The sequence below is a fragment of the Tenebrio molitor genome, chromosome 1 (genome assembly GCF_963966145.1).
Source record: "Tenebrio molitor chromosome 1, icTenMoli1.1, whole genome shotgun sequence".
NCBI lineage: Eukaryota > Metazoa > Arthropoda > Insecta > Coleoptera > Tenebrionidae > Tenebrio > Tenebrio molitor.
In genome coordinates, this window is record NC_091046.1 from 20,272,358 (window position 1) to 20,328,398 (window position 56,041).

The window sequence follows — 56,041 nt, forward strand, 5'->3', positions numbered from 1 at the left end:
AGTGTTGTAAATCAAAGTCTACAACGTCAAACGATATTGTCATTGTCAAAGTCAATGCGAAAAATGGGTTTCACTGAAATTCAAAAACAGACTATAGCGCAACGTTTAAGAGACGGGATTTCGATACGAGCAATTGATGCTGAGGTTGGTGTTGATAAACGGGGCGCACTCGAATTCCCGTCTGACTTATTTCTTGTCATAAAGTAATGCAAGAATTCCCGTCAGGTAATTATCAACTGATATAATCCATAACTCGAGTTCCCGTCAAGGGTAAGAGCGCTTCAATCCCTTACATACCTACCCCTCTAGCCGTTGCCAGGTACCATTGTTGTTTACCATTACCTGGACCAAAAAAAAAAAATGTTTAAAATTTTAAAAAGTTACAAATACCGTGTGATCAACAATTATATACTTAGATAAGGGGCGGCTGTGACTTTGACAGTGTCAGATTTTTCGTATCTTTGCTAAGTCAGCTAATAAACGTCAAACAACTGTCACTATTAACCGAATTTTAACGCAAAAATGGTTTTTATTTCAGAACATAGAAGATTCATCATTGAATCTTACTTTCGTAACAGTGCTTTCAATAACCAAGGTTTTTTTCTGACCGGAATTCGAGTCTAGAATTTCGGGTGCATTTTTACCTTGACGGGAATTCGTGTGCAGGATTAAAGGGCCTATGTCGAAGCCCAGGTATAAAATATTATGCTGACGGGAACTCGTGTGCACCGGATAAACCCACCGTTTTATTGGCCAAACAAAAAATCAAACCTATGCATACATAACCTTTATTAAAAAAGCAATGTTTACACAACTCAAAATTTTAATTTTTGGATCTGTTGTTTTGTCATCTGTGTACGAGTTTTTTTTTGGCCAGCGATAGTACCTACGTACTTTTAGTGTAGATTATTGACCGCAAAATTCAAATTTCTAGGATGGTTAGAAATAGGTATGGTTTATGGTTTATTGAGAATATGCTATACGATGGTCCACCTTGTACCGGGTGGGGCATCGTATACGCCCACGCGAGAAATCGCGACTTCTAATTAAATAAAATTGTCGAAATTTTTCAGACTTACCTAGCTATTGGTAAGGTACATTTCATAATTTTTTGATAATTTTTCACTTACAAACAAAGCCAAAAAAAATTAAAATGTAAATTTCAACCAAAAAGTCAAATTCTGATTTTTATACTAACCTACCCAGATTCACTTCCTATAATTATTTACGAAATCTACGGAAAAAAATACCAATTAGATTTTGAATTAAACGCAGTTTTACATTTCAACTTTCAAAATTATTTTTATTTATGACCTGCTACTTGTGCTGTGGTAAATTTAGGTGACAATGGAAACTGTCAATTTTATGGCAAAAAGGTTTAAAACGGTCGGCTATTACCTTTGTTGAGAAATTATACCATTGTGCCGTAAATCACCCGTCTGGTTTACGTTTAAATAAAAATAGTTATTTATTATACAAGACGATAAAATTTTATTTTATCTTCGAGAGCGGTTTAAGCCTCGAGGCGTAAGCCGAGAGGCTAATACGCTCGAGAAGATAATGGTGAATTTTATCGTCGTGTACAATACAAAATTTTATTCCATCCTCCATTACTTCGATTGAATTACTGAATTATTTTGATTATGACAATTATAAACGTCAAAAAAATTCAACAATCAAAAAAACGTCAAAAACAGAAAAACAACAATGGATGTTAAACATTAATTATTTTATTTTTCTAGACGATAAAACTTCATTTTACCATGAAGAAAACAGTAGATAAAATACCATTTTATCGTTTAGGATGGAATAAAGAGAATTATTTAGCTAACCAAGTCAAAATTTGTAATTGTGCCACCAGGGTTTGATGGGCTAGCAGATACAGATTCATTTAGTGTAAAAACTTTATAGGTAAATTAACAGTTAATTTCAGAAAACTAATAAAACTGTTACGGCCTTATTTATTAACAAAAATTTTTTTAAAAATTCTCAAATATACCTTATTAATAATTAGTCAGGTATATAAAATTTCGCCAATTTTATTTAATTAGAAGTTGGGATTTCTCGCGTGCGCGTATACGATGCCCCACCCGGTATATTATATTCGTTTACAGTTTGCAATTTTTCAAGTACTTACCCATTATTAGTGTTTAACAGTCTATAAATCAACAGGAGCTCATCGAATTTGTAAACAGACTACCTAAGTTGGGTCTCAGTCAGGGAGCGCAGATGTTTTATTATTTTTATGGGAGAATTTGAACCGTGAGATCATTTAAATTTATAATTAAAGTAGGCTATGATTTTAAAAACTGGTAAAGTTCTCCCAGAGCTGCAGCGGTTTTATGGCAGGGCAATAGTAATTATTACGCCTGTTGAAATGCCGATAAGCGACATAAACAGACCCCTGTCAATCATCATTTTCGTTCTATACCTGTCAGTTTACAGGGTAGTACTTGGACGAATTTACGATTAGGGGTTGTACTAGCGGTTTAAACCTATTGTCGGTGTTGTTAACGTTTATACAATGGTACCCTGCCATAAAACCGCTGCAGCTCTGGGAGAACTATAACACTGTTGACACCTTGATTTGAATTGTCAAAGTGACGCTTCAAAATTCAATAGTAATTTATTTCATACTGTCCGGTAGATGTTCGATTACATCATCAATTTGAGTCCGGTAGGTAAGTTATACGGGGTATTATGAAAAATCTTTGGTGCTATAACTTCCTTATTTTTTATCCTATTTTAATAAATGATATGTCAAACAAAATCGTTTTAGAAACACTCTAGCCTGATATGCTATGATTTTTTTTGACATTATATTTTTTGTAGACCGCAGCTAATTTAGTTTTTTTAAGTTGCACTGTATATTTTTTTATTTTTATTCTGATAGATGTTTATCTTCTGAATACACAAACATTAAAATAAAAAATCAAAAATTTGTTTTTAATAAAAAAAAATTAAATTTCCAAAAATCAAGTAACCATAACTTTACTATAGCAAATGTTCCAAATTACCTCCATTCTCTCTAAGGCATATTCGACACTTTCCACTGATGCCCATTGCGGCGTTTATTAAAAATTCTGGTGTTATTTGTTCACATACTGCTACTCGTAAGATTCTTCTTACTAAATCATCTCTGTCATCGGCCGGAGTCAAATAGACATTGCTCTTGAATGTCCATAGCTCTCTTGGTCACTTTGCAAAATTAGAATGCACTTTTATTACTATTTAGTGTGACTGCTTGATTTAAAAAACAATACATTATTTTTTATTTTCTTCTTTTTGTTTCTATGCACGAGCATGGTTGTTCACATTTTCATATCTATATCTATCTTCTATCTATACAGGGTGTTTCCGAAGTTGAGGTGTTCCTTTTAACCTGAGATAGTATGCGTTGTTCTAAAGAGTTTTAGCCAAAGTCACCTTAGTAAAATGTGTACGGCAATGAAGATACAATAAGTTAATTTTTTTGAAATTTCTGAAACCGGTCCTGCTCAAATTTGCGCTGATTTGTTAGAATTTGTTAGAATTGACAAAAAAAATCAAATGAGCATGGACGTTAATCAAAAATACTGTCAGAGTTGTCATCTGATTAGTCGGAATGGCTTTATCATTACGAAAATAATGAGCTCACAGATATGTTGCTAATGCATGGGCAATGTTATCACGTTATCAGAATGCAGCTGCGGCGTCCAGAGAGTACGCAGAGCGATTTCCAGAAAGACACCATCCTGGGCCATGTCAGTTATTAATCTAGGACAGCGGAGAAATAGACAGGACCGGACTCAAAATTTTAGAAAACAATAAAAATATACAATCAATTATCTCCCTTAATACAAACATTTTACTAAGAAGATTTAGGCTAAAATTCTTAAGAATAATGTATAGTATCTCGTGTTACAAGGAACCCCTCAACTTCGAAAACACCCTGTATATACAGGGTGTCCCAGAACTGGCTCCCCAGAGAAAACAGGCATGTGCCGACAACAAAAGAGATTCTAAATTGACTAAAATAAATTTTCTGCTAGCTCAAATTACCGAGTTATAAAGTTTTTAATTTCACCAATCCCGGAAGCTCGTCCTCAGGTATTACTAAAAAATCCGATCGGTTGCTAAACAACAACAAAAAATCTCTGATATCGCACAAATCAATAAAATGTTTGGGCAACTGGAATTTTGACGTTTTCCGATATAAAAATTCGTTGACGTTTATCTGTCATCAACATCAAGACTTGACAATTGCAAAATTCGAAATAAAACAATAAAAATGGCGATTCTAAAAATTTATTTAAATAGGTAATAATGTTAAAGCAGATGTTCGAAATGACCACCATTCATTTGTATGCACAATTGTGCTCTACCTAACAAATTTCTTGTAGTAGCGTTAGTTATCATTTCTTCAGTAACTGAAACAAAGCCTCCTGAATTCAAACTCTCAGATCAGCCTCTGAATTTATGGGCCGCCGATAAATGATTCAGATCTGGAGACCTGGCAGGCCAATGATGCGGTCCTCCTCGACCGATCCAGCGCTGTGGATATTGGTTATCCAAAATTTCCCGAACGTTTCTGCTAAAATGTTGGAATAACCTGTATAACCATTGTAAATAATACCGTGTGAGCAACAAGTACTGATTGAGTTGGCAATAAATTCTGGTGATTTTTGGTGACTTTTATGTCATGTTCCAACGAGAAAACCATTTTATTAATAAAAGATTACAAAAACCAAGACGTTTAAATTTGAAATGTATACCAACTGTCAATAATGTCAATAAAACAAACCGAAATAGGTACAATTCACAGCCTTGAAAATTTTATGTAAATTTTTTTTTGCCAACTGAAACAGTTATTGTTGCTCACCCTGTATCTACATACACAGTTATCTTTAACGGAAAGTACGTAGGAATTGTTTAAATTTATAATTAAAGTAAGCTATGAATTTTGAATTAGATTGGCAAGACTCTTGACCATTTAATTTGAATTGTCAAAGTGACGCTTCAAAATTCAATACAAAATATGAAACGGCGAGTTAACAAGTTGTATCGAACACCCTGCTTGGATACAAGTGTTGACTCGCAGTTTCATATTTTTATTCACAATCGGTTAGTAACGTACAGCTTTTCTAACCTCTTAAAGGTTAGAAAGTGAGCGATTACTCGTGTACACATCAACTGGTCAGTAATGATTTAAAGAGGAGTCAGTAATGAGTCGTAAGCGGTCAGTAATGAAGCGACGGTAATGAAACCCATAACTGACCTGTGGTAGCGCTACTGTAGCACCAATCGCGAAAATCTCTGTAGGTTTTTCTGATATCGTAATTTGCTTTTCTCAGGTAAGAGATTGAGTGTTAATTTATGTGCGGATTCCCGCAATTCTGGGGAGGGTACTATGCCGGCCAAAAAATGTTGGCCGTCATTATCCGTCAATTCAAAAAAAAAAAATCCGTACTTTATTGTCATCATGATTACCGTCTTGATTATGAACGTTATTTTTTGGGTGGTAAATTTCAAAACTCAAAATTATTTTGTCATTTCTACTAAATAGAATGTTTACCTCAGGTTATCTATGTACGATTGCTCTAATTTTGTTCATTCATGTCGGATTTTTGGAATATCTGAGCTTCAAACAGTTTAAATTGATTGTCAAAATGACAAGAATCGAAAGTGGGGTTACGATTCCTAAAGGTTTATTTACACTTTACTTGAATGTACACTCTATTTCACTATCGCACCCTCTAACTTTATTGCCCCTTTGTTGTACAGTGCCGACTCAAGGAAGAGCAAACATCAGGTAAAGTAACAGCCCCTATTTATTTATGGTAGTTATAAGACGATTTTCTCTCCTATTGTAAAATGATTTACAATTTAAGTCAAAATTGACTATTTCTAGACGAGGACTTTACACTATTACGGATATTACTATCAAGTAATAGTGCACTGCTTATCAACATAATTACCGGCGTCTCGCCTCCGCATTTTGACTTTGTTGTATATTATGTTCTGTGTCAATGTTAAGGAACTTCCTCACGATGTGACATGAGTATAATAATATACCTTTTTGAATTTCAACTACCAATGTGTTATCTAAATCCAGAATTTTTAAATTTTTAAAAAGAGATTGCGGTACTATTCCCGTTGCTGAAATTACAAGTGGTAAAATCGAAATTTTTTCTAAACACCAAAGATTTCTCATAGCAACGGAGAGCTCTAAATATTTATTAATTTTTGTGTTATATGTCTGTGTTATATTGTGTGAATTTGAAACAGCTATATCTAAAAGATATGCTTGCTTTTGTTGTTTATTTAAAATTATAATGTCTGGTCTGTTATGCTTAATATGAATGTCAGTTAAAATTGTTCTATCAGAATAAGTATAACTTGTAACTGTCATTTTCCAAACAACTTTCTGGTGTATAACTATAATGTGGTTGTGTATTCTTTAATAAATTGAATTTAACAGGAATGGAACACTTTCCTCCTCGGTATGTAATATACTATTATTTTTTTCCTGCGGTAACGGCCGTTGCTATTGTTTTTTACATTGAATATTTTTTGACTTTTTCACTTTTCAATGTCAGATTTGATTTATAAAAATAAAACAGTCCGGTAGGTGTTGCTTAGCGACACTTTCCGGAGAACCTTACTTTCCGGCTCTGGTACTAGTTGTTATACCGGGTGTATTATGAAAAATCTTTGGTGCGGTAACTTCCTTATTTTTCATACGATTTTAATAAATGATGTGTCAAACAAAATCGTTTTAAATGGGCTACAATTTGAATTGATTCAATATTTGTTCTTGAGTTTTGTTTTTGACAGATGATAGTCAACTTTTTTTTTTTCAAATTGCACTATTAACTTTTTTTGCTCAGTTTTTTAGAGATTTTTATTTTGAACTAGCTGACCCGACAGACGTTGTCTTGTCCAAATTTCAATACCTAGATTTGTTTGTGATCGTTTTGTGAATTTGTGAAAAGCTATTGGAAATGTGTAAACAAAGTAAAAATGAGGAATTTTACATGGGAGATGAATTCTATCGGCAGTATTCTACACTGCTAAAATGCTGGAAATGTGTGATGTGACTGGAATGTGATGCGGTTTTGTTCCAGAATTTAAGTCACCATTTAATTAAGTCAGAATTTCATGTCCAAACAAATGATTTATTGTCTTCGATTAAATTTGAAATAACAATGAATCTCAAGCAGTTTTATTGGGTGATTCAAAATGATTGTGAATAAGTATTGCAACTATGTATGAAAATTTATGTGGCAACTGTGTGAATGGGATACAGTTGACATTTGTATGACATTTTATAAGCGTGCATTTGATTTTTTAAATTCGATTACACATTGACTTGACAACTTTCAAAATTGCGCAACTATGAACTGTCAAAGAAATGTCAACTCTATCCTACCCACACAGTTGCCACATACATTTTCGTACATAGTTACCAGATTTATCCACAATTATTTTGAATCACCCAATATTTACATTTCGATTTCGATTGCAATATCGATGTTCAAGTAAACAATCCGATTGGTTCGATTCCTAATTTCACAATCAGCTGTCAAGTGACATTTGTGCATGTAGGCAAATAAATTGGAATAGAAATAAAACAACAACTACTACATTTGTTGGAAACAACACAAAAGTAAAAGCAAATGTTATTTTATTTTAATTTACTGGATTGCGTTTTTCCAGATTTTTCTTGCAATTTTCAATTGAAAACAAAAAAAAAGCATCAAGCAAATTTGTAGCTCCTATTGTCAGTTATGACCGAGAGTGCATACAAAAATTATAATTTTTGAAATTTGTACGAATTTTCCGACTTTCCTTTGTAATTGTCCCGACTTTTTTTTTCCGAAAACTTATCCAGAACCCTAACAAACAAAACCAAAAAAGAATTACGCATAGCCATCGTTCGAATTCTGAGTTATGGTCTTGAGTTCATACAAAAAAGCACTTTGAGGTTTCCCCGAATTATTTTAATTTAGTTTTTGCAGATTTTTTTTCTATTGAAAACATTTAATTGAGTTATTTCCATCCCGGAGCATATCGAACAAAAAAAAAGAATTAATTAAATATGTCGTTCCTATCGTCAGTTATGATCGAGAATGCATACAAAAATTATAATTTTTGCAGTTTGCCCCAATTTTTCGATTTTCCTTTGTAATTGTCCCGATTTTTTTTTTCTGAAAACTTTTTCACGACTATAACGAACAAAACAAAATAGTTATTTTTATATCAAGTGCGCGAAGAGAGTGTTTTTTGTGCATGAAAAGGTCTTTTACGCCGAGACGAAGGTCGAGGCAGTATAAGCCTTTAAGCCCTTAAAGTTCGTTGCATTATCCGAAAAGAGATCGGTAACATGACCACGTCTCGAAATAAAGCGTTTTAATGCTGCTAAAAATGATTCCGATGTTAAATTTCCAACCAATTCTAAATGAATTGCTTTGGTCACAAGGCAAATAAACAGTGCTATGTAAGCTTTCGTTTTTCTCAATTTTCCACGACCACTTCCTTCCTTTATTAAAATAGGACCTATGTAGTCGATGCCGGTTTTGACAAAAGGTCGTGCTGGTTCGAGCCTTTGTTTTGGTAAATCGCCCATAGTTTGGTTGAAAGATTTTGGCTGAGCGCGAAAACATTTTATACATTTATGTAAAATATTCCGAACTATGTTACGACCCGAAATAATCCAAAATTTTTGTCTTAGGGACGTCAATGTGGCTTGAGCGCCGGCGTGGAGTTGTCTTTCATGTTCCTGAATTATTAATAACCTTGTTACGTGGTGTTTGGCTGGTAAAATTAAAGGATATTTTTTATCATAGGTGACTGCTGAATGTTTGATACGTCTAAGATCGGGTTTAACAAATATAGACAGCTTTGTCTTTTGACGTACTTATTTTCGCTCAAAGCTTTTAACTCTGGTTTGAATGAATCACGTTGAATTTATTTGATAATTGCTATTTGAGCATCATTTAGTTCCGACGCCGTTAGAGGACCAGTGAGTTTAGAGATTTTGTTTCGACAGTTATGTGCAACTTTTTTTATAAATGCCACTACTCTCTGTAATTTTATAAATTTTGAAAAATTTGTTAAAAATTCATCCTCTTTGACGTTCGCAAACAAAATTTTGTTTGTTGATTTTCGTTTTTCCGGTATATTTTCCGAATCGAAATTAACCGAAGATTTAGGCCATTTATTTTCCGGCAACCTTAACCACTCGGGACCGTGCCACCAAAGATCGTTTGTCTTTAATTGATTTGATGACGTACCTCTAGAGACAATGTCTGCTGGGTTATATTTTGTGCTAATGTGCCTCCACGCATTTAATTCTGACAAGGACTGTATTTCGCTTATGCGATTAGCTACAAAAATGTTCCATGTGTTTGGAGGTGCCGCAATCCAGGATAAAACTATGGAAGAGTCCGTCCAAAAATATCGTTGATCAATATTTAAATTTAAAATTGGTAAAACCTTTTGCATTAAACGTACTAAAAGTAAACTGCCACATAATTCTAGACGTGGTATTGTTAATGTCTTTAATGGGGCTACTCTTGATTTACTGCACAAAAGATTTGTTGAACCGTTACCATACGAATCGACGCTTCTTATAAAAATAGTCGCTCCGTAAGCTGATTGTGAGCTGGCGCAAAAACCTTGTATTTCAAACTTTACTGCAGGAAACAGGGTTAAAATTTTTCTGTTAACTTTAATATTGTTTACATTCATTAAATCTGAAATAAATTGGGTCCACCACATTTGATGCAACTCGTCTGGTACCCTCTCATCCCAAGAAAGTCTCAAACTCCACATTTTTTGCAATATGAGTTTAGCTTTAATTATAATTGGTGAAATCAAACCCAATGGGTCCCATAATTGCGCAATGACTGATAACATTAATCTTTTTGTTGCGGTTTCGTTTTTGTACTTTAGATTGACTTGATATGTAAGCAAATCCTTATTGTAATCCCAAACAACACCTAGGGTTTTTGTTTGTTGGTCATCACTTAGATCAATTGGTTTTTCATTGTTTTGTGCTGAAGACATTAATTCTACACTGGTTGACGCCCATTTGGACATTTCAAATCCAGCTTTGTTTAAAATGTGATTGATTTCTTGTTTTAATTTGGTGGCTTCTTACACAGAAGATGCTCCAGTAAGCAAATCATCCATGTAAAAGTCACGCAATATGATTTCACTCGCCGTTGGAAAATGATTCTTTTCTTCGAGCGCGGCTTGCTGCAGACAGCGTACCGCCAAAAATGGTGCACAGGTCGTACCGTACGTTACTGTTAATAAGCGATAAGTTAAAATAGGATCTTCCGGCTTTTTTTGCCATAGAATTTTTTGATACTCGCAGTGCTCGGGATCAACTTTAATTTGTCGATACATTTTAGCTATATCACCGGTAAACGCTACTTCAAATGTACGGAATCGAGTTAATATTGAGAACAAGTCTTGTTGGATTGTGGGTCCCGTACAAAGAATATTATTTAAGCTTTTGCCGTTGGAGGTTTTTGCATTCGCGTCAAAAACTACTCTGAGTTTACCTGACGATTGTTTAAATACTTCGTGATGCGGCAAATAGCAACCGAAGTTATTGTTTGCGTAATCGTTTGGAACTAATTCCATATGGTTTAACCAGAGGTATTCGTTCATGAACTTGGAGTACTCGAGTTTCAATAATGGTTGGTTTTTAAATTTGTGCTCGAGGGAATGTAACCGTTTTATCGCTAATTCTTTTGAAGAACCGAGTTCGCAATTTTCTTTAACGAACGGCAATTTGACAATAAACCTTCCCTGATAATCACGTTTGTGGTTACTTAAGAAGTGTGTTTCGCACAAATCTTCTTGTGGTGACCAGTTACTTTTTGATTTGTATTCTTCAATTTCCCAAAATTTTTGAAGTTGGTTTTCGACTGTGTTGTTCGTAATCAAGGTTATGTTACTGACGTTTGTTAGCGAGTTTTTCGAGATTTCGCCGCCAACCAACCAGCCGAGAGATGTTTCTATCAGGTGGGGTTGTCCCGGTGCTGATATTTTTCCTGAACCTAATAATTTCCAGAAGAGTCCGGCCCCAAGTAATAAGTCTATAGGAAATGGTTTATAGAAATTGGGGTCCGCTAACTGAATATCTTTCGGAATGTTAATGTTTAAATTCTTTACAGGATACTCAGGAATATTTCCAGTGATTTTTGGTAAAACTAAACACGAAATTTCTGACAAAAACGTATTTACTCGCGATTTGATTGTTACCGTAGTTGATTGCTTTGAAGTGACAAATTTTTGATTTATTCCTTGTATGGAAATATTATTGTTACTCAAGTTCAAATTTAACTTTTTCGCTAAAGATTCCGTTATTATGTTGCTTTGCGAACCTACGTCCAGCAAGGCACGACATTTATGAAAATTGTTTTTATCGTTTTTGACATAAATTAATGCCGTCGAAAGCAAAACGACCTTATGTGGTCCGTTACCCTTTTTCAGTTCGTTCACTCGAGGAGTTGCTAAATTACACGTTCCTTGTTCAATTGAATTTAGGACAACGTCTTGTTGGTGAAGAAGACTGTTATGGTTTTGATGGCAATATTTGCATTTGAATTTAGACCTACAATCCGCTGTTGAATGATTCGGTCTTAAACAATTTTTACACAAATTTCTGTTATTAACATTTTGAATTTTGTCATGGTGCGAGAGATCCAAAAATTCTGCACATTTGTAAATTGTATGGGTAGGATTTTTGCAGTAATAACATGAAAACTGTTTGTTATCTACCTGAATCTGAGTCGCTGAGCATGCTTTGGTGTCTTTACTCGCGTTGGGATTGCATTTTGATGAAGTGGGCTGTTTACTCACATTGAATTTGTTTAAATTTTCTAGAGCTTCTAGAGTTAGACATCTTTGTTCTAAAAATTCGATTAAGCTAGTTAATGCTGGAACTTCAGTTTTTAATCTGGACTGCCATTCCCGATTTGTTCCGTAATCTAATTTTTCGATTAATATCGGCACTAATAAGGCGTCCCATTTGTCCGTTGGTTGTTTCAAAATTTTTAACGCTTCTATATTAGTGCTGACATTATTGATTAATTGTCTCAATGCCGTATTTGAGGCTTTCGAAATTTTGTGAATTGATAAAATTGAATTGACATATTCTTGAACGATTAATCGAAGATTGTTGTATCGTTTTTCGAGAAGCTCCCACGCTACTTGGTAGTTACCTGACGAAATTGATAATGCTTCTACTGTACTGAAAGCATCTCCCTTTAAACATGATTTCAAATAATGGAATTTTTGACAATTATTTAAATCCGTTCTCGTATGTATTAAAGTTAGAAACGTGTCGTGGAAACTAGTCCAATTTGAATAGTTTCCGGAAAAGCTTGGTAGATTTAGATCCGGTAGTTTTACCGATACTTCTGATGGCGTTACTACTGGTTGCGATCCGTTTTCCGACGCGATGGATTGTTTATCTACAAATTTAGCTATTTTTGCTAATAAATTGTAATAAAGAGTTTCAAAATTGATCCATTCGGTTGTAACTGCTTTCGCGAGAGGTACTGAGAGGTTCGATTTCCGATTGAATTTTATCGAACTCTTTGTACGCCGATATTAAGTCGGGTCTACGTAATCTTAGTTGATCCAAATCATCACCTTCCTTGAAATTGTTTATTATTTCTTTCATTCGATTCAATTTTGCTTTTATTCTATCACGCTCGACGGTTAACTCCGCTAAGTCCGGCATTGTCGCAATTTTTTATACGAAGAAAATACTAATTGATTGATTGACTTCAAATTATACGGTACAACGCAAGAATCCAGGGGGTAATTTGGAGGGTTGAAGGGGGAAGAACCACTGACCTTGTGCCGTCTCCTACGTCTTGGTGATGAACTGCTTTTTCCCTTTTGATTGAATGACTTCTTCGATTTCTGTTTTTGCGGGTTCTTGGTATCCCGATTCGGGTGGGTCTTTTCGTAATCCGGCTCGGAGATAGACCAATGTTACGTATGATGTCGATATTGAAGTTCTCGAAGGACCGTTTTAGTTTGTTTAAGGTATAAACGTTTGTCCAAGGGCCGTGAATTGAAACGACGTGTTGTTTCGTGAGATGTTTAATGTTATCTGTTCCTTATCTGTTTGTTCTTACAAAAACTTACTAGCAAAAAAGGAGCTGACCTGCTGGCAGGTAGGAACGATACCGGCTAATAAAGTCGATATGAAAAATTTAACATGAGCTCAACCAATCTCTTTATATAAAAACAAAATTATAAAGGTTTGGATTGGAACCTGTCGTATCATTAGAGAGGAGTTCGTTTGTACCGAGCGATCCAAAAGTTTTTCTATCAAGTGGGCCATGACAGTGGAAACGAATGTTGTTGGGCTGCAGGTTATTTGGCGCATATTTAAATGAAAATTAAAAATATGTTTTTTTCACGATCGGGAGTAGAATAGTATATTATATATTGAGGGAGAGAAATGCATTATTTTTCCTAAGGTGCAGTTTGTAGCCAGAGGGCGAAGCCCGAGGGCTACAAAGCACCGAGGGAAAAATGAGCATTCTCTCCAGAAGTATATATACTATTTTTTTCACGGTAGGGAGTAGAAACAGCACAAAAATCTCAAATTTTAAGAATAAAAAAATGATGACAAATGAGTTGTCATCTTTCGATGAATTTAATGGAATTAGTAGTTGCCTTGACAACACAATTAGATTTTTGTCACAACAGTCAAAAAAAAATGAAAACTCCCATTAGATTTTTGTCACAACTGTCAAAAAAATGAAAACTCCCTAGGGAGCAAGTATTTGCAAATATTTGCTCCCTAGGGAGAAAATGCTCTACTTCTGTCACGATGTTGACATCCGAAAAGTTGATTTCTACTCCCGATCGTGAAAAAATCAACTTTTCGGATGTCAACATCGTGACAGAAGTAGAGCATTTTCTCCCTAGGGAGCAAATATTTGCAAATACTTGCTCCCTAGGGAGTTTTCATTTTTTTGACAGTTGTGACAAAAATCTAATGGGAGTTTTCATTTTTTTTTACTGTTGTGACAAAAATCTAATTGTGTCAAGGCAACTACTAATTCCATTAAATTCATCGAAAGATGACAACTCATTTGTCATCATTTTTTTTATTCTTAAAATTTGAGATTTTTGTGCTGTTTCTACTCCCTATCGTGAAAAAAATAGTACTGTAGTTTCAATTTGGTTGTAGGTCGTAAAACTTTATTGGATATTATGAGCGATTAACGGGCACAATGGTTGGGTTTGAAAAGGTTGGGATGCGGCGCGTGCCGTTTGCCGTACAATGCAAATATACCAAATATACAATACAACCCTGCTTAAAATATTACCTGCTAGTGGTAAACTAGGATTTATAAACCCCGCAAGATCTTTAACTTAAAGTACCATAAAATTTTACGACCTACAGCAAAATTGAAATTACAATATATATACTTCTGGAGAGAATGCTCATTTTTCCCTCGGTGCTTTGTAGCCCTCGGGCTTCGCCCTCTGGCTACAAACTGCACCTTAGGAAAAATCATGCATTTCTCTCCCTCAATATATAATATACTATTAGCCTGTCCGTATCCATATTTTTAATTTCACATTTTTTTATTTTATGGTGTAACTAGCTGACCCGGCGAACTTCGTACCGCCTCAGAATCAATAAATGTTGTGTTAACTTATTAGCTGAATTTAATGAAGTTTTTTTTATTAAGATAAAATGAATAATCAAAATGAATTGAAATTTAATGATTTAATGCATACACAAATTTAATGCTTACACATATTTAAATTTAATGCTAAGCACTACGCCCTCTGACGGAGATTATTGGTATTCACGTCACGTGATGTGCAAATGTGATTAACTCCCATGAATTTACGACAATTCATTGATGAGTACTGAAAAATTAAGTTTTTTCGGTAAATTCATTTGCAAGAAGTGAGAGTATAATGAGTAGTAGAGCAAATTGCTGTGTCCCGAGTTGTAACTATAGTTAGTTAGTTATAAAAAATTCACTGCATAGTTGCAGTGAATTTTTTATCAATGAACCATAGGGATTGACATGGTGTAAACTTTATTTCATGTCCGAAAAATAATTTTGAAATTAGCAATAGAAACACCATTGACGCGAAATAAAGTTTATACTTTATACCATGTAAATCTCTATGGTTCATTGATAAAAAAATTCACTGTATAAAAATAATCCGGAATTAACAATCACCATAAACGGATTGAATATTTTAATGAGTTTGGTTGGGATGCAGTCAACATCTGACGGGAAGAAAATATGGAAAATTAAATTAAAAATTGGAAAGAGAATTACTAAGCATATGCGTGTTTGTTGGTTTGATGGTTTGGACGCACTGTTCACTTGTTTTTTTTTATAGTTTCGAGGTTAGGTATGCCGCACAGCAATGAATGTTCAACCCTAAAACAGCTTCCCCCGCGACGTAGCATTACTTGGGGTAGCATTTAAATAATTACAGACAGTTGACGTACTTAAATGCATAATTAGTTAGATACAGGTGCGATACACTGAATAAGTGGATAAGCCCATTTCTAGCGTTAGCCATGACATAGCAGCGGGTATGTTCGCAACTTCTGCACGGATGTTGGCCTTGTAGGGTCTTTTGATGGTTGATATAAACGCGAGATTTAAAAAAAAAACACAAACGAAATTGCAAGGGGACAAATCCGGAGAGCGGGCTCTCTACTACAAATTGCCCCTTATTGAGGTGAGACTCCAGTTCTTTGTCTTGTCGCACTCCCGGTTTGTCTGAAATCATGGTCTGAACGTAGTGACCCATGTAACAATTGATTTCTGGTTCTGGACACGACCCAACATCGAAGCAATTTCGGAGGGGTTGCGATCACAGAAAATCAGTTTGAAAAGTAGACCTCGACGGCAAACGCAGGCTTTCCACTCTTCCAACACATGATGGCAGCTGACAGGGATAGGGAACAAATCTTGAAAACCATGGCGTCCGAATGAGACCACTCCCGTCCCATTACGACCCCTACAGTCTGAATAGCACGCATTTCAAAAAAGGAAGTTATGTTGTCGCACCCTGTACAATGCAAAAGTAGGTGTTGTTGATCACCATTGATCACACTTGGTGTTAAAACTCAGCTGACGTTAAATCTCAATTAAGTTCAAATTGTCGATGCGCGCACAATGACAGATTGTGACAGATGACATAACCTTTCAAAATGAATTTTCTTCATATTTTTTTTTCGTTAGTTATTCGATGTTTTAATACCGTGTGAGCAACAAGTACTGATTGAGTTGGCAATAAATTCTGGTGATTTTTGGTGACTTTTATGTCATGTTCCAACGAGAAAACAATTTTATTAATAAAAGATTACAAAAACCAAGACATTTAAATTTGAAATGTATACCAGCTGTCAATAATGTCAATAAAACAAACCGAAATAGGTACAATTCACAGTCTTGAAAATTTTATGTAAATTTTTTTTTTGCCAACTGTAACAGTTATTGTTGCTCACCCTGTAGTTATTCTGCTAATCGAGGCGGAGACAAATCCAACAATATAAAGATCATAAAAATCTGTCCAGCCGTTCTTGAGTTATAAATAGCGTAACTAACCCGACTTAGTTTTATATATATAGATTATAATAATGTCATGGCTCACTTGATAAAAAGACTTTTGGATCGCTCGATACTTCGTTTGTAAACACTTTTCAAGAAAAAAAATTGACAGCATTTTTGGGGTGCTATCGCAACCAAAATACATTGGTCGTCACTTTTTGACACTTCAAATGTAAATCAAGTATTAATGTCAATGTACATGACAATTTCAAATTATTCTTGGCAAAAATATGGCACCTTCAGTTTTTGATAAATATAAAATCGTCTTACTTGCTTCTGAAGGGTTGTCTATGGGACAAATTGAAGTTGATCTTTTGCTTTTGATGAACCCTGCCTCAGCAGGTGGGATTTACCCTACCCGTATGACACTAACAGATTAAAATGATTTTGACAACAGTAAAAAATAAGGTTAACCATCCTAAAGCTTGCTTTACAATTGAATATCATTAATGTCACATTGACGACTAAAGTATTTTGACCATGATAGTACGAAGTTGATGAAGTTTTGTCACGGCAATTAGGGATGTACCTACGAGCGGGGTGAAATCCACATGTCACGACATGACTGAAGGACTTTCTCGTCGCTGAAAACATGTTCTGAAAAATGATTGCTTCGTAAAATATTTTATCGACTACCGTAGTGAAAATACGATTTTGACGTACTGATTCAAGAAGAGAAAGTGTCACTTGGTCTGTCTAGGCTGGTAATAGTTATTTATATCACAAGGCTAGAAAATGCCATTTTGCAAGTGCAAGCACGGTTTGTGGGGCAGAGACGCCAGCCGGGGCCCACAAGTGCGAGCACTTGCAAAACATTTTCTTGCCGTGTAATACACAAAATTTTTTCGGCCGACAATTTATTTAAAGCAAAATATAATCATTTTTGTTAAAAAATTACCAGATAGAGAATTTATTTTTCTTCCATTGGCAACATAAAGGGTTCAAGAAGCGACTGTCACGACAAAAATCAACCAATTCCTCAAATATTCAAAACCGTCGTCGTCGTTTCTGTTATTCCTAAACCATCGCTTGATACCCCCCTCGGCCCCTACTCCTATACACAATGTACAGCTTGCGATAAAGGATACAAATTTGCCCAACATCACTATTTTACACTTAAAAAATTGTACAAAAATGCCAAATACAACCAAATTGAGAATACAATACAAGTGTCTAAATTCTACAAATATTTCGGTTTTATACAAGTGCAGGTAGCCGAAAGGGTCCGGCACCACTAAGTCGGGGTAGAGGGAGGTAAAGATTGAACAAATAGTGACATGCAGCCCATGCAGGTAAACACCGTTCACGTTAGATTGAGCATTGCTATATCCCATTATGTTGATTAGCTGCATGTCACTATTTAAAATTTCAAAATACCAGAATGTAAATAAAAAAAGAACTGTAACAGCCACCAGCCCAAAAATGAAAACTGTTTTAGGAGCCTAAAAAAAGATCCTTTTATCAAGAGTGACTTTTTCTGAAAAATAAAAATAAATAGTATATTATACACCAAGATGAAAAAGTTCATGATTATTGCCAGAGCGCCAAGATTAGAGCCCGAGGCATGCCGAGGGTTCTAAGGCGCGAAGGCTATAAGGGACTTCTTCACCGTGGTTTATATAAGTACTAATTTTTTCACTACTAGATAAGTTAAAACCCTTTCTGATAAGTGATAGAGGTATTTTCATATTTGGTGGCGGAAACAAAAGACTGAGAAATGTCACAAAAATGTATTGTCAGTGTCAAATTTTTCATAAACGCCGTAAAAAGGAATGTCTAGGTAAATTTAAATTTTCGCCAAATAGATTGAAAAAACAAATTCTAAGGAAACCAATTTTTGTCAGTCCTTCAAAAGGAAAAGTTATTCTCATATAATCAAACGTACTACAAATTATTTCTCTAGTTCGACGATGAATAACTTTCTTATTGCCAATTTGCTGCATTTCTGTCGAAATCACGAACGTCTTTGAGAAATTTGACACTGACAATACAAATTTGTGACATTTCTGAGTCTTTTGTTTCCGCCATCAAATTTGAAAATATCTCTAATAATTATTAATCAAATTATTTTGTCTGATGCGACGATCCGAGTTCTCATTTCATAATGACAATGAAAATTATTATTAACCTAGGCAGAGAAATTCTACTTCTGGGGTCGGTTCGAGAGTCAATAATGACGCCTTCTGAGACTAGTAGTGAAAAAAAAAATTTTTTCCTCATTGTAACTCAATCCGTGGACATACTGGCCCGTATCACGACACCCTTATTAAATTTAATCATGACTCTAATTACCTTGGTGACGAATTCATCTTTTTCTGTCAGGTTATAACTTATAATTGCATAAATCTATGTCGTTTTTGTTTACTTTAATCACGATTTTAGTTATCGGCAACTTTAATGAGGGTGTCGTGAAACGGCCCATTGTATTTAAGCATCTAATTTTTGTAAGGTTTTATAGACTGGATTGAATTGAAGAAAACATCAAAAAAATTGGCGTAAATTCCCAGTGGGTACAGTAAGGTAACCTTTCTTGTCAATGTATAATTTTCTGCGTTGTATTACATATCTGCAAATGATTATTTTTTTTTTTTTGTTTTTTTTTTTTGTTTTAAGTAAAAATGGTGGCGGCCTTTGGCCGCTCCTGTGCGGGGTACACTTCGCATATCCTCTTGGTGGGGCGCTGATAACGACTGACTATCTATGAGAAATAAATGTCATGGGTTTATTTTAAGGGTGAACTAATCGTCTAGTAACAGTAAGAGCATACTGGGCGTAGAGGGATATGGAGGGAGCACTGCCTATGCTGCCAATGTATTGTATTCTCAATTTGGTTGTAGGTCGTAAAATTTTATTGCATATTATGAGCGATTAACGGGCACAATGGTTGGATTTGAAAAGGTTGGGAAGCGGCGCGTGCCGTTTGCCGTACAATGCAAATATACAAAATGTACAATTCAACCCTGCTTAAAGTGTAGTTTACACTATCTGAGTTATCGTAAGACTTTTCTTACGAGATCTCTTATGAGTTCTCATAGGATATAACAATTTGGTCATATCTGGTTATATTTAAATGTGTGCTTTCACACTGTCTGATCTCTCATCTGATAGGTAGGCAACAAGGCAACAGGCCAGAGATCAGAGTGAATCAGAGTGCTAGTGAATGATTGGCGAACGTCTTCTCCCACCCTCAACCGACCCATTTTTCATATGATTTCTCGGATGAAATTAGGAACCGTCCTAATCTGTTTGTTTCGCTATGAGTTCTCGAACCAAACCAACTCGCATAAGAAATCGCACTGTGTAAACATTGAAATATCTGCTTATGATAAATCTTATGAGAAATCGTACGAGAAAGCAGATAGTGTGAACTTCACTTAAAATATTACCTGCTAGAGGTAAACTAGGATTTATAAGCCCCGCAAGATCTTTAACTTAAAGTACCATAAAATTTTACGACCTACAACCAAATTGAAAACACAAAGAAAGCGGCACGTCGCGAGACCTGTGCGGAGACCTTTTATGACGGCTTTTAAAATGACCGCCAGTACTTCGTGAAATTTCGTGACGAGGGTCGTTGGGCATCAGATGCTTCATAGGCGTCGTTGTTCCGTCATTTTACTGGGATTTGGTTTTTTACACGTGAACCGGTTGGTGAATTGTCTTTGTATTTTTTCAGTTGTAGGTATAACTCTGATCTGTTTTTATTTTGAACTAAATATTTGCGGTCGTCTTCCTACAATTCCAGAATTCCTACAAAAATTGTCCCCAGAAAAAAAGTTAAAGGGACGCCACTGGAAAGATGAAATATTCGCTCGGTTCATCTGCTTGATCTGGAGACCTTTTATTAGGTCTACAGAAAAGCGCGGTCGTAACCACTTTTTTAAACAGTGCTCCCTCCACATCCCTCTACGATACCGGGGCATTTTTTAATTTTGTACATGGTCCATACTTAGTCCATTTGTTCAATTTAAAAAAGCACAGATCAATGCTTTGCGAGTACCTATTTGTCATGTAATCAATTATATCACAAATCGGTCTAAAATGGTCGAAATACGGACTAAAAATATCATTCAAGATGATACAGACAGATGAAATGTATTAATCAGGTAAATGGAACAGATAAAAAATAGTAAAATTACTTTAATAAATACCTACTCGAAATGGCTCCTTTCACGTTCTAGACAATATGCCAGCCTATTATGAAAACCTTGAACATCATCAAAAAGTTTGCGGTAGCGCATTTTTCGTTATAAAAATTGTCGTTATGTTTTATAACGTCAAACTCATACAGAATTTATACCGTATGCCGAATTTCCTTACACTATTTCTGAAAATAAGGGAGCGAATCCGAAAATATTCCATTATGAAAAAGTGACACTATACCCAATTTCATATTAATGTCAAATATTTTCATAGTTTTGTTAATAAAAAATATTGTGTAAGATGCAGAATTGTTCGAAAATAATAACAGGAGTCTTAGAAAACATACCAAGTATTACTGAACAAAGAAGACGCTGTACGATCTGTGTCAGATAAGCGAATTTTGGTGTAAAATAGGTAGATGTTCTAAGTTTGATACTTTGTAGGTAGATCCAGCATTTGCACAGTCATTGTTATTTCATGCACAATGTACTGGAAATACCGAGCGATCATTTAAAAAATAAATCGAGTTTGCTTTGGAGCCTATGCTATAGCATGGGTTGCCATAGGTAACACGCCGCACAGTGGGGCGAACGGCCGATTTAGCAGGTCAAAACTATAAGGAATCCGTGTATCCCTTTAAAATCGAGTACTGTAAGATTTTAGGGGCCGCTGATTATGAATTTGGTGTCAGTTTGATGAAATTAAAAATGGCGGACACAAAATGGTGGACCTTTTTTGAAAAAAATTAAGACATGAGTATGAAAGTCTGGAATATTATGTTTTCGGGGTCGTCGATTACGAAATCTAATACTAATTTGATCAAATTCAAAATGGCGGATCTTTTTTAAATAAAATCAAGGTATGGATACAAAATTTTGGAATATTAGTTTGTTAGGGTTGCTGATAATTAATTTAATTAATACTGAATTAATAGAATTCACACTTTTTCATAAAAGTTATTTGTTTTAATAAATACAAACCAAAGTTTAATCTAACATTTTTATTATCAAGAAGTTCGGCTTCCTTTTTAAATGGAGAATTCCATTCATCTTGATTGAATAAAAAATTTTGGCGATGTGTGCATATGATTTTGTTCGTAGGTATATCTGAAAAAATTATAAATCATCGTAATTAATGTACAAAAAATTTATTATGACTATTCCATTCACCTGTCATTTGTTAAAAATGGACCAAAAAAACATTTTTTTACACATTTGTTACCATGGTTTCAAAAAATTGGACCGAATATTCCCACTCGTGGAAATTGAATCGGTAATACCACTAGTGATCCCAGCGATAATTTTTAACAAATGAATGCAGCTTTGAGAATTGCTTCCAAATGGACTCGCCTGTCTTTTTTGTGTTGTTGGAAACATTTTCTTCGATTTCTGCGTTAATTTCTTCGTCTGATTTGCTGCCAAATTGCCAAAGTTGGTTCATGGAATAGTCCTCCGAATACAACTCGTAGTCCAAATAATGTAGACTATTTTTCAAACTGGTTTTACTCATTCAATTGTTCTTGAGAACCTCACTCGTGCTGACGCACTCCTGGATTCATTCCCAAGCACAATTGATAATTCGTGACCAGTTTGAAAAATAATCGACAAAATTTTAATTTGTAATTATTTTTCTTAACCTACCCCCGTGGGGATAATGTTCGATTGTTACAATTAGATCACTCAATTATCGGCCGTATCAGGGACCGGAAAAAAATTCCTTCAAACGTAGAGCAAGTGCTCAAATATAACATTAAAAATATAAAAAGGGCGTGAGTTGCAGTGCCATTGTCTGCCGCGCAAGACTGTAAGGGCCAAAACTCTGTTTAGCGCAAAAACGCGCAACGCGAACTTTAATATTCGAAAACTAGACACCTCAAGGAAGATTTCCACGTAAAAATTAGGGCGGGCGGTCTCAGGCAAAAAAAGAAAACTCTATTTGAAAATTTGAAAGAAGTAAAAAAATGTTAACTGCAGACCCATATTTAGGGTTAATTTTAACAAAAGTGGAAAAAACGTTTGGCTAATGTAAGCATACTAAATGATTCTACGTACCTTAATTAACAACTTCCATTTTGCAAAGTGTAAATCGGACACGTGGTTCGAAAAATATTTTTATTTTATTGCACTTCTCTTAACCCGTCAACGGAACGTCGCACAACCATTTCCACGAGAGTCAAATTTGAACCAACGTAGTGAAGCAGGTATACATTTTTTTACCTATTCCTTCGTTATCAAGATGCACCAAAGCCCCCTCTATGAGGTAGCATTCAAAAATCATCAAAATTTTGACCTTAGAATTTCAGGTTTTGGCCTGCTAAATCGGCCGTTCGCCCCACTGTGCGCCGACTCGATTTATTTTTTAATTGATCGCAGCGTAGTATGTTATTGAAGTCACCGTAGAATCTGATGTGCCAGTGTCTCACATTGAGCAACAAAATTTTGAACGCAAAGACACATCTGTAGTCAGTGAATAGAGTCTTTTTCTTTCCTCAAGAGCCCTTTGTACCACAATATATAAATAAAATAATTTCCGTCATCTTGTTCGATTTGACATTCTAATTCTGTTCTGTCATTCTAAGAATCTGCCATCAACTGTTATCTTATACGTTATTAATTTTTTTTTGTTAATCGCACATCTGTTTCCTGCAATTTACGTTATATTTTGTCATACGGTAAAATTCTCGTATAACGTAACAGAAAATGCGCTACCGCAAACTCCCTATTTTTGATGAAATTGGGATCAAGCTATAACAATAACAAACTTGACATTTTTTTTTTAATTGTCAAGTAGCTATTTTGACGTAGGTAACATTGGACCTGTGTTTTTTTAAACGGAACATAGGGACTTAAGTATGAACTAAGTTCAAAGTTAAAAAAATGTCCGGGTATAATGTAAATTTGACAAAATCGAGTAATGTAAGTTGTGTTTTGGGAACAAATCTGCCAAAGTGTCAAATATCAAAAACATCAAATGAGATTGTGAGCATGAAATCAGATTTTTTAAATAAAATGCAGCAATACCTACCTAATTAAAATATGTACATGAACAAATGTGGTACCTAACTCTCAAACATACAAAAACCGGTTAAATGATGAGTGTCGATCAGAAAAAAAATCCAAGCTGCCAACCATATAAAGTAGAAAGTAACTACTAGAGGAAGGTAGCTTTACCAACTTTACTTTTGTTTAGTGGATTGGACTTTATACGTATGACGACTGAATAATTAAAAATAGTTGTGGGTCATGTATGTATATAATAAAATCATTAACGATCTGTTTAGCTCTTGAAATTTCTTCGTAAAATTTAATTAAATAATAAAATATTTTAAATCCTCTTAAACTTAAAGATTTTGCTGTTTTTTGAATTTTAATGAGAGTGTACAGCATATATGTATGTGTTACAACGAACAGGAAGGATTTGTCTTTCGGGAATCTGGAGCGGTATCGATCTACATGTATGACGCTTGGACAAATGTGGACATACATATTTACCCGTTACATTGGTTTAGTTGAATACATTCACCATTCACATTGAAATTTAATAGTAATTGTACAATGTCACTTATTTTAACTGTTTGTAATGCCTTTAGGTAAATACCTACCTAATGTTTAAAAAAGATGAAATTATAGTTATTTCACAGCGTTCATTTTAGTTAACTTGACTTGGACGATATATTTTGGTATGAACTAAATTTATTAAATGAACAGCAGGGACGGTGCAGTGGTGCACACATGTCAGTAGCTATTGTTTACTATATACTTACTGTGTTTATGCCAATTGTTTTGAACAATTTTTAGTAGGTCACTTTAAAGGTGACCCGATAACAGAGAATGTTCATCAAGTCATTATCTAATGATAAATTGTGTCAGTAATCTTTTTAAATAAATAAATGTATATTATGTAATAATACGTTGGAACGAGTGCACATAATGTCGGAATTAAATATAGCAGTGTTGGGAGCAGGTATTGTTGGACTTACTACAGCATTTGAGTTAAAAACGAAGTTTAGAAATGCTAACATCAATGTGATTTCCGATAAATTTAATGAGGATACTACTAGCTATGTAGCTGCAGGACTTTTTCGTCCAGGTTCAAGTTTTTCAGGACCAACGGAAGAACTTACAAGGTAAGTAATGTAGATACAATAGGTATATACATATACAAATATTAACATTATGCCATGTTAGAAAATGGATCAAAGACTCTTACAATTATTGGGATGATCTTCGAAATACGTCCGAAGGAAATAAGGCTGGAGTTACTCAAATATCCGGATATATTTTCTCAAGCCAATATCCAAACATTGTTAGAGTAAGTACTTAAACAGTTTTAAGAGAACGAATATATACCACCACTTATGTAACAGAATAATTACCTTGAAAAACTTGTTCCTCTGTATCGCAAAGTAACAGAAGAAGAACTGACATTGTGCCCAGGAGAATGGAAATATGGCTGTTTTTTTACAACTCTTTTAACACAGAGTACAGAATATTTACCTTGGATCACTTTGAAATTGCAAACAGCTGGAGTTAACTTTTTTACTAGTACCATAGATTCCTTTACAGATATAAATAAAAAGTATGATGTTATTGTAAACTGTACAGGACTTGGTGCAAAATTTCTTTGTAATGACAATAAACTTGTTCCCATGAGGGGTCAAGTGCTAAAAGTAGACGCACCTTGGATTAAAACATTTTTCTATGGGGATTATGACACCTATATCATACCAGGATTTAATTGTGTCACTTTAGGAGGTTGTCGTCAATATGATTCTTATGATCTTCGTATAAACAAATACGATGGATTGTCCATTAAGGAAAGATGTGAATCTTTGGTGCCAAGTCTCAAAGGGGCGAAATTAATTAGTGAAAAAGTCGGGTTGCGGCCTCATCGAGATCCAGTTCGAGTAGAAAAGGATATTAAAACTATTAATGACAGAAAAATTAAAATTGTACATAATTATGGACATGGTGGCTACGGCGTCACTACTGCTCCAGGAACATCACTATACGCAGTCGATCTAGTTACTGAAATATTGTCAGGAGGGAGTAAATTGTAAGTGAAATGTAAACACGAATTTATAAAAATATAAAACACCTACATTATTATCTCTCAGTTTTTAGCAAGTATTTACATGTATAAAATAATTTCTACCTACGCCTACATTAATGTTAAGAACTATACTATTACATACCTATGTAGTTTTCCAAAAGATATACTTACTGTGATTGTGGCTTTGCGTTTTATAGTAATTTACAACGGCTTAAAGCCTACCGTTGTGGAATCTATCCTCGGTCTACGGTCTGTGTGATATCAATGCAACGGTGTGGTATTTTACTACAGCTGCCTGTAGTGTTAATCACGGTCTGTCATATACAAGCAATAAACCAATAAATGCGGACCTGAATTTGTGTACGATCAGCTGATGAGAAGGGACGAGGCTGTTTTATGATTTTCTGCTGTCATGGCTAATAAATATTAAAGGTAAACACCACAGCCACATCGCATCATATTCTTAAGGAAACTATACCTAGGTACATATTTGTACATAATTAGTCAATTACTTACTGTTAATTCTACATTGAATTGAAAGGACAGTTTATTTAGTGTTGATTGTTTAAGGTGTGTTATACTGTTTTATAATTGTCTAGTGAATTTAGCGAGCGTCTTCTTGGCCACTTAGTACAGCAAAATATTACTAACGAAAGATAAGAACTAGGTACTTAATGAGATAAATAAAAACAAAAAATGTAAAAATGGAGGATCAAAAGTTAACCGTAAACATAAATTTTTACAAAATGCTGTAAGTACAGTCGAATGCAGAAAAAGTAGACAAAAACAATTTCCTGTAATTGTTTTTCTTCAAAATGTAATTGTATAAATGTGACTTTTCTAATACAGAAAACTTTTCACTTTTTTTGCATTCGGCTACGCAACCAAGAATACAGTTGTAGTCAGCTACCAACCAAAATCGAAAAACTGGAAGCTGGACTGAGCAGTCGAAAACTTCTTGTCTACTTTTTTTTGCATTCGACTGTAGGTATAACATGGAGGACATGTTACATATACATAGTATACAGTGATTTTTTTTATCGGTGAACCATAGGAATTTACATGGTGTGAATTTTATTTCGTGTTAATGATTTTTCTACTGCTAATTTCAAAATGATTTTTTCGCACACTTTTAGCTTACTTAATTTTTCACAAGTTCTGATAATATTTTTAAATATTATTACATTACATTAATGATTTATTAATTTTAACTCATTTTTAAATTTCATTAAAGTTAGTAGGGTGTGTTCACTGACAGTGAAATAAATTACGAAGCTCTAAAACTGAAAAGCAAACGTTTTAACCCCTATTATTAAAAGATTTCCCAATTCGAAAGATAAAAAAAGGATCCAAGAAAATAATTTTAGGTATCTAATGAAACATTTTGAACCTAAATTGGAAATTTTAGACTAAAGAGGTGGACAAATATTTTGCGCTTTTAAATCCTCAAACTGTTTGCTAGAAGCCGCTAAACAGTAACCTAATCGGTCTCGAAAATGGTCGAATAATAAAATTATTAATACATATTATAATAAATAAAAATGGTCCAGTAGTATCGACTCCCAAAATTACTACCCGTAATTGTGTATTGTGTATGTGTTTCTGGTAAAAAACCACCAGAACCTGTAGAAAATGAAGCAAGCAAAAATGTGCGAAAAGTCATTTTGAAATTAGCAGTAGAAAATCATTAACACGAAATAAAGTTTACACCATGTAAATCCCCATGGTTCATCGATAAAAAAATTCACTGCATAACATCCTGTCATTATTAGTGAAATTATTTATAGGAATGTACAAAAACTCTACTCTTTAAAATATTATCTAACTTTCAGTTAAATTTTAAATAAAATTCTTGATAAACATTCATGCAAGATAATTAAAATGAAAAAGCACTTTTATGCAATTTGTTAACGTCGATAATAATATGTAAAGTATCAATTTTTGGATATGCCTAAACAAAACAACCAAATGTTTGATTCCATAACTTGACAATCGTGTAAAGGTATGATCTAAATTACGCTACATATTTTTCAAAACTATTTTATTTCAAAGAGTCCCTTTTTCCAAATTCTTAGTCTCGTAACAAATCTACATAGAAATACAATATTAATCAATTTTTACAAATCAGACTATAACATAACTGCAAAATATAAAGTCATTTTAAAAGAATTAAACTAGTAAAAAGATCACAGTTGGTATTATATACTTGGTTACATTTTTTCTCCTTGTTAATATGTTAGAAAGTAATTCAATTATTATTTTGTGTTATATGAAAGATACATATGGAAAAAAAAGAGATATGAGTATCATCTGCATTCTTTATAAATTGTTAAAAAATTTAATCTGGGTGCGCCAACAGTTAGCGGTGCGAAGCTGTTAAGACAATAAAATTATTTTTTTTTTTTAGATTAAGTTCCTCAAAGTACCATTTTGTAGCCCCTTTCCCAATAACAGTGAATCACAGCATTTATTTTTACGATGCTCTTAAATCCAAGGCATTATCACTTTTTTTTAAATATACTTTGTAAATTAGGAAGTGTGTTTGGTTTTGTTCCTACTGGTTTTGTGAAAATCTTACTGACTCTCTGTTTCATTTCTTCCACTCCTTGATTAACGTTTTGTCCAAGTTTATTGTAGTGATCTGACTGCGACTGAGATGTAGGAATGTCACTTAACTCATCACATTCTCTGATCATAGATAGTACGATATCTCGATGACATATTAAGGAATGGTTTTCTGTTACCGCTGACTCCAAACATCTAAAATGTAAATTTTAATTAATCTTTAAATTAATTCCTACATGTAATTGATGTTACTACATATTTGGTTTCCTAATTATGAGTAACTAAATTCGCGCTGTAATTGTTGTAAATTTGATGCAAGTTGATAGCATGCTACACGTGGAACAAAAATGACTACTTAAATGTTTATTTAGGCGGCTGAATTTAGACTAGAGGTTACTTACCTACATTTTACAACGATTTGGAAATTCTGTGAATTTTCTGAACAAATCAAAATAGATATTTTTGTATTAAGGGCGTGACGGAGGCGAAGGGCATCGTGCTTATAATTCCGCCGCGGGTCAAAATCGCCGTTCACGCCCGAAATGCAAACATTATTTTTTGTAAAATCATTTAAATCCACCTTAAAGCTTTGAAAAAATAAATGACATGATTCGTTCTCATAAATCAAGTTATGTTGTTGGTTGCCAATGTGATGCAACAAATAAAATAGCTATTAAAATTAATTGTTGTTCTTTTAGGCCTTAGGGCGCAAAAGGCATTATTTACGCCCGCAAATTACTGTATAAATGACTTCATTTTGATACGATTTTACAAAAAAGTATATTTATTAAGATGACTTGTTACGCTTGATATTTTTAAAATGAAGATTAAAGAATCTTTGTCTATGTTGTAATATGCAGGTGTTCATTTAAAAAAATTCAAGTTATTTAACTGATAAAAACGACAAAAAATCTTGCAATATTGGTTATACTTATTTTCCGCTCTAAGTTTCAAGGAGTGGTATTTTAAAATGTTTTTCCTCTTTAAACGGAAATGATCATAAAATAATTGAAATCAGCTGAGAAATGTCTACTTCTTATAGGTATATTAAAAAAACTGTGAGCAATACGCCTATAGTTAAAGATGGCTCGGAGAAATTTAGCATCACTGAGGCCCATATTCACTAACGCCAGTTAAAGTTAACTGTAGGTTAAAATATACGAAAACATTGTTGTAACAATAGGTAACTAAGGTAACGAAACATTTTAACCTACAGTTAACTTTAACTGGCGTTGGTGAATACGGGCCTGAGAAAAAAAATTAATCTTAACTGCAAATAGTAATTTTCCAATTGTTATAAATACTAATAAACCTATCTACATAAATAAAATAGTTTTCTATGATCGTGCAAAAAGTGAGTGTTCATTGCATCGTTTTCAGTGGAAAAAGTGCCTCTTAATTGCACTAGTGCAATAAAATCTTTATTGCACGCATCTCCCAACAGTCATTTCTTGTGGAAGAATCTTCTCAGCAGTGGTTATTTTATTTATGAGTGACTCCTCAATGTACCCCTCGGCTACTGTAGCTGACTTCCAGTCGCCGTGTCTTTTAAGGTCCAAAATATTTGCATTTTTTTACATTTACGCATTTTACACACACGACGCCCAGGACTGAACTCTTGTTTATCGTTGTTTTTTCTCGTTGCTATGGTTGTGACTTGTCAGTAACAAGGCTATCATTATCTTAGGTAATGCAGTAATAAGTAGAGAAGCTCTTCGTCTCCTTTTGTGCAAAAAGTGTTATGGCACTTGACGTGTTGTCCCATTTTCACGTCGCGTGCAATAATCATTCACTTTTTGCACTTGTTGCGTAAATAACTATTAGTTATATTTAAATAAAAAACTTACTTTAACCCTGGAATTATAAGTGAAGTAACATCTTGTTTATTGAATGGACTGTAAATAACTGTGGTATAGGCATCTATTAAAGCATTTGCTAAATCAATTTTTCTGGTTTGGTTAGACATTTGTGACATGTACGTAGACAGGTGGGATAATTGGGGTAAAATTACTGAAAAAAATCGATCGTATACATATTATAATAATTAATAATTAACTGCTGAATATTTAACCTTCTTGCCTGAACTGTGGTGAACAACCGTTTACGATGTTGCCCAAGGTTACAATTAGTTGTCTGAGTAGAGTATGGTTTTCTCTTAAACTTGTGTCAGCAATGTAGTTATGTATTTGCATGTAAGCTTTATCATGAATTTCTTTTGCATCACAATCTGTTATTAAAGTACCTAAAGCTGGAATAGCTGCGGTTTTAACTAACCTAAAAAAAAGTTTAACATCAGAAATGTACATTAACTTCGAATTTTTTTTTATCGTAACAACTTTACTGCGACCAAATTGAAAAAAAATATTGAAAAATATTTTTCCATACATTTTTTCTTCCACTACATACAGGTGTCCCCAAAAAAAAAGACGAGTCCATAAGTCTCTTATTTATTGGAGGATTTTAATTATTTATACACCAAATTAAATGGTTACGAATAGCCTAAAAAAGGCCTAATAAATTCCCGTATAGCCCTAAGGGCTTCAAGGCTAAACTGTCAAAAACATTTTTTTTAAATGGGAACACATTTTTTTTTTAGTAATTCTAATAGACATTATTAATCTGAAAACAACAAAGTATCACAAGTATACACTTAAGGCTGTATGACACGATGCTAAATTTTGTAGAAAATTTGTTATAAAATGAGAGAGACCCTCGATCAGGACAGAATTTTCTGTGAAATTTAGTATCGTGTCACACTAGCTTTACATACCAAAAATACAAAATAGTAGTTTATTTGACGAGTTTGTGTGTAAATTGGGCCTTTTTTGGCACGCGTGGGCCATTTTAAAACGCTCGTTTCACTTGCGTTTTAAAGGCCCACGAGTGCCAAAAAAGGCCCAATTTACACACGAACGAGTTAAATACGTTTTTTTGTTTGACGAGTCCCTTAAAGGCTCCAAATCGCTTAAAACCTTTAAAATTAGCTTGACGTTTCGTCTTGACAAGTTGTGACATTTATCAAAATCCGTTCACATAGGAGAAAATTCTCAAATTCTGAGTGTCGAACAAAAAAAAAAATTGTAAAAAACGCTACTATCGTCTATACTCCATTTTGCGCTAATCATTGGCCGCATATCTGCGCAATCCCATATGTTATTATTTGTCATTTGTTTTTCCAGCTGACTTAATTTGGTTATTACATTGTAATGCAATGCATTTTGATAGCTTCTCGCTTGGTGTTCGTCATTTGTTTCAAAAGTTAGTGTTATTTTTTTTATGTAACGTTATACTTGTGATACATTGTTGTTCTCAGAATAAAAATCTCTATCAGAATTACTACAAAAAAATATGTATTCCCATTTGAAAAACATTTTTTTTGACAGTTTAGCCTTGAAGCCCTTGGAGCTATAGGTGAATTTAGTAGGCCGTTTTGTAGCCTATTCACAATCATTTAATTTGGTGTATAGTAATTAAAATCCTCCGATAAATAAGGGAGCGTCTTTTTTTTTGGGCACACCTGTATAAAGCTTTATGACACTACATACTTTATTATTTCTATAAATAAAAAATATTTATGGTAAATAAATAACTGCAACTTACACATCACAATCACTTGCTAGAGTAACAATCGCTGGGGTAACCTTTAAATTTAGTAAATTCTTATCACAGTTGCTTACGATGACCGCAAATAAATTGGCAGTAACAGATCTGACTAAAGGTCTTTGATGTACAACACCTTCCCATAGACTTGTTACAACAATTTCTTGCAATTTATTTTCACATAAACCTTTCACAGCAATTTCCAGACAATCTAATGGAGTACCACACAAAGGCAGAATACACAAAAATTTTTTCAGCATGCTAGAAAGTTCTTCCAAATCGCAATAACTCAAGACAGAAACAAGATAAACTGGAATTATATTTAAACTTGGAGAGAATTGATTAAAATTTGATAAAATCTGTTCGAGATTATTGATTTGCATTTGAAAAATTTTCTGAATTTTGTGTTTTGTAAAGTTTTTGCCAAAAAATATACAAATGTGAGAAAATAAATTTATAAAGCTCTGTATAAGTGCTTGATGAGTTATATCAACATGATTTAAATTGTTCAATAAATCTGGAATCCTGGAAAATAAATTGTTATTATAAAGTTAGATCAGTAAAAAAAAAATACATCATGTCTAAAACCCATTCCATTTCAGGCCAACAAACATTTGGATTCTTCGCTATATATTTATCAAATTCATATAATATCATCCCCACGTTATAATCCGACTTGTAAAATTTAGCCGGATTGGTTAAATGTGAACACAGTTCTAATAACTCCGATCCTGAAATATAATACATAGGTAGTAATAAATATCTTTCCAATCATTTCTAAAGAATATGAAAAATAAGGTTACTGTAATACTTCAGTTAATTTATAAATATGCACGGACAAAACTTGTAATGAAAATCACTCTCATTACTTGATATTAATGTTAATTATTATTATTGATTTAAATTGTTGCTGAGGCAAACCTATTTAGCAATAATAAGTGTTAATTAATTAATACATTAAAGTTAATAAATGAACAATGAATATATAATTAAAATACCTACTCATTTTGATTGCCATGTCTTTTTCGATATTCAATAAAATGTCTTCCTGCGTCACTACAGACATTAAGAGAAAAGGCATTAAATTTTCCAGAACATCAGTAATACATAATATTTTATCGGACATCCTGTTTGTTTCAACATCCTTCAAATGATCATTCAGCTTATGTAAAACCTGTTTTAGCAAATGTGATCGAAGGCGTCCTATAAAATGAAAATTTTAAATATGTAAATGCAACTACATACATACAAGGTTATTATAAGGAGGTTACTTTAACCTCCTTGGTCAAGGAGGTTACTTTAACCTCCTTGGTCCCATCGTAGTTGGCGTTGAAAACCCACACAAATTTTGAATGTGCCGCCAGCTTCGCAACGTTAGACAAACCAGTAGACAGATTTCCACTACCGCCAGTAGCGGTAGCGGTGTTATGAGGCTTCCGGCACATTCAACCAACGCCTACTGCGATGGGACAATCATTTATAATGACCCTGTAGTATCGGGTGTTTTTTTTTTAATTTCACCTCAAAATATACATTTCTGGGAGGGCGCCGCCCCAGAGCCCCCCCTCACGAGCCGCCACTGGCTGTATGACACGATGCTAAATTTTGTAGAAAATTTGTTAGAAAATGAGAGAGGACCAATGAACGATCAGGATCTGACAAAGACAGACTATGATCCTGATCGTTCATTGGTCCTGATCGAGGGTCTCTCTCATTTTCTAACAAATTTTCTACAAAATTTAGCATCGTGTCAAACAAGCTTAACCAAATTTATGGCAACTTAGTAACGAATATCCCTAAATCATAGGCAGTAATTTATTTTTGACACGAGAGTACTCAGGAATTAATTGTTGCTGTTTGTAAGGATGACAATATCTAAGCAATATAGGTACCTGAATCGTTTATGACAAATCTCAAATCTGACAAACTAAATCAAATTAATGACATTTATTGAAAACGCTGTACCTACCTACACTCTGTGCGTTAATTCACCAGCTTATTTATGTACACAAGCTGATTTTGTAGACTGAGATGAATGAGTAATAAATAAAGTGGTGTTCCTCAATGTGTAAATAAATGTAGAGGTACTCGTAATGTGTGCAAAATTATGGAAGAACTGTGTAATCATAAATGTTTTTATGTCGGATCGGGCGATTTTTGCCTACTTATGGACTAGTTTTTAGGGCGTAATTCAGTATATTATAGCTCTCGAGCTGGATTCATCGTTCTCCGGGCCTAATCATCGTTGTAACGCCCTTGGTGCATAAATAGCTAGTATGTACCACGGGCATAATTAGCGTTTGTGACCCTAACGTGTTATGTCTCGAGCCCCAATGTCACACCGCGGGCCACAAACGCCTTCATTCCCTTAATACATAAATAACTATTTTCGTTATGCCGGTTACGTTTATGCTTATTACAAAAATGAACCTTTGATTGTAATTTTCAAAGTTGCCAAATTTCATTGTTACCAACAGACTCAGTCATTCTTGATCACACCGTACTTACTAACTTTAGTCATAGCCAACTCGGTTCCAAGGAGGTTAAAACTTCCTTGCTCGGTCCCAAAAAGATCGTGAATGCCTAATACCTACCCAGAAATTTTGAGTGTTCGAATAGAACCCAAGGTTTATAAGCTCCGTGGGATTTGTTGGGTGGTTTTTTGGGTTTTATTCTAGTGAGGGAACACCTAATGCGTGATCGACAGACTCTGTAGTAAAAGTTTAGTGCATTATGACGTCACGACCACGAGTAACTTTTGCAGGGGGAAAAATACAAACTATTGTTTTAAATGGCAACGAGGAAACCTACTATACATATTAGCTAGTTCTACCAACCTTGGACTCTTCAACGTCAACTTTGAGGTGAAATTTAAAAAAACACCCGATAACAGAGTGAACAACAAATAAAATTCGTTGTTTATTTACGTATATGTATGTCTTACCAATTGATAATGCCCACCTTCCTAAAACTGGGAACAGTATTTGCGTAGTGAGGTTAATAATATTTGAACTGGAATCATTTAAAATGTTGAATGCTAACTCTTCACATTGAAAATATTTGTCAGGATCTTCGCACAAAGCCATAACTAAAGACAATGCTCGGATAACAGTTTCTCTAACTATTTCTTCACGATCATCGAGTAATTGTTGCAACATTGATAATATGAGAGAATTTCTGATTTGACTCTAAAAACAAGAGAAAGCACATACAGGAATTTCATTTAGTGTAAACATCAATGAAATTGTGAATTAAGCCTGTACTATTGGGAGCACGGAATTTCGGGCAGACTTCAAATTTGACTGATATAACATGTGAAATAGGCTTTAGGTTCTAGACGTATTAATAACCTCATTTTATTATCTACTCGTACTATTGTCACATATCATTTTGACAAATTGCATTCATCAATCCTGAAAAGTTGCAAGTGCTTTGATTTGATTTTCCGAAAACTAAACAGTCTTCGATTAAACTTTGGAAATCAATAACTAAAATGTAAAATAATTGTGACAGTTTATTTTGAAGTTCAGTCAAAATTAATTATTATGACATTTATTTTATGACAATAAAGCTTAGACTACAACGGGTTTTTTTAAATGACAAATAAATTGCTGCCCGAAATTCCGTGCTCCTAATAGTACGTGTTTCTTTAAAAAAACACTCAAATGTAATCAAGAATATAAATATAAACATTTGAAAAAATAATAATCCGTTGGTGATAGGGCCGATATACCGGGATATTTTTTTAACTTTGAACACTCATTCCGCTATGTTCAGTTTAAAAAAACACAGGTCAATGCATGATGTATTCAAGTAACCAACGTTACGTTAAAATAGCTACTTGACAATTTAAAAAAAATCTCAAGTTGTTTGAATAGCTATTGTGATAAAATAAATTAAACAAATGTATTAATGAATGGCAAGGTTAAGATATGTATGTACTATGTAGATAATTGTAAGATAAGTATGCAATTGCGAATCCACTTTGTATCGTTTTAATTTTAGTATATTATGTCGTTGAAGCGAGTACAGTATAAAGTTAATATCTAAAATTAAATTGAATACATCATTTCATGATACCTATAATGGCTACATACACTAATCAAAACGAAAAAAGAGCCACTTTTATGAAGGTGAATATTTTTTTACTGGAATAATTTATTTTGATAATGTGTTCTCTAAAAATCACTAACAATCTATCATAATCTGCTTGTGATGTTTACAGGAAAATGTGTATGTATTGAAGTTTTTTATTGTTCAAATGAAAACATTCTGAAAAAGTAACAAAAGAATTAATAAAGGGTATGGCCTCCTCTAATCCGCAAAACTTCCGCACAACGACTGGCCATATTTTCAATTAAATTTCGAATAACCTGAGGAGCCATCTCTTCCTATTCTTCCAGAAGGTTTTCTTCAACATGTTAAAGGTTCTGGAGTGGCTGACGTTACTTCAATCGCTGTCCAAGGGTCCGAGAGCTGAGACGTGTTCGATTGCATTGAGGTCTGGAGAGTAAATCCATTACCTGAATATTGTGGGTATTGAGGAAATGTTGCACTACTCTGGCAACGTGTGGACGGGCATTATCCTGCTACAGAATGAATTCTGGACCCATATTCTCTGCAAATGGTAGCACATGTGGGTCTACAACTTCGTCTGTGTACCTCCGAGCAGTCATAGACCCCTCGCGAATTACAACCAGCTCCGTGCGTCCATTCAAATTTATCCCACCCCAAATCATTATGGACTCTTTTCCGAATTATTATTATCATTATTATATACTGCCCCACAGAACGAATTCAATTACGGGGCAGGAAACTTTACAGCGTTTAGCTGTCACCTGAAAATATCATTATTTTCTTGCGATTCATTATAATTCATTCATTCTAGGGTACAGTTTAAATACCGTTCCCCTGGGCATCTTCACACTTAAACGGATCCATTTCATAATGTGATGCAAACAGAATCTGGATGGAACAGTTGCTCCATTGCTCCAAGCTCTAATCAACATGTTCTTCAGGAAATAACCTTCTTGCGCTAGGCTGTTCAGGGCTTAAAGGGGGTACTTTAGTCGGTCTTCTCGCGTTAAACTCACATTCATAAAACCTGTTCCGTATGTTTGGGTATTTATTCTGGTTCCTGTCATCTTTACCAGATCATTTTTGAGCGTTGCAGCAGTATTTTTGCGTACTCTGGTGGCCCAAAGTCTTATCAAACGGTCTTCTCTCTCGGGAGTTGCCCTTGCACGAGGCGCATACGGTTGTTTTCTAACAATACCATAGATTTGATACCTTATGCAGGCCCTAATTATGGCAGCGCGACTAACATTTAAGATTTGGGCTGCTTGTCGTCTTGAATGGCCCTCTTCAACTATGGTGATGGCTCTAGCAATCTGAATCTCTGATAGGTACACTCTACGCCTTCGCGGTCTACCAAGCACAATAACATTCATGTTGCTTCTTTCATAATTGCAACGAAATTAAAGAAGGAAATGGATAAACGCATTTATTTCTTTGTAAAATATGTGCACTTTTGGGTGTTACGGCTTCAATACACCAACTGTTGATAACTGTTTTGCTCTAAACCCACGATACACTTATTTAAGTGTATCGGGCTCCAAGCGTACATTCTCGAGACTGTTTACTAAGTGGACACAAATTTTTATCAGTGTCTTTTGTATCAGATATAAAATTTAACACAACAAAGAAGTGTTTTTTTTTCGTTTTGATTAGTACATGTATGTTATGTATTATTATAATAAAAGTTATTATTAACACATCATTTCTTCTTGCACCGTTTTGGCTCAAAGCGAATATAAAAAAACGTCATGATATATTCGCAAAAATTATACACATGAATTTAGCAGTTAAATTCAATTTATTAAAGGATACGCAACCACATTACATTTATAAACCAGAAAGTTGTTTAGAAAATGACAATTACAAATTATATTTTGATCGCACAGTTTTAACTGACATTCACATTCAGCATAACAGACCAGACATTATTATTTTAAATAAACAACAAAAGCAAGCATATCTTTTAGATATAGCTGTTCCAAATTCACACAATATAACACAAACATATAATACAAAAATTAATAAATATTTAGAGCTCTCCGTTGCTATGAGAAAATGGTGTTTAGAAAAAATTTCGATTTTACCATTTATAATTTCAGCAACAGGAATAGTACCGCAATCTCTTTTTAAAAATTTAAAAATTTTGGACTTAGAGAACACATTGGTGGTTGAAATTCAAAAAGGTATATTATTATACTCATGTCACATCGTGAGGAAATTCCTTAACATTGACACAGAACATAAAACACAACAAACTCAAAATGTGGAGGCGAGACGCCGGTAATTATGTTGATAAGCACTGCACTATTACTTGATAGTATTATCCGTAATAGTGTATGTACTCCGGCAAAATTGCCGTGCCGCCGGGTGGAGGTGGGATACGAAAAATTAATAATCAACCCAATAGGTCCAGCCCAATTACAGACGTTAAATTTTTTTTTATCTACGATCGCGTAAAAAGTAGGCACTTTTTGCACTAAAAATCGTTGTCAACGTTGACGTTTAGAGAAACTGACGGAATCGTTCTCTAAAAGTTTTAGAGCACGATTTTACGCTTTTATGGCACAGAACTGTCAGAATACAACAATCGAATTTGTTGGAAACATTGTTTAGGTTGCTAAACGACGTGGTTCTCAAACGACTTTGGTTATTCATGAAATATTGAACCAATGAATTATTTTATACAAATTTATGTTGAAACCGGTGTGATGATTTCACGATCGTAGATAAAATGTTGTAAGACATACGTGTAAAAAGTTCCTTTGTTGCACTCACATCTTTTAAAATACTCCCTCGTACCTCGGTCGTATTTTAAACCCGTTCGTGCAATAAAGGATAACTTTTTACACTTATATCTTAAATAACTATATTGTTTTCAACTGTCATAAATTCTCATTTTTCTCCTTTGTAAACTGCCTCCTAACTGCTCTAAAGCAAAAAATAGCAGATAACCAACCGTTGCCCTAGACAACACATTGAAATTTCTTGAAAAATTTGTCAAAACTGTCAAAAACAAATGCGAAATCATTTTTAAAAGATTTGGAAGCTTCAGGGACGTCGTTTCAAACAATAAAATTTTGTATGCAACCAAGGCGGTCTCTATTTTAACAGACACTGACGTCAGAAAGTGGTCTATGGAATGGCCCACTAACGTCTGACAACGTCGCCTTTAAAAAAAGTTACTAGTTTTGAAGTTTTGTAATCACTCACTGTCACTCACTATTTTGTCATTGTTAGCTGCCAATTAATCTTCACTAAAAGATTTTTCTAATTCTCGTATTGCAACTTTACTTCAGTCAAAGTATATCAGGTGACCAAGTCAAGGTAATTATGTGTATCCTGTTTTATAAGATAGCTATTGTTAGTAAAATTTCATAGTCCTGTATTCTGAACAAGTATCCTATCCAAAATGAAGATAGAAGTCCTTTTAGTTCACCTTGATTGCATTAGCTCGAGTGCAAATTCCAACACATGCCACCTGTGTACAGCTCAGGACAAGATTTTTTTTCTAAAGTCGTACACAGAGACCATTAAAGACCAATAAAGGTGCAGTATGAATTGTTGAAAATAAATAAGAACTGCAAAAGCTACCCACTCGGGTGTATGGACCCTACCATCAATACAGGTTTATAATTTAAAATGGATTTTAGACCTAATGGAACGAGCAACAAAGACTTCACGCGCCAGTTTTCTAGTTCCAAAATCCGAATCCATTCTTGCATTCTAATCTTCTTCGATGGGAACTTGAAAACGCTAACGTAGGAAGACTTACTTGAAGCATAATTTGACTTGCAATTGGGTATCTACGAGAACACAACATTTGTGTGGCAAGTTTGTTTTTCAATTACTGAAATTAATTGCACAATTAATTGTCTTGTCAAAATGATTTTTGAATGAACCGCCTTCCTATGGAAGTGCCAATATTTTTGAAACTCAGGATGCTATGGAATGGCCCACTAAGAAATTTGGCAACACAGCCTGTGTCCTGGTCTGTTAAAATAGAGACCGCCTTGATGCAACTCGTTTCTGTGCAAATTGGGTTTCTCTAATTGCCCTCGAGGCCTTAAAATCCTCGCTATGCTCGAATTTCAATCTGGCCTCTCAGGCAATTAGAAAAACCCAATTTACACAGAACCTCGTTGCATAAATAACTAAAAAATTCACTGTAGTCTGCTTATGCAGCCAATAAGAAACCTTGTCAACATATTGCTAGATGACAACTCATTAAACAAATCAATGAAAAGGCAACAGAAGTATCAGTACTTGTTGAAGACGGCTAAAAAAACACTATCCCACCTCCACCCGGCGGCACGGCAATTTTGCCGGAGTACATACACTATTACGGATATTACTATCAAGTAATAGTGCAGTGCTTATCAACATAATTACCGGCGTCTCGCCTCCGCATTTTGACTTTGTTGTGTATTATGTTCTGTGTCAATGTTAAGGAACTTCCTCACGATGTGACATGAGTATAATAATATACCTTTTTGAATTTCAACTACCAATGTGTTATTTAAATCCAGAATTTTTAAATTTTTAAAAAGAGATTGCGGTACTATTCCCGTTGCTGAAATTACAAGTGGTAAAATCGAAATTTTTTCTAAACACCAAAGATTTCTCATAGCGACGGACAGCTCTAAATATTTATTAATTTTTGTGTTATATGTCTGTGTTATATTATGTGCATTTGGAACAGCTATATCTAAAAGATATGCTTGCTTTTGTTGTTTATTTAAAATTATAATGTCTGGTCTGTTATGCTTAATATGAATGTCAGTTAAAATTGTTCTATCATGTCATATCTGTCATTTTCCAAACAACTTTCTGGTGTATAACTATAATGTGGTTGTGTATTCTTTAATAAACTGAATTTAACAGCTAAATTCATGTGTATAATTTTAGCGAATATATCGTGACGTTTTTTATATTCGCTTTGAGCCAAAACGGTGCAAGAAGAAATGATGTGTTCAATTGTTTCCCCTTCAGTTCCGCAAATCCTACATTTATCAATTATCGATTGTGAACCGCATATGTGTTTTTTATAATTTCTTGTATTTATAATACGATCTTGTATTGCAAATATAAAACCCTCCGTCTCAGGGTGAATATTTGATTTCTTAAGCCATGCATGAGAGGCCTGAATATTAACTTCTGGTTGTTCCAGTTCTTTAAAGTATCTCCCATGTAAAGACTTCTGTTTTATATTTGCTATTGTGTCAGGTATATTTGGCTTAACAATGTCTGAAATTATATTATCACTTAAATTTAAAGGTGTGTAGCCTTTATCGGCTGAAACTAAAGCATTGAAAAAGGTGTTATCACGAGCTCTATTGAGGAAATAATTTTTTAGTGAAGCAATTTGATTTTTTAGCAGTATTTCTAGATTTGAAAAACCCCTACCACCGTTTTCGCGTGGTAAATTAAATCTTTCAATAGCAGATTTGTCTGCTCATGTGAGCTTGACAAATTATTATTAGAGGAAGAAAAATTAATAGATAATACTCCAAAGTTTTTGTTACGTTTGATATTATTTTTTCACTCCCAATTAACGACTAAATAGTAAACATTAATTAAATCTAATGTGTAAAAAACTATCCAGTGGTTGTGTAATTATAATATAGTAAGTAAAAGTATGTATTTATGTACTTTAAATAAGATAATTTTAAAATATACTCACAGAAACGTACGGAATTAAGGCTGTGCATGCTTCTGCAACAAGAAGTCGTCTTTCAACATGTTTATCTGTAAGTTGTTCCCAACATTGTGGTAAGATTTCATTTTCCACTAAGTTTTCTCCTGAAAACCTTGCAATACCCACTAATCCTGTGAAAAAAAAAAAACGTATTTAAATAACATGGAAATATTTGTAAAAAATTTCATGTTACCTGTCAAGATCATAATCCTTTCAGTATCAGATGGTTTTTTCTTTAAATTAAATAACTGTTGTAATAATTTATCCCTTTCACTTGCATTTGTGTTTAAGTGCACTGCACTAATAAGAAGTGGGATTACGTCCTCTCTTTTGTTTAAAATAATATTAGGAATAATTTTCAATAAAGATAATGATAATGTATGAACTAAATTTTCGTTGGTAACAGAATGATTTAAGATATTATCCAAAATTTCGTTGTCCACCTTTTGGGGAATGTTGACGTAACATAATGAAAACACTTCTTTCTTAAATAATTCATCACTGAAAAAATAAATCAATTTGAAATAGAAGAGCTATAAAATGGTCAACAAGACTACTTTCTTTCTTTTTGGAATTTTTCCAATAAATTTTAAAATTCCTGGTTATAGTAAATCTTAATTTAATATAATGGTTAGTGTATTATTTACCTAATGTTGATGTTAAATAATTTACAATTTATTTCCTTTGTCATATCAAGTTCCTTAATTTGGGGATTTTTTTCAATATGTGTACTATCATGGATTGTCATTGTTAAGTTGGTCCAGTCATTTACATTAAAACTATTGTTTGAAATATTATCTTCTAACGTTACAACACTATCCCTCTTCTTAAAGAAGGTTATATTTTTGTCTATGATTTCAAATCGTTCTGATGGAGATTCACTTCCAAGAGAGTCTTTGCTATTTGGTGTACTTTTGCGATGAATATCGGTTTGAACTTCACTGGGTAATATTTCATTTTCTTTATAATGGTTCATATTAATATTTTTCATATCAAAATATTCTGCTTCGAGATGTTTATATTTTGTTTCTAATTTTTGAAGTTCTTCTTCCTAAAAATACAAATAGATATTAAAAAATATATCTACTATTAAATAATACAAGAGAGATGGTGGAGGGTTAAGGATAATCTTAAATGGTTTATAGCAAATCAATATTTTTTGTTCTCCGCTAATTTGTTGACTCATAACTAGTACTAATTTAATTATGAAGAAAAACCTTATGTATCAACTTTAATTACACACATATTTGAATTCTTCACCTTACAATTTGTATACAGTGAAGAAATTGCAAATGTTACTTAAATAAAGACAATAACAATCTAAATGTAAACAGCTTCTTACCTTACTATGTATTTTAGATTGCAAATTTTCATAACTAAAATCAAAATCTGTTTGTGTTGATGTAGATATACTAATTTGGTTAGTTTGTTTAAAGCAGTCCCTATATAAAGTAAGAAGTTCTGGAGGTTTGGCAATATTTAAACCAACATCGTCCCAATCATCAAAATCCTGTAATGATAAAAAATGTAACAACTACATGCACACAATTGTGTGTGCAATTTGTAAAAAATAATTTCGTAAGAAAATAATAATTGAAAACGAGAAAATACCTATAAATAAAACTCTTGTGTTTCACATTAATTTGTAAACACGTAAATGTTTAGATAAAACTTAAGTTGAAAGTTATGCAAAAAGTGCACATAATAATTCATATTTTTAGTTTCTACCTTAAATAATTTAATATTGTATTGTTGATTTAAAATTTTAATACAACTATTCTACCTAGTTTATATTGGTTTTCACTTAAATTACATTAAGATCACATACAAGTAGTTGTAGCAATTAAAGTTAATCCTTGGAGTTTTATTTTTATACATATATTACCTGATGTTGATTTTCATCTGCAAAAGTTATAGAAGTTAATTTATACGAATTTAAAAGAAGATATTCATTAATCAAAAAATTTAATGCTCTCTGCTCGTGTGGTTTAATTATACCCATATTTAAGTGTTTTATTGATCCTTTATCAGGAGTGCTAGATTCTGATTCTGTAAAGATAAAAATTATCTAATATTAAATGTTTAAAATACAGAAACTTACCTGTTGCAACAGTTAAATTATTTCTAAGAGCATTGATGGTTTCTTTAGCTTTTCTTAGTTCAAATTCAAGAACTGCTACCCTTTCATCTGTTCCTGCTCCATCCTCAGAGTACCTTGTTAAATCTAAACTATCGAGAGTTATTTGGCTTTCAGATCGTGCTAAAATTAATTTGAATGAACTGTAACACTTAAGGCCACACTAAAATATTTGTTAAAAAAACCTACACATTCGAGATGAAATTTCTTGGGTTTGAAATTCAAAATTACCAGGATTTGAGAAAAAATCCTTTAACTGTTTTATCTCTCTACCACATTCAACTAGTTCTGTGTGTAACTCCAATGCAGTAAGAACAAACTTGTCTTGCAGTAATTTTGTTGCTATATCATTGTATGTTATTGTTTTCATTTCAAATTGTATTTTAGAATGATCTATATTTGTTGCTTCAGCCATTTTCATAACATTGCACAAATTGTGTACGTCTTCAAAAAATAAAAAAATGTAAATAACCCAATAACATTCCCGTGAATTCAGTTTTAAAGAGAATTATTTCGTCAACACAACCACGTTACGATTTATAACCTACTGTATGTCATTATGTTTTGTTCTTGTCACTCTTGTGTATTCTCTGCTCTTGTCTTGTCAGTTTGTCAAGTTTAGTTGGAAAGTGCAACCAACAACCATTACACATAAATTCAGTATTGCCAATCGATTACGCGAAGTTTTTAAAATTAACAAAACACTGAAACTAAAGTTAGTGAAATAGTTATTTATTCTATTTTGGTCAATAATCGTCTTTATACGCCCCCAAATGAGGGCATAAATTGGCCTTTATGGCCCGGATTTGTCAAAAATCTGCCAAGCAACGGTTGGTTTAATTATTCAAACAATGGCATCAAACATTATTTGATTAACAGCAGTGTTGGGAGTCAGTTTTATTACCGGTAAAGTACCGGTAATATTACGGTAATATACGGTAAGTTTCATCGCTTTCGGTAATTTTGGTTTTAATATAGAGAGTTTTCGCGTTACGTTCCGTTAAAATAACCGGTACGCTATTCGCGAGCAATTACCGTAATCGCTTATTGTAATAATGAATCGGTTACGCTATTGCCTAGCAACACCGGCGTTAGCGTAGAGGTGGAATTATTTCAGAAGAACAAAATATTGTAAAAAGAGTTTAATCATCATAAAAAGGGATATCCAGTATTCACTGTCTGTATTATCATGTTCACTTTCAATGAATTCGTCAGAGTCACCAGTATTTACGGTGAAAATTAATTCGTCCGATGCTTGATCATAAATATATACATATGTTCTTTTTGCAAGTGTTCCGCAACAATCTTGTCAACATGTTCGCAAATTTGAGCCTTTGAATAGCTCTTTAGGTTTATCTCCTTGAAAAAATTACATCCTGTACATTTATTTTGGACGAAGAATAAATCCTTGTTTTCTATACAAACTTTTTATCGTTTTCTTATCGGAAAACATATGGTATGCTGTGCGATAACTCACTAATGTTTAACTAGCTGTTCTTGCAATAAAATCATTAGATACAAATATTAGTTGTTATTTCAATTAAATTCCCTTATTTCCATCCTACACGATACGCCAATGGATTCACGCGCAGGAAAAGGCCACGCCTCTTGATGACGTACATGTTCTTCTGAAATAATTCTACCTCTACACGGTTATCTGAAAAACGTAACGCGAAAACTCTCTATTACCGATAACGTTACGGTAAGTTTCAACACTTTCGGTAATTTTGAAGATGGCGCCCTCTATCTTCAAACAAATTTGATCTGATGCTGTATGATTGAGAGTGATTGAGACTATTGAGAGTGATGACTGATGATCTAAATTCTGAAATCTGAATTAATCCTTCCAATTTCCAATTCCAACATTCTCGCATCATGCGTAAAAAATCGGAAATCAGAAATTATTTTGCCGAAACAAAGCACTAGGCAAAGATATCCAAATTTATATGCAAATTTTGTAAAATAGTACTCTCGTGTCAAAAATGGATTACTCCCTAGGATTTAGGGATATTCGTTACTAGGTTGCCATAAATTTGGTTAGGTTGGAGGCTATGTGGTTTCTGGTGACAAACAAAAGATATCCCAAAAATGTAAGACATCAAATTAATTGTAACAGTTGCAAATGACTAATTTCTCGGTAAGTGATAGATGATTTTTCGTTTCACAATCAATTTTGGTTACTGGCGGCATATTTATTTGGATTTAATCTCTCAATTCAAAGTAACCAACCTTAGGCATTCAAAATAATTTTTGAAAATTCTAGTTACACAACATGAAAAACGTTATTTCCCTAAAAGTTCGAATTCTAGGGTGTAATCCATTTTTGACACGAGAGTAAATGTTCATCAAGTGAGTTGTGCATGTGTAAAAGCATCTTTAATTTAGTTACATTGCAAAAGTCACATTTATGAAGGTCATGTCCATGTCCATGTCATGGCCAGTTTAAAACTCGAGTGAAACGAGAGTTTTAAAGGTCCACGAACCACGAGTACCAAAAAAGGCCCAAATTACACAAGAACGAGTTGAATACAACGTTTTTTTGTTCGACGAGCCCCCCCAAAGGCTCCAAATCACTGAAAATCTATAAAATTAGCTTGACGGTTTTGTTTTGACAAGTTGTCAAATTTATCAAAATCCGTTCACACAGGAGAAAATTCTCAAATTCTGACAGTGTCGAACAAAAAAATACGTTTTCTTTATAAAACACGTCGTCAGTAGTAACGTTTTTTATGAAATTATAAAACACGCCGTCAATAGCAACTTATTTTATAATTATAAGATTGTAAAATAGGCAGATGCACATTATTCAAATAACATTTTATTCATCATTTTTACAGTAATTATTTCAAAATGAAAACAATTATTGGATTGAAAACTCAGGCCTGTACTTGAGCTAGAACTGCCACATTAATTATAACATCTACTTCTTTAACTTCTGCTGTTTCATCCAATGCATGCGTCCCACCACCCAAGACTTTTCTGGCAATCTTTACTTTCTTTTCAAAGGATTCTTGTCGTAATATGAATTAACTTTTCAATAAAGTTCTCAGGGGCGCACCCAGAAATTACGTTTTGGGGGGGCTTCACGTAAAAATACCAAAGATTTAAGATAGATACATTTATTGTAAAAACTTAGATATGCAAAATATGAATGTAAGTTACGTACATTTTACAAAACAAAATTGAGTCTGCGATGTCCTTTTTCTTTTAAAATTGATAAAACTTCGCTATATTGAACTGGTATTTCTCGATGGATATTTAAATTTGCTAAACCGTTTAATCTATTTTCACCCATGGTGTTTCTAAGATAGGTTTTTATCCTACGCAGTGTAGAAAACGATCTTTCTGCAATACTTGTAGATACCGGTAAAGTTGCAAATATCATTAAGAGGGTAAATGTAATTGGATAAATATCTTCATTATATAAATTGAGAGCATCAATTGCATTCTTCGGAAGAATTTTGGTGTTGGTTGTATTGTTTTTATTAAATTGTTCATACCAAAGTTCTAGTTCGGCAGTATGACCCACTGAAGTTCCAGAAATTTGACTTAAATCTTTCACATAAAACTTGGTTAACTGCAAAAAATCTTCTTTCTGTTTATTGGTCAAGACGATTCCCCAAGGTAAAAGGCAAACAAAACTTTTTAAAATTTGTTTATGTTTTATAAATCTTTCCGAGACATTGTTGATGAAACAGTCAACCCATGGTATAAACACGGAACACCGATAATATTCTTCAGGATCGTTTGCTAGTATGTTACATCGGTGAGTTTGCTTCCCAGTTAATCGTGGCATCTGTATTATTGCTCCTGAACTTTCTGTCAGATTTTCTGCCGATTTAAAAATATTTCTGAATTCTTGTTCTGCATTTTCACGAATTCTCTTAACAACTGAAACTGTACTTTCGGCATTATTTACTGCTGAAGCAAGGTCAGTATCTGCTGATTGTAACGTTTTACAAAGTGGTAAAGAATATGCGAGAAGCTTTTCTGCACACAAGAGTGTAATTATGTAATCCGATTGAAGAGCAGCATTTTGTAAAATAAAAGCGACAGATGAAGACTCTTTATCATCCCATAATTTAATTTTTTCTAATGCAGCAACTACTGAATGATACAACTCAGTCATAATTAACACCGCATCATGACGCTGAACCCATCTAGTTGCACATAATGCTTTTAATTAAGTTTTTTTTGCTTCGGGTGCAAGTTTACTGATGCACTCTAAAAGGACCAACTGACGTTTAGGAGTATTGAAGAATGTATAAATTTTTTCAGTGACCCCAAAACAATTACGAATTGAAGATACTTCGGCAGAATTTGAAATAGCTAAATTTAAACTATGGGAAACACAATGTACGTAAAGGGCTGTTGGATATTTTTCAGTTATACAGGTGACTGACGAAAAACCTTTGATGCTGTATCTTGCTGATTTTTTTATCCGATTTGAATAAATGACACGTCAAATGAAATAATTTTGAAAGCACTTCAATACCAACTTAATAAAAAAAATTCTTGCTTCCAGTTTTTGACAGATGAACATCTGCTTCTTTTTTTCAAATAGCACTGTACATTTTTCTCTATTCAGTATTATAGAGATTTATCTTCTGAATATAAAAATGCAAAGAACTATACCCATTCATTAAAGAAAAGTCGAGAAATTAAAGAGTATATGTACAAAATTTAAAAATCAAGTGACCAAAATAAACAAGAGGGAAGTTTGTTCAGTTTGATAATAATAATGTTGCTGTGGTAGAAAATTTCCAAAGACGATTTAGTGTTAACGTGTGGTGTGGCATTTTTGGAGATAGAATGGACTAGTGGGTCCCTTTTTTATTGATAGCAGTCTCGATCAAACAAAATATCATATTATTTACTATCAAACGAAATAAGCAACTTTCTGGATAAGATAGCAGTGTTAAATAGAGTCGTGTTTCATCAGGACGGCGCCATACCAGGTAATGCACGCATGAATTTTGTGTTTTTAAATCATTTAAATCATTTTGGTGAACGATGAATGGGTGCTCATGGAGCTATTCGATAGCCCGCTACATCCCCAGATTTGAATCCATTGGATTTCTTTATCTTCATTCGAAACTTTCGAGACAATGTTTATTTGACCCCACCAGGTACCCAAAAAGAGTTAAGAAAATGGATAGTGCGAGTATGTAAGGAAAAACCCCGAAATTTTTTACTGAATGCAAAGGCAGGTATTTCTAGAAGGTATCGACACTGTCTGCAACAGCATTGAGGAAATTTTGAGCAACTAGAATGGATTTTGTATTGTTTACAAATTTGATTACTTGATTTTTGATTTTCAATTTTTTTCAATTAAAATACATTTTTTGTTTTTTCTTTTAATGCACGAATTATTCAGAAGAAGATTCTTTATAAGGACGAATAAAAAAATATATAGAGTGTAATTTGAAAAAAAAAGTTGGCTATCGTCTGTCAAAAAATAAATGTCGAAAAAAATATCGAATAGGATAATAATGAAGTGCTTTTCGAACTATTTCATTTGATGTGTCATTTAATCAAATCGGATGAAAAATAAGTAAGATACAGCGTCAAAGGTTTTTCGTCAGTCACCCTGTATAAGCCTGAGTCCCTTTAAATTTACCGCTCATTGCAGCGGCACCGTCATAGCCTTGTCCACGTAAAAATTCTTCTTCTATTAAACATTCTTGTAATCCTCGTAGAAGAGTGCTTGCTAAATGTTTACCATATAATGATTCCAGTGGCATAAATTGCAAGAATTGTTCACACATTTTATATTCACTGCCAGCTTTTTTTACGTATCGCACACATAAAGAGAATTGCTCTTTTGACGAAATGTCAGTAGTTTCATCAGCTAAAACTGTAAAACACGACAAACAAATAACGTAAACTGACAAAAACTGAAAAAGTGGTTAAATCTGCATTTGACTGTTTAGACTGGAAGTCGGTAATAGTTCCAAGAATTGAGATCCAGCCGTCTGCAGTCGCCTTTATTTTCTTAGAAATGTGATAATAACACTGGCTATTAAAATTGAGTCTGAATAAATTTTAAAATATTTTGTTATGAAATAAACTCTGTTTGTGAGGCCGATGCAGTTAAGCCATAAAACGACCGAAGCGCTGACAGATTCCAGTGCGTCCAAAACATTTCATGAATAATTAATTATTAGCAGAAGAATTAATATTTCTAAGAAGATGAACTTTTTGGATATCCTGCTCTAAAGTAATATCCCTTACCTAGCATCTTCCAAACATCATGTTTTCTCACTTTTACGCCCGCACACAGCTTTTAGAACGAGGTTGGTTAACGTAAGCCGAGCGCAGTATCTTCCCGACAAAAGAAATTTGCATATGCGTGTGTTAAGCGGTGATTATTATTGATTTATGACAACCCAGTTTTACGACTTATTTGCAACAATATCAAAAACCGACTTTTTTACCTGTATTTAAACGGTGTTAAACTTGTTAGCTTTGGGGGGGGCTTCACCCCACCGTGGGTGCGCCCCTGACAGTTCTGCACATTGATGCCTTTTTTATTCTTCCAGCCTTTCGTACGAAATTCTTTTCCCTTATTCTTATTTCTTCTGGAACGTTTTGGCACATTTCAACGATGAAAATTGTTTTTTTCAAAATTTGTTGATATTATTACCATTTTCATGGTTGAAATGTGCCAAAACGTTCCAGAAGAAATAAGAATAAGGGAAAAGAATTTCGTACGAAAGGCTGGAAGAATAAAAAAGGCATCAAGGAGGTACCCGAAGATGTCATTTTGGTTTTTCTGGATATGAAGGTAAGTGTGCAGAACTTTATTGAAAAGTTAATTCACAGTACGACAAGAATCCTTTGGAGAGAAAGTAAATATTGCCAGAAAAGGCTTCGGTGGTGGGACGCTTGCATTGGATGAAACAGCAGAAGTTAAAGAAGTAGATGTTATAAACAAGAGCACCAAGCTAAGCAATAGGAAGGAATGTGGCAGTTCTAGCTCAAGTACAGGCCTGAGTTTTCAATCCAATAATTGTGCTTTTCATTTTGAAATAATTACTGTAAAAATGATGAATAAAATGTTACTTGAATAATGTGCATCTGCCTATTTTACAATCTTATAATTATAAAATAAGTTGCTATTGACGGCGTGTTTTATAATTTCATAAAAAACGTTACTACTGACGACGTGTTTTATAAAGAAAACGTATTTTATAGGTAACCTAACGTGTGAGCTCAAATGCATTATAAAAACAGTTTAAGATATTAGTGTTAGAAAAAATAAATTATAATAGTAGTTTTTGTAATTTGCCTCCATTTTGATTCTCTAATAGACATATTAACGAACGCGACGTCATCATCTGGGATGTCCTTATAGCCATTATTTCACGGAACATTTTAAGAAATTTTTTTAGGTTGGCAAAGCTTGATCCGTCATGCGTGTCAATTTAAATTACAAAATGTGCAAAGAATTATTTATCAGGATTTATCAGGCAACAAATTCGCGACCGTACTTTTGGCAATGTCACGTATTTCAGCGGGCGTACATGAAAGATTATCTTCCATATTCGTGTTTTGTGACAGAATTTGGATAAAACAAAAGGCGACTTTGAAGACTTGATCAAATTTTCACTTTTAAAATGAAGACATTACCAACCGCCACAAAAATCCCTAAATCGAGGGAAAAAACATTTTTGTTTAAAAACGGCTTAAAAAGGGCAAATTACAAAAAATAGTATAAAAAACTCGTTTCATAAGACCTTGAAGCACTCATTCTTTAAAATAACTCGTGGCTACGGCACTCGTTTTTTAATCTTGAATTCGTGCTTCAAGACTGGTCTTTGAAATTTGTCTTTTAATATACTACTATTTGACGAGTTTATGTGTAAATTGGGCCTTTTTTGGCACGCGTGGGCCATTTTAAAACGCGAGTGAAACGAAAGGCGCGCTGACACTTGTGGGATGAGTGACGTGACGTAAGGAACGAGATGTCGGTTTGGAATCCGAGCTCGTAGAGCGAGGATTTTAAGACATCTAAGGTTGTTATGATTCATAACATCCGTGGTTTGTTCAATAGTTTACCGGTTTCAGAATAATTAGAGAGAATTTATAACACTTATTTCCAAAAACTCGTTTTAAAATAGATTGAGTTGATCGCGTTTGCATGATATGTTCAGGTGTCATAGTTACATTTAGTTGTTTATACAGGGTGAGCAACAATAACTCTTTTAGTTGGCAATAAAAAAATTTACATTAAATTTTCAAGACTGTGAATTGTACCTATCTCGGTTTGTTTTATTGACACTATTGACAGCTGGTATACATTTCATATTTAAACGTCTTGGTTTTTGTATTCTTTTATTAATAAAATGAGTTTGAATGATAGTGTTGTAATACCCCAGTTTGAATTCAAATTGCCGCCGCCGAAACAAACACAAGAGGAACTATTTGGTTCTTTTGTTGTGCACTGTTGGTAGATTTGGATTGCTTACGGTTGGTACACGAAAGACGCGGTACTCGAATGGTACTCGAAACTCGATGTACGGTGGTGTTTGTTGAACATTCCAATGGACAAGGGCCTCGAAAGCCTTCACAAACTCATTATTATTATTATTTTCGACCGATATTTCTAACGAGATGAGGAGAGGAGAGTTATACATACTACACAATTACTTCTAATAAAGAGCAATCAAATTAATTTGTAATCGAGTTATCCATGAATTCGAAATCGTATGTTGTTACTTGAACTCCACGCTCCAATAAACACAACTTGAAACACAGGTTAGATCTCGACATATCAATCGCAAAAGACATACGGATTCAAATCCATGGATGACTCGATTACAAATTAATTTGATCGCTCGATATTTAAAAATGTAGAAGAATTTAACTGTAATCTAACTTTATTGATTAAAGAAAAAAGTCATCATTAACACTTTGTTCGATTTCGGTTAAAACATTAATAAGTCTTTTCTTAATTTCATTCTCCGGTGACGTTCGCGGTTTTCGATCTTCATTCTGCGGATTAGCACATTGTCTTAAAACTGAAGCCAACGCAGCAGGGGTATGTTGAGACATTAATAAACCAGGAACTATAACAGTGTTAGATAATCTCCATCCTAAGAATATTTTCTCACAAACAATTTGTAAATTGTTATTACTAACAGAACTCTCACATTTATTGTATTGTTTTAAACACTTAGATCTACAATCATAAAAATCACAATCTTCATCTTTATTACAATTGTGAGTATTCGAAACAATTTTGTTAATAACAGATCGCGGATAAACACCATCTAAGTCGATAAACTTTAATTTGTTTGTTCCCTTAACAACACCAAAATGTTCTAATTTTATATCACACAGGTGAAAGGGTTCCCGAAAACCAGTTTCAAGCTCATCTAAAAGTTCTAACATTTGCACGGATGTTTTCAGACGATTGGCCCAATCTTCTTTAGTGTCACTGACACTTAGTAATGATGAAACATCTTGTACAGGTTCAACATATTCAACAGCAAAATAAGGACCACAAGTTCCCAATAGTTGAGGAAAAATATCTTTGTCGGTGTAAATTGTTGACAACAAATACTCATTATCTTGCACCAATATCCAAAGATTATCCATTTCTTTTTGTCTTTTGCTAATGTCTGTTTCTTCGTAAGAAGGTTTTAATCGTGTCAAACGAACTGCCCCGTTATGAGCTAACGTTATATTTAATTTACTTTTAACTACTGCACGAATCGTGGATAGAAACTCTTTTTCTGTGGGATATTTTAAGGCGCCGTTATCAAACCAGTGCAAAGATCGTACATCACTAGATACAGATTTAAAAACCAATCGGGTATGATGCCATTCCGCACTAAACACAGCTTCTTTTGTTGTTCCAAACGTATGACATGTGATTGATCTGATATCATTGTTAGAACACATAGGAGCACAAAGTGATCCCATTGCTTTTCCTTGATTATAAAGCTTACACTAAAAAATATAAAAAGTACAATAAATAAGTACATACATACCTAAACCTACATATCTACATATAAAAGTAAGAACAAGTACTCACCATTCTATTTGCATGTTGCCAGGCTTGGAAATTTGTACAAAGTAAATTCCATTTAAATAATAAATATACAAAAGTGCAAGTTAAAATAATTATGGAATACACTGTATATCTATAAGTATAAAATAATCCTGGAAGTCTTTTTATTAGAATCATTGCCATTAAATAGGTCAGAACACGGTGAAAAAAGTGCTAATAAGAAACAATTTAAATTATATTTAATCATTAGTTAAATAGTTTTGAAGTAACACAATAACAATGAAGTGTAAACCACTATATCAAGGTGACTATATAGGTACGTGGTACATATTTGGATTAAAAGATTTTTGTAGGTGATTCTGCTCCTGCGCATTGGGAAAAGTTGTTTGGAGTCGCAGAACTGTATTGACGTATTCTAAGGGTTTGAATTCTTGAAATGATTCATTTTTAATTATAATCATATCGTTTACTTTTGCTACTCAAAAAGTATTTTTTAAGAATAGGTTTAAATATTCATAGGTATACAGTGCGTTCGTAAAGTTCGGAATAAATTCGATAAAATTGTAAGTATTAATTTCTGAGAAAAATCCTCGAAGAGGTAAACTTTGTTTTTAAAAACTGCATGTTGTACAGTACGTTATTTATGTTGACAGCTTGTCATATCCTAATAATGACGTCATCAATAATTTTTTTAAATGACAACCCCCACTTTTTTTATTTTTTTCTGGTAGACCTTCCTACTACTTAAACGACTAGTGAAAAACATTGATACCTTACATAACAATTTTTTTGAGAAAATGACTAATTTTACTTAAAAAAATTTAACTTAATTTTTAATGTAAAAATTGTAACCGACCTCAAACAAAAACAAACATGTAAGGTTAACAATAAAATTTAACGCAAATGTTGAAATTGCCTCCCGCCAACTATTTGGCAGTCCCCGACACTTTGTGCATTGCGCTCAATAATGTCAGCGCGAATTCTTTGTCGCAAATTTTCTACATTGTTTGGTCTATTAAAATAAACCTTCGACTGTAACTAAACCCATCGAAAAGAAAAATTACGTTAAAAATTAAATTAAATTTTTTGAGTAAAATTTGTCATTTTCTCAAAAAAATTGTTATGTAAGGTATCAATTTTTTTCATTGATCGTTTAGCTAGTACTCTCGTGTCAAAAATGGATTACTCCCTAGGATTTAGGGATATTCGTTACTAGGTTGCCATAAATTTGGTTAGGTTGGAGGCTATGTGGTTTCTGGTGACAAAGAAAAGATATTCCAAAAATGTAAGACAGCAAATTAATTGTAACAGTTGCAAATGACTAATTTCTCGCTAAGTGATAGGTGATTTTTCGTTTCACAATCAATTTTTGTTACCGGCTGCATATTTATTTGGATTTAATCTCTTAATTCAAAGTAACCAACCTTAGGCATTGAAAATAACTTTTGAAAATTCTAGTTACACACAACATGAAAAACGTTATTTCCCTAAAAGTTTCAATTCTAGGGAGTAATCCATTTTTGACACGAGAGTACGAAGGCGTACCAGAAAAATAAGAAAAAAATGGGGGTTGTGATTTAAAAAAATGATTGATGACGTTATTATTAGGAGATGACAAGCTGTCAACATAAGTAAAGTACTGATCAATATGCACTTTTTTAAAAGTTGACCGGTTCGAGAATTTTTCTCAGAAATTAATACTTACAGTTTTATCGAATTTATTCCGAACTTTACGAACGCACTGTATGTGTTATTATATAGTTATTTTTGTATTAAGTGCGCAAAATGAGTGTTTTTTTAATGGCGCTTGAGAATGTGAAATTTTTTGTCGAGACCGCAGGTCGAGACAAAAAAGACATTCGAAAGCGCCATTAAAACACGAATTGCGCACGAAAAAATATATTTTCTACTTACCTACATACCTATTATAAAATCTTTAGGTAATTGTTCACTTTAACTACTTCTGGAATTTTCGCGTTTTTTCTGGCTAGACAGCCTCACCGCTTCCTCCTAGATCGTGTCCCACCATTCAAACCTTGTGCAAATGTCTTTTTTTTCTCCCTTGTTGTGTTTCAAGGTCGCGTCAAGGTCGCGCCAAGTCTTAGTATAACTAAAGGGTAAGGAAATTTTTCATT

The 56,041-nt window shown here is 33.6% G+C and overlaps 3 protein-coding genes across 3 annotated transcripts; 1 reads left to right on the forward strand and 2 right to left on the reverse strand.

Annotated features, from left to right (window-relative positions):
- The first annotated feature begins 24,085 nt into the window (after positions 1-24,085).
- On the forward strand, positions 24,086-25,870 carry Daao1 (D-amino acid oxidase 1). Its single transcript, XM_069062335.1, has 3 exons — positions 24,086-24,888; positions 24,950-25,073; positions 25,129-25,870. Exons 1-3 carry the CDS (start codon positions 24,692-24,694, stop codon positions 25,819-25,821), a joined length of 1,014 nt encoding a protein of 337 aa, XP_068918436.1. The 5' UTR covers positions 24,086-24,691; the 3' UTR covers positions 25,822-25,870.
- On the reverse strand, positions 25,823-44,539 carry LOC138141581 (RAB11-binding protein RELCH homolog). The gene is made up of 14 exons (XM_069062317.1): positions 44,078-44,539; positions 43,853-44,011; positions 43,637-43,800; positions 43,094-43,261; positions 42,399-42,802; positions 41,945-42,252; positions 41,737-41,882; positions 34,924-35,167; positions 32,982-33,182; positions 32,554-32,710; positions 31,980-32,504; positions 30,451-30,653; positions 30,227-30,389; positions 25,823-28,574 (listed from the first exon to the last, which is right to left on the reverse strand). Exons 1-14 carry the CDS (start codon positions 44,307-44,309, stop codon positions 28,316-28,318), a joined length of 3,333 nt encoding a protein of 1,110 aa, XP_068918418.1. The 5' UTR covers positions 44,310-44,539; the 3' UTR covers positions 25,823-28,315.
- An 8,219-nt stretch (positions 44,540-52,758) lies between these two features.
- Positions 52,759-54,350, reverse strand: aln (allnighter). The gene is made up of 2 exons (XM_069062331.1): positions 53,931-54,350; positions 52,759-53,845 (listed from the first exon to the last, which is right to left on the reverse strand). The coding sequence occupies exons 1-2, from the start codon at positions 54,087-54,089 to the stop codon at positions 52,778-52,780; spliced, it is 1,227 nt and encodes a 408-aa protein (XP_068918432.1). The 5' UTR covers positions 54,090-54,350; the 3' UTR covers positions 52,759-52,777.
- Positions 54,351-56,041: the final 1,691 nt, after the last annotated feature.

Coding starts and splice junctions, on each gene's coding strand:
- aln (XM_069062331.1), bottom strand. CDS start 54,089: ATGGCAATGATTCTAATAAAAAGACTTCCAGGATTATTTTATACTTAT. Junction 53,846..53,930: donor GGCAACATGCAAATAGAATG/GTGAGTACTTGT, acceptor TATATTTTTTAG/TGTAAGCTTTATAATCAAGG.
- Daao1 (XM_069062335.1), top strand. CDS start 24,692: ATGTCGGAATTAAATATAGCAGTGTTGGGAGCAGGTATTGTTGGACTT. Junction 24,889..24,949: donor CCAACGGAAGAACTTACAAG/GTAAGTAATGTA, acceptor ATGCCATGTTAG/AAAATGGATCAAAGACTCTT. Junction 25,074..25,128: donor AATATCCAAACATTGTTAGA/GTAAGTACTTAA, acceptor CTTATGTAACAG/AATAATTACCTTGAAAAACT.
- LOC138141581 (XM_069062317.1), bottom strand. CDS start 44,309: ATGAAAATGGCTGAAGCAACAAATATAGATCATTCTAAAATACAATTT. Junction 44,012..44,077: donor AGAAATTTCATCTCGAATGT/GTAGGTTTTTTT, acceptor AATTAATTTTAG/CACGATCTGAAAGCCAAATA. Junction 33,183..34,923: donor AAGGTGGGCATTATCAATTG/GTAAGACATACA, acceptor TTCATTTTATAG/GACGCCTTCGATCACATTTG.